At 37.1% G+C, this 72089-nt stretch overlaps 1 protein-coding gene across 1 annotated transcript; it reads left to right on the top strand.

Moving 5' to 3' along the window:
* Nucleotides 1–40022: 40022 nt before the first annotated feature.
* On the top strand, nt 40023–55116 carry LOC308687088 (L-asparaginase 1-like; the record flags this gene model as incomplete). The annotated part of the gene is made up of 12 exons (XM_081359345.1): nt 40023–40046; nt 40305–40437; nt 40697–40808; nt 43054–43165; nt 43474–43599; nt 46367–46450; nt 47091–47217; nt 49602–49714; nt 49898–50080; nt 51669–51782; nt 52736–52834; nt 54868–55116. 12 exons carry the CDS (start codon nt 40023–40025, stop codon nt 55114–55116), a joined length of 1476 nt encoding a protein of 491 aa, XP_081215471.1.
* Nucleotides 55117–72089: the final 16973 nt, after the last annotated feature.

Here is a 72089-nt window from a genome sequence, read left to right as displayed (position 1 = left end):
TGATGATTGAGCATTATTGAAGACACCTGATGTTAACAAACAGAATCACTGAAGGAGAAAATCACAAATTGCAAGCCACCGTTATGGTGATCATTGTTTGCTTTAGTTGGGCTCTTGACCCTTATATTATTAACTTTAAATTTTGTTTGTCTGCTGTTATTGATTTATAACAGTCAAATGAACAAAGAAAATTGTGATCTGATAGTGATGTTTATGTTTTGACATAATCATGCTGTGATCTGAAAAATGAAACTTATTGAGATAGTTTGGTTTAACTTGTTAATTACAGCAGCTCTGTGATTCTACAGCATGTGATTATCAGTATTTTTCTTATAATCCAATATATTTAATAAACATTGTTCTGATCAAAACACTTTCAAATGAATTTATTTGGAAAAACAGATATCAACAATCAGCCTGTGAATCTCAACAATGGTGACAATAATAAAGCATGTTGCAGTGGCTGCCACCAATCACAACTCATTAATGGCTCCCATCATGCATTGCGGTATGAATAAATTATGATCTGAATTGTCTATGTAATTTACTTTTCCTAATTGAATATTCTGCTCATCACCATTGTTGAGATGCATTGACTGAATCTTGACGTCTGTGTGTGCCTAAAAGAAAGTTTTTTTTTTAAAACAACTTTTAAGAAATCCTTTATATTATATTTAAAATTCTGGATATTTATGCACAATCACAGTTATGCTGTAAACAACAACAAAAATCAAAAACAAAGTTCAAATGATGATTGTCATAATATAACCAACACCATCAGATCACTTTTTTTTCTTTGTTTATCTGGCAGTTATAACTCAGATACAGCAAACAAACAAAATCTAAAGTAAACATATAAGGGTCAATAGCCCAACTAATGCAAACACCCATCACCATAACGGTGGCTTACAATTTGAGATTTTCTCCTTCAGTGATTCTGCTTGTTAACATCAGGTGTCTTCAATAACGATCAATCATCACTAAATTAATCACTTAATTATCTCATTAACTTCAACACTCTTGAGTGTGGACTCATATACACTCTCAGGAGTGTTAATTTAACACAGGAGTTTTTGCTGTGTACAAAGAGCCGTAGTTAACTGACAAGCTGAGCCATATCGCATTAATTATCGCTGGCGATACATCCGCGATATTGATGCGATATGGCTCAGCTTGTCAGTTAACTACGGCTCTTTGTAGTAAATGCCGCTCCATCTGAAAGCAGGTGATGGCGATTTACTACTAATCAAGGAACCGGCTTTACTGACGAGAGGCGCATAACAATGTCACGACATATATCGCCCAGCCCTAATTCAAATCTACTCTTAAAAGTACAATTTTTCTAAAAAAGTACTCAAATAAATGTAACAAAGTAAATGTACTTCGTTACTACCCACCTCTGTAAATCACACAAAACAATATATGAAACTTTAATGAAACTTTATTACTGTGACATGAATTGTTATTTAATTATTTACATGAATTACATGAATTGTTATATATTTGATATATGATGTCTATAAATCATGGTAAGATGATCATTGTGTGTGTAGAGAAACAAGAGCAGTTCATGAAGGATGCATGATTTGTACAAAATACAGATTTTTACCATGTAACACAGGAAGGAGCGTTACCTCTGACCTACTAGAACAGAAAGTTAACAACCTTATATAGCAGCCCGAGGTGAGAGTGCATTTCTTGCAACAACATTTTATGCAAATGCATTGATCTATTGGTATTATAAGTAATGATAAACAACATATATTGAGTTCTTTATTGAGTATTTTAATGTATTTGTGATCTGCCACAGAGACATTGAAAATGGCAGTAGATCCTGATCCATTTCCTGGTAAGAACAACATCATGATTGCAAAATTACAGAGCTGAAACACACTCAAACTTTGCAGTGTAAATTTGCAGTAATTAACTGGCAGAAGTTTCACCTACAAAGTACTGTTGTTTTTTACAGTTTTTTTTTTTTTACTGCACAGCAAAATCCCCAGAGTTAAATTAACTCTGCTCAGAGAACATTTGGTCCCTCTCTACAGAGAGTTAAAATAACTCTGAAGCAGTGTTGAAGTTAATGAGATACTTAAGTGATTAATTAAGTAATGATTGGGCATTAATGATGAACACCTGCTGTCAACAAGCAGAATCAATGAATGAAAGAGAAACAATAAGAACAGAGAAAAAGAGAAACACAAGAACTACAACTGACTTCAGACACAGTCTTAGATGAAATCAACTGAAGAGAAAAGAAGACATTAAATCTGTGAAGATCTCAGCAGAGGAGGATTAAACAACTCCACAAACAGCATTACCAGCTTCACTTATTACTAACCAGACTGACTTTATTTCTGTCAGACGTCTACAGAAGTTTTATTGAGAATTAACAGAGGTTTAGATGTTGACGATTTCGTGAAAATGTTAGGTCACCACACTGTAAAAATAAAAGGTGCCTGGAGGAACCTTTTGGGGTTCTTCACTTTGCCACACCGGCGGAACCGTCTGTAGATCCTCTAGGCACCCTTTAAAAAGGGCCGGTTCTCTGAGGAACCACACAGGTTTCCTGAGGAACTCTTATATTAGGCACTGTGTGGAACCACTTTGGGTGCCTCCAGGAACCAAATTTCATTTTTTTTTAAATATTTAATTTCATGTTGTTACTATGGTTACCTTTGACTTCTATTATAATAAACAAATTGAACCAAATACAAAATAAGAATTGTTTATTACATATTTGATATTCATTTTTATACAGACACTTCCATGCACATGGGGAAAAAAGCTAACTACAGATTAATATCAATGACTACACAAAAAAATAGTATAATACATAAGCAACATGAATAATCAACCATGTATATACAATAGATAAACAAGAAAAGACATCTCAACAAAATGCATGGAAACACATAATGTTCCACGAAATAAATCAATGTAAAAAAACTACATTTGAACTAATTAAAAATGTCCATCATACTTAACTTTAAAACATTTGTGTTTCAGTCCGATGGTTAGTCTGACATCACTGTTTCCAAGTCCAAAAGCTCTATCAGATGCCAAAAACAAACAACAGTGCTAATATACACTCATTGTGTTGTAACCTTTATCTCTAGAAATCTCTGATGGTTAGTTATTCAGCTATTTTGAATCATAAAATGTTTAAGTCTGGGATGCCGTTAGACTGGAGACTGTAATGTTCACTATGGCTTTTGAAAAGCTTAAATGTGTGACTTGAATCAACAGTGTTCATAAATGGTTGTTGAGTATTCTCATGAAACAAGATAGAGGAAATAGAGGCTTCGACCCGAAACAGAGTTAAGGTGCAGTAAAATGATCTGTTGTTCTGTGAATGTTCACTGGTGAATTCAGTCATTTCACTAAGAATCCACACGATCAGCAATTTCGTTTGTGGTCAAAAATGTCACTATGGGACCAAGTTGGTGTGAGGTACTTAACGAGTTAGAAAAGTGAAAAGGTACAGCATCGTTTTCCATTTGTTTTTCTTCTTTTCTGGTGGATGGTCCAGGCACTTCAATGATTTTCAGGTCTACAGGAGGATTTTTATTCTTGATCAAACTTGTATTTCAGCTTACCGAGATCCCTGCAAAGTACAAAATTTACTGTTAGTAATGTTATTAAAGTGATAGTTGTGAAATTTAAATAATTTCCTCAGCCTTGTGACGTTCCAAACCTGTTTGAATTTCTGTCTGTGGAACCCAAAAGCAGATCTCAGGCATAATGCAACCCCAGTCACCGTTCGATTTCACTGCATGAAACACAAGCAGAAAACAAATGTGTAAATCATTCATGAAACCATTCTTATGTACACTTGTCTAGTTCAATTCAATGCAACACTTTATGTAAAAATGGTTAAGCTCCAAAAATGTCCCAGAAAAGATCCTAAAAATAATCAATGAGTTCACAACTCATGTGTTATGGGTTGTGTTGCAAGTCTTCTGAAGCCTAATTGCTTTTTCCTATTTATTTTTTTTTTTTTTTTGTCGAAAAAGACTAAACTTGAAGTTATAATTCAGAGTTAAAATGTCTATAGCATTTTTTGTGAATCAAACCGGTGATATTATTTTTCTGAGAAACATGAATGAGATTTGAGATCATGAGAAAAGATTTTCAGAGAGTAACTGATTAAAAAACACAAGTACACAGTCAAACAATACAATTTCACACAGAGAAAGTTCATAGTAATAAAGTACTTGCATGTGGTGCAGGTAACTTACTGTAATTCAATGTTGCCACTGAAATGTTCAGATTATTTTAGAAATGTAATGGTTGTTCTGGGGAAAAAAAAAGAACAAAGCTGATTATTCACAACATAATATTTATTGACCAGTAAATGGCTTTAAAATGGTATTTGAGAAAATGAGGGCACCTTAAGTAAAGTTAGGCTAAACAAAAACAGAGCAAACTATAGCTGTTTTTGTTATTCATAACAAACGCCAAAAATCAGAGAATTTTCTAAATTAGTTAGGCTATATCAGCAATTTGAAGACACAGTTGTACAAAATATGTTGAATTGAATGACTAAATCAATCTAAGACAATAAGTCAATCATTTCCATTTGTTCATTAGATCAACGTAGTTAGCATCGCGGCTAAAACCTTCATACCAGATACTGTGCTGTGCAATAAACGAGTGGTAAACACTGTAAAAACGTAGTAATGTATAATAAATTTAGTTAATATATATGTGTGTTTAAATATATAGTGAGTAGACTCTGTATTTATATTTATTTGGCGAGTTTACAAACCTTGTAATGGAGAGCCGAATAAACGGCGGAAGCTTTGATGAGAGGAGCCGTTACTTACTTAATTTCCTGATGACGATCAGCTGAGCTTTGTTGCGCGCGAGCAGCGCGAGCATCACTGAAGCGACGACAGCAGACTGGGAACAGCAGCAGTTTCGTGACAGAATAATACTTTTCTCCTCCTGCTTCTTCTTCTTCATATAATATTATTATTATTTAGTGTTGTTGTTTAAGGTTTAATGACTTAATAAAATAGGCCTATACTAAATATATGTAAGCTACCCAAGTGAAAAAGACTAGGTTACTGTTAAATGTATTAAAAATGCATTAAAGTATATTTGTATTGTAGGTCTACTAAAAACACACTCAAGTACATTTTTAATACATTTAATAGTACATCTTTTTCACCTGGGTATGTACTGAATCAAACTTGCCTATAATAATAATAATAAAAATGCTTTAAAGTATATTTGTATTGTAGGTCTACTAAAAACACACTCAAGTACATTTTTAATACATTTAATAGTACGTCCTTTTCACCTGGGTATGTATACTGAATCAAACTTAAGTAGCCTATAATAATAATAATAGGATAATAATAATAATAATAATAATAATAATAATAATAATAGAATAATAATCTAATTCGGGCCTCACTGAACCATTGGGTTCCTCCAGATGCTGGCTTTAACATAAGAGATCTTCCAGGAACCACTTAAATGTTAAAAGATCTTCCAATAACCCTTTTATCGCATTTAAGTTCCTCTATTTTCCCCCAAAGCACTTCGAGGTCTCATGGTAATGAAAAGGTGACTCCAGAACCTCTGAAGTAAATACAAAGTGCTTAAAGGATCCCATAAGTTCCAGCAAGAACCTCAAAGATTGTCAATGCTCCTCCAGTAACCCTACTATAGGAAAAAGAGCTTTGAGGCACCAAAATTACATTCTGAAGTTCCTTGAGTATCCAACAGGATACTTGAGGCTCCTTTAGTTTTTACAGTGCATGGTGGTGATCAGTGTTTGACACTTAGTAGTTTCAAACCAGCAGTTTGACACTTTTTTTTTTTGTGAGTTTGTGGTTTTTGTAACAGTTTTTACCATAACACGTAATTTGTTGCAAAGAAAGCCAGAAGCAAAGATTATCAGGTGATTCAGTTTTCAACATTAGAATTAGGAAAAAAATAATTTTATGTTATGTCTGCATCAATATATAACACTGATATATATATATATATATATATATATATATATATATATATATATATATATATATATATATATATATATATATATATATATATATATATATTCTCTTTCCAGGAACAGACGCAACACTACGGAAATGGGGAAAACAACTTATTCTTCTTTTATTACTTGCCAGCATCTGCCCTTCAGTGGCATCAGGTAAATTAACCCAAAAACATAAATTTCTCCCCTCTTAATCAAATTTCCACATATCCAAACTTATAGAATCACAGGGAATTTAACTTAAAGTATAGCAATATCCAAACTTAAAAAATACTTTGTTAGGTTTACTTTAGCTTATTTATTGAAACTGTTAAGTGAATAGCCTTTCACTTTGTTTACTGAAGAGCTGTTTGAGTATACATGTGTAGTTCTGTAACTAATTGAACAAGAGAAATAAACATATTAATATATACATACAGATGTTCCATAAACATAAACATCCATTAAATAATTAAACAGTATTCAATCTGTATACAACAAAAACACTAATAAAGTATTATTGGGCAATGTTGAGTAATTATTCTGAACATCGCCACAAGAAGGCGCTACTAGCACGTAAATGCCCTGATCACTGTGATAATCATCTCCAAAATAGGCATGGATCCAGTAATAACACAGTGTGCAATACATAAACATCTCAAATTAAAATAGAACATAGAAAAACTATACTAAAACTAAAACTGAATACATCACATTGTAACATTGATCCAAAGCCATTATCATTGATTTTTGGATAAAATTTCAGCACTTTTTCAACATTAGGCCTAATTGCGGGGTGCAAAAGTTATGTTGATTCAATGCACTTAACATTGACACATTAGGCTTGTTCGACTTTAACCGGTGCTGCACAGACCGATCGGTTTATGACATCAAAATACAGCGAGAGCGATTCAAAAGCATAGGCTACGAGCCGTCTCTCTAATCCCTCTTGCGAAACTTTGATGTCATTCACGGATTGGTCTGTGCAGCGCCGGTTCAAGTCAAACAAGCCTATTAACATTGATTTAACATTGTTTCGATGGCTGCTTGCTATCTGGGACCCTCATCAAACACCCCTGAAGCAGCTAATCAATGTATTCAGGATTACTAGAAAGATACAGACAGGAGAGTTTATCAGGACAGTGGCCCTCCAGGACTAGGGTTGCCAACTTCAGAAAAGTAAAATGCGAGACAATCGTGGTTCTTTACAGGAAAATAAGGGACACTCAAAATATTTGTACTGTATCACACAGTATATGTCATTTCAGGTTCGTATGTGTTTAAAAGGTTCTCAGACAAACACATTTGTTTTGCTTAACCTATTTATGTACAATTTAATTCTAAAATGAATTTTAAGGTCACACAAAAAAGTCACATCACACGCAAACCATAGTTCAAAATAATAGCATTTACCTGAAATAGAACACTTTTGTAACATTATACACTACATTTTAAAGAAATTAAAGAAAGTAAAAGCAAACTTTTCCCTCAGGAAGATTTCATGTTTTCTCGCGTGGCTGGATGTTGGACTCATGAACAATAATCATGTTGTTTGAATTCACCAAAACTGATTTGCCGAACTCAAAACCCGGCCGGACAGTGAAAGGGATTTGCCGTTAGCGCGAGTCTGGAATATCCGGACCAGACAGCAGAGGATTCTGTTCGCAAATCAAACAATAATTTGTCCCAAAAGAATAATGAATTCTCAATTTAGAGTTTGTTATTCTTCGTATGGTCTGATGCGCGTGAGTGTGGGCTGTGATTGGAAGATGCAGCGTCGTGATCATTCTCAAGTGTCGTGTTGCTGTTGTATCAGTCAGTGGTTAGATCAGCGTATAGCAGTCTATTTAATCGGGACAAGGGAGGTCCCATACGGAAAAAATATATTAGACCCAAAATATGGGACGTCCCGGCTAATTCGGGACAGTTGGCAACCCTATCCACGACCCAGTTTAGCCATCCCTGGCTAAAACCTTTGCTTGCGAGATGAAAAGTTTTGAATGCATGTGACGGTGATATGCGATAGTTCGGCCACACTCACTACACGCTCCTGCCAGTCGGACTGATAACAGCTCCAAACCCTAAAAGCTCAACATTTCCCAACTGTACATATCCATGCACAAGAGACACAAGCATAACAGATTGTGCAAAAATTTTTTTTGGCCTTAAGTCTGGAACACACCAAGCCTACGGTCGGCCGTCGGGCAGTTTTTGTGCATTGACTAAGTTTTCTCAGTGTGTTCCGCACCGTCGGCAGAAATGAGTTCTTGTCTGCTTTTTTTTTCCGGCCGATTCGACATGTTGAATCAGCGTCGGGCCGTCGGTGAGAGAGAGAACTCTGATTGGCTGTTCAGGGACAGTTGGCAACCCTATCCACGACCCAGTTTAGCCATCCCTGGCTAAAACCTTTGCTTGCGAGATGAAAAGTTTTGAATGCATGTGACGGTGATATGCGATAGTTCGGCCACACTCACTATATATATCTGCAGAAATAGACAGTTGTCTCATTGGCAGTAGTTCTCTCGGTGTGTTCAAGCACAGCTTTTTACCCCGACGCGAGGTGACAACACAGTCGGCTTTGATCAGCGCTAGTTCGTCAGCGTCAGCGTCGGCTTGGTGTGTTCCAGGCTTTATGGGCAGTTACAGACATTCTGTATAGAGGATTGTGTATGTCTATATGTGCACTGCATTAAAGCTAATTTGTTTTGTTTTTTGGATGAAGGAAAAGGATACAAAGAGGAAACTACACAGCAAAATCCCCAGTGTTAAATTAACACTCCTCAGTGTTTATATGTGTCCACACTACAGAGTGTTAAAATTAACACTGAAGCAGTGTTGAAGTTAATGAGTTAATTAAGTTAACACTGAAGCATTGTTGAAGTTAATGAGATAATTAAGTGATTAATTAAGTGATGATTGGCCATTAGTGGTGACACCTGATGTTAATAAGCAGAATCATTGATGGAAAGAGAAAAAACAATAACAGAAAAAAGAGAAACACAAGAACGTCTCGGGTTACGTATGTAACCCTCGTTCCCTGAGTAGGGAACGAGACGCTGCATCGATACTCGATACTTTGGGGAATGCCTTCGGCATGAAGCGTCTGAAGTCAACTATGGAACTATTCCAATCTTGATTGGTGCAACGTCACCCGTGACGTCGCATGTGGCGGTGATCCGGAAGCTACAAAAGGGTCACAGGAACCAGGAAATGTTAGCTTCTAATTGGTCAAAGCAAGTCGTTCTCAGGGGCGCGAAAAGTGTGGCCGAGGGATGCAGCGTCTCGTTCCCTACTCAGGGAACGAGGGTTACATACGTAACCCGAGACGTTCCCTTTCGTAAAGGGAACTCCCGCTGCATCGATACTCGATACTTTGGGGAACGAATACCCACGCCGCCACACTGAGAGAAAAAACGCCCTGGTATAAAGCATCTGGTACACTCACGGACGATAGAATGAGTAGAGGGCAGATCCAAACTAGCTTGTCATAAGATTTGGTGCAAGAAGGGGAGGTCTGGAGCCGGAGGCTCGACTGACCTCATGGCTGGGAGCCCCAGACAGTAGAAAATATTAGATGAGAGGTGAAGGCAGAAGCGCACCTTGTACTTCAAATATGAGTGGTTTTAGATAACCAACTGTACTCTTAATAAAGGGAATAGCTCCTAACCCTTGATGCATAACTAGATGGACTGACTCCTCTCAGCCTGAGTCCTAATGTAGGAACCTCAAAGGCTACGACCTTGACCATCCGACACATGCGATGGAGGATGGAATACCTGAAGAATCTTAACATTGCCTACAAGTACCTCAGTACCGGGCAAAAATAACGTTGAGTGGCTCCCACGCTAGCAAGTAAGAGGGGGCAGCACCACCACTCTTCCAGGGAGTAAGACGAGCAGGAAGCAGACTCAATAGATTCTCCTATATATACTTATATATTCTCAAATATATAATCGTATACTTCATCCACAGGACATGATGGGTGCCAGGGATACCCCATCAGCCTGAAGCCAATAGGCTGGATGAAAAGGATCCATTCTCCAATCTACAGGAACATGGAGTTTCAGTGGGAACGTCCCTTCAAGAACACCCTTAAAGGCTTGCGGAGGGCACTGAAGGCCGCCACAGAGGCCCTAAGCATGAACAGGAGATCCCGTTAGAGAGCGGGATGGAACACAAGAACTGAAGCCAGTGGGCAGTAATACACTGGGTTCGATGCCTTCCCTAACTTAATTGTTTAGTTCCTAGTAGAGTGGGGTTCTAGTATGGATGTCCTGACCACCTCGGTGGAAAGGGCAACCTAATTATGGGTGGGACCCCCTCAGGGGCCAGACCCATAGTCTCCATAACTCTGGTCGGGGATGAAATAATATACCATCAGCCTGAGACAGAAGATCTCTCCTAATAGGAATTTTCCATGGAGGACTCTCCAAGAGACTAATAAGGTCCGAAAACCAAATTTGGGCCGGCCAGTACGGAGCTACAAGGAGTAGTCTCACTCCGTACCTCCTGACCCTTTCTAGAACCCCAAGGAGCAGAGCGATCGGGGGAAAAGCATACAGATGTGACCTCAGCCACATCTGTACCGTGGCATCCAAGCCCAAAGGAGCTGGATGTGAGAGAGAGTACCAGAGCGGGCAATGAGAGTTCTCATGAGAAGCGAACAGGTCAACCTCCGCCCGGCCAAACTCTCTCCATATAAGCTCAACCACTTCAGGGTGGAGCCACCATTCCCCGGGCCTCGGCCCCTGCCTCGACAGGATGTCTGCTCCCATATTTTCAATCCCAGGAATATAAATAGATCTGACAGAGAGAAATTTGTCCTGGGACCAAAGAAGAATTTGATGCGCCAGTCTACAAAGAGGGCGAGATCTCAAACCTCCTTGGCGGTTGATATAAGAGACCACCGACATATTGTCTGTCCTAACAAGAACATGATGGCCTCTGAGGTCTACAAGGAAGTGCCTCAGGGCAAAAAATACAGCCAACATCTCCAAGCGATTAATATACAATGTGAGATGATGGTCTTTCCAAGTACCTCGGGTGTAACGGCCCTCCATAACCGCACCCCAGCCCGTGAGGGACGCATCCGTGGTCAGAGTTTTTCTCTCACATGGTGCTCCCAAAACCGGGCCCTGAGACAGGAACCATGGTTTATTCCATACGACAAGAGAACGAAGGCATCTGCACGTAACTCTGATCGTACGAAAAGGGTTTCACAGAGGAGAAAATCCCTTGTTCCTGAGCCACCACTGCAAGGCCCTCATATGGAGCAGACCAAAGGGTACTACCGTGGAAGCTGCAGCCATAAGACCCAAAACTCTTTGAAAGTGTTTGTCAGTGATAGCCTGGCCTAACCTAATACTCTTCATTGTGTTTAAGATAGTATTTATACAAGCAGGAGACAATTGTGCCCGCATTGTGACTAAGTTCCACTCTACTCCCAGGGACGTAGTCCTCTGAAGAGGAGTTAAGGAACCTTTCTTGACATTGAGACTCAACCCCACGCACCTCAGATGGCGCAAAACAACATCTCGATGTTGAATTGCTAGTTCTTTTTGGCTGAGCCAAAATGAGCCAGTCATCTATAAGATACGGACCCCCTGAAGTCTCAATGGAGCAAGGGCCGTGTCCATACATTTAGTGAAGGTGCGAGGGGATAAGGCTAGGCCGACTGGAAGAGTCCAGAACTGATTCGCTTTTCCCCCCAAAAGCGGATCTCGGAAACTTCCTGTGATGGGGTTAGAAGGGAAAGAGGAGTTAAGGAGCTTGTGGATCTATCAAGACAGACCAGTCCTCGGAGCTGGTCTGACTGACAGTCGGTAACTTGAATCTGAACCCCCTCGGAGGTTGATCCAGTACCCTGAGATCCAAAATAAGGCCTAACTCCCCCCCTCATAGGAACTATGAAGTGCCAGCTGTAGAACCCGGGCTCCCGTAACCAAGGAAGAGCCCACTTTGAGGTTTCCTGTGTTAAGAGGGACTAGACTTCCTGTTCCAAAAACCGACCCTGCTCGGGGCTGGCCGACATGTGAACCACCCTTAGTAGATAATATTTGTATATTAGCTCCACCATAAGCAGGACCCCCAGGCTATATTTTGAAGACCCCTCGGGGTGTCTAAATATGCCATTATGGGGACCAGTCCCTCGAGACTGGCCTCGGCTATAAATTTCCAAATGGCTTTGGTGACCTGAAGCAGCTAACTGGCAGGAACTAACCGAAATATGCTCTCTACAGACCTCCTGAGAGGCGGCGAACTCGACAGTGCCGCAACGTCTTCGGGCAGATACTGCGATTTGTGTTCGCTGGAAGCCGATGTGTCCCGAAGCGCCATCGGCGGCGGGAAGCAAACATCGATTTCCTAAGGGCTGCATAAGGGGGCGAGACTCCTGTACTCGCTCTCCTGGGGGAACGCCCATAAGGGTCTGCGTGTTACGACAAGACCTCTTAGTTGAAGCCTTCTTAGCCCGAGAGACAATCCTCAGACCTGTCTTCGGTATGGAGAGCTTCGTGCGAGAATGTTTCTTCTGGCCCCAAGCCTTATACGGGGGGGCACGAGAGGAAACCTTCTCAAAATATGAGGAGCTGGCGGCTGTCCCATGAGGCTGCCCCCTGGCAGCAACCCCATGAGACCTGGACTGACAACTGGGGATAGCTGATTGTCGCTCTGCCTCCTGAAGCCTCTCGACAACGGTTCTTGCCGCGTCGCCAAAGAGGCCAGAAGGTGAAAGGGGAGCATCGAGAAGGAAAGCCCTGTCTTTCTTCCCGATCCACAAGCGAATAAGCCATAAATGTCTCTCTGAGACGACTAGTGCTGCCATAGAACGGCCAATAGCACGGGCCGTCTCCTTAATAATACGGAGAGATAAGTCAGATACTCTACGATATTCAGTAATATAGAGTGAGACCTCCCAGTTATCATCCAACTGCTTGAGGAGGTCAGCCAGGTATGCCTGTAATAACCCCATCGTGTGTGGGCATGCACCAGCTCGACCACCGCCATATATGCTTTCCCTAACAAATTCGATGTACGAAATTTGGAGGGAAGTGTCTGAGCTATCAGGGGTGACGCAATGTCGGGGAGAAAATATTTTGCAAAATATTCCTCAACCCGAGCCATCACCTAATAACCATTTTCATTAGATTCCCTAATGGATGAGTAAATATATACATGGGGGAAAATAATTGAGATGAAAATGGATTTTTCCACGATCTTGATACCTCAGTATGGAGATCAGTGAAAAAGGGAAGGCTCTGACACGAAGATTGTGACTGGGTCTGCAGGAAGCGCTCATTCATTTTATTTTTCTTAGTCGCTTCCTGCTTATTATATGGCCATTTAACATTTAATTTAACCACTGCCCTGATTACAACCTCCAGCAACTCCTCACTAACGGGAATATGGGGTGGCGAATCCCCTTATCCACGTGATTCAGTGTTAATAGATAATATCTAACTCCTCGGAGCCAGATAAATCAAACGCTGTGTCTTTAACACGGTCGGAAGAAGCCGCAGCGCGGGCTTCCGAACCGTGCGCGAGACCAGTGGAGCTGGTTAATAAACACTGAGAAAGGGTCGCAACCGTCTCAGTATCATATGCCAGCCCCACGTGTGAATCACATGCATACAAGCGGCGCGCTGCCTCAACAGATGCGGGACCTGATGCACTGGAAACGCGAGCCTGATCTAATTGATCGAACAAGCTCAAACGGGAGCGGAGCTTTTTCATTGAAAACAGTTTGCACAGACAGCGCCCTCGAGCACCGCCCGTGCATGCTCCACTCCCAGACAAACTACACAAAGCGTGTGTGTGTCATCCTCGCTTAAATAACGTGGGCAAGGGGACGCACACTGCCTGAATAGCTTCTCTTTTTTCGCCATAAATAATACTCTTTTCACGGGACAAACAACACCAAATAGAACAGACAAGATGACATAGAGCGCTTGCTGAAGACCAGAAGCTAACATTTCCTGGTTCCTGTGACCCTTTTGTAGCTTCCGGATCACCGTCACATGCGACGTCACGGGTGACGTTGCACCAATCAAGATTGGAATAGTTCCATAGTTGACTTCAGACGCTTCATGCCGAAGGCATTCCCCAAAGTATCGAGTATCGATGCAGCGGGAGTTCCCTTTACGAAAGGGAACTACGACTGACTTCGAGTCATTACACATTGTTGCACTTATTATTACCAGTTTGACTTTATTTCTGTCATACATCGACAAAAGTTCTTGAGATTCAACAGAAGTTTAGACGGTAATATTTTATGGAATTTTTCTTTTCAAGTTACCATTTTGGTGGTCAGTGTTTGCTTTAGTTGGCCTCTTGACTCTTTTCATTTTATAATATTAGTTTTTCTCTGGTTGCTACAACTCTGTGTTTATAAAGCACATTTGTTACTGCAAGAGGAAATATGACCTGCTCACAATATGTTTTGCTGATAAAAACATTATCATGTAGTGTCCTGATTCACTGATGTCATTCAGAGTCTAAATCTTTGACTATGCTTGATGTCTTGTTTTAGTATTGGTGATTGTAGCTCTGAGATTCTACAGTTCGAAATCCAACAGCAATATGAAAAATGTTGAAAATACTTTGAGCAAAGAAGTTATTGTGTTTAAACGCACAGACATCAAGAATCAGCATATGAGTCTCAACAATGGTGACAATAAACAAACTAGTGACAAACAGATCAACTCTGAACATCACAAAACAAGCTATTAAAGTCAGAACAAAACAATAGCAAAATAAAAGCCAACAGAAAAAACAATGAAAATTACAGGACAATTCAGCTGCATAATTTATTCATGCTGCAATGCATGATGTCAGCCAGGGATGCGTTCTGATTGGTGGCTCCCATCATGCACTGCAACATTAAGCATTTTTTGATTGTCACCATTGTTGAGATTCATATGTAGATTCTTGATGTCTGTGTGTGATTTCAAATCCATCAGATCTTTAAAACATTGCTGGAAGTAACTACTGTAGTGAAAAATTAATAAAACAATTAGATAATCAGTTTATAATGCTGGCTGACATCATTGAATCAGGCCACTAGTAATTTCATCATCGAAAAATAACCAGGGCTGAATTTCCAAAAGCATCTTAAGCCTAACTTAATCACAGACCAACTGCAATAACTGGTCTATACGATCAAATTAGGCTTGCGATATTTTCAGGAAACACAGCCAAAGTCATAGCTTCTCTTGCCACAACACATATGCTCTATAAGCACAGAGTTGGAACAGCCAGAGAAAAACTAATGTTGAATAATAAAGTGTCAAGAGTCCAACTAAAGCAACCACTGACCACCATAATGGTGACATGAAACGAAACATTCCATAAAACATTACCATCTAAACTTCTGTTAAATCTAAATAAGACCGTGTGTAGATGTATGACAGAAATAAAGTCAAACTGGTAAAATAATAAGTGCAATAATGGTTCAAAGTCAGTAGTTCTTGTGTTTCTCTTTTTTCTGTTCTTGTTTCTCTTTCCTTCAGTGAGTCTGCTTGTTATCATCAGGTGTCACCACTAATGGCCAATCATCACTTAATTAATCACTTAATTATCTCATTAACTTCAACACTGCTTCAGTGTTAACTTAATTATCTCATTAACTTCAACACTGCTTCAGTGTTAATTTTAACACTCTGTAGTGTGGACACATATAAACACTGAGGAGTGTTAATTTAACACTGGGGATTTTGCTGTGTATAAAGTCATATTGGCACTATGTACTCGGCACCATATACATAGTTAACACATATGACCGACCAGCCGATGCCAGTGCAGAAGGCATCTATGCTGAAACTGGAACATATATGACTGGAGCCTTTGCAGAAGCAGGAGTTGGACGAGCTTGTGTTGAATTCAGTGTATTTGAGGCAGAAGTCAAAGGCCCCAGTGTTTCAGTTAGGGCTGAAGCCAGTTTGGATGGAGTCAGAGCAATGGCTCAGGCCGAAGTCGCCAGTGCATCAGCTAAAGCCGGTCCAGTTGGTGTGGAAGTGAGATATGGATTTGACATGGGTGCATCTATTGGTCAGAGTGGGATAGAGTTCAAATTCCTGGGAAATGGATTCTCAGTTGGTTTAAAAAGCAGTATAACTTTTGTAGGTTCAGAAGTGTACCTGTCATGGTACTGAAATATATAAACTCATGACCACAAATTTAAGCAACAAGCTGAGATAGTCAAAAATTCACATTTGCTTTTGCCCACATTTATTCATTTATCCATTCATTCAATTATTTATCCATGTAATCATTTATTCATATATTAATTTTATTATAATTCATCATGTCATTTGTTTTATATTTTGATCTTTCTTGTACCGTGTGTCAAGGAATCTTCAAGGCTCCTGTTTTTCTGTCATGCAATCACAGTGTCTGTAAAGAGTGTCTTCAACAGTTCAGATCTCCTGAGATATGGACACCACAAACAGAGTAAAGTTGCGGGAAAGCTTCTTTCCCTCCTGTCCTTCCTTAACATTTGTTCCTTCTCCCCCACTTCCTTCCCTTTACATATCCTTCTCTTCACTTAGAAAGATTATATATATACAATATTATAATATTCTATGTCAATATAAGTGAATTAACAGTCATGTTTGGTATCATTTGAAATGTCTCAGTCAACCAAATGGTAATAAGGGTTTAGAGATATGCTTTGCTTATTGGATGTGCACTTTTTCCCAGGGTCCTTCATCCAAACTACCTCCTGTTCCTCAACAAGGTGTGACCTCCCCGTGTCTATAACTCTAGTCAATGCAAATTCCTATTGTAAGTTCATTCCCCACTTTGGGGGATGTTTTGTCTTGGTCTGAGTATATAAAGAAATGTCTCCAGAGGCTCGGGGTGATTTGTAATGAGATCGACCCATAATGCCGAGTGTCTGGAGGACACTCAGAATTATGTATTTCCTGAGTCAGCTACATTTTTTACTCTTTATCGCTGAGCATTTTATGTTATTGTACTGATTTTCTTTGAATTGATTTTGTAATTGGCATGATACATTTACCTGACTAATAATAAATGGTTACATTTGGATTCATTCCGACTTATTCTGAAATGATTGATTCTAGTAGATTACATTAAGTCCATAACACCATGAGCCCTATCTTGCACAGACACAGACTATAAGAGGCAATGAAATTAAGATGATCAGATGCTGCTGAAGATCAGACACACACTTACAGTTTTTCATCTACAGCAGAAATCTCAATAGATCTCAGTGATTTATTGATATTTAACTTTCCCAAAGTATCAGTTTCTCTTGATGGAACACAAATGTCTGAATCACACATTTAATGATTATAGTTAATGCCGTTAAACACTGATGATCAAAATGAGTGTGAAACTAATAACAGTACTGACAGTCACATGGACCACAATAATCCGATATTAACTTGTTTAAGACAATACTCTGAAACAGCGATTACTGATTACCTTAATCCAGTCACACTCAGAGATAGACTCTAAATGAGTTCAGTGATTCAGGTCAAAAGTGATTGTTAAAACACAACCACGTCAGATCACTTTTTCTATTTGTTCATCTAGCTGTTATAACTCAATTACAGAAGCTAAACTAAATCTAAAGTTAAAAACATAAGGGTCATGAGCCCAACTAAAGTAAACACTGGTCACCAAATAAAATTTGTGCTTTTCTCCTTCAGTGATTCTGCTTGTTAACATCAGATGTCTTCAATAATGCTCAATCATCACTCAATTAATCACTTAATTATGTCATTAACTTCAACACTGCTTCAGTGTTACTTATAACACTCTGAGTGTGGATTATATAAACACTGAGCAGTGTTAATTTAACACTGGGGATTTTGCTGTGTACGGTAAGTGTACTTTGCTGTGTACTTTATATAGACAAGACCCTATAGAATGTGAATGTGACGTGCAAAGTTTCACGTTTAGGGCATTTTCCCCCCTTAGAGCCTAGAAAACACTTAACGTGAAATTTCGCAGTAGATTAATTGTTGATTAACAGTTGAGGAATTGTCCGAGACTCTGACCAGTTATGGCCCATGTGTGGCCCTTGTCTTTAATCCAGATCTGGGCCACTACAGGGCCATCATTCTTTGGGGCATGTGGGCTGAGGAAAAAGGGGCTGTGAGGACCGGATCTGCATGGGCCACAAGACCATTGCTATGTGGGTATAGTTGATCTGTGATCTGTATAAACCAGGTCCCACGGTTCGGTAATCTGACACACAATCGAGCTTTGATTCACGACTCCTTCAGCTTGAATGGACACACACACAAAATTATCTCAAAATACCCGTCTCAACAAGTATTCTTGTATACAGTCGGTTATAAAGTCTTAAGTGAACCTAAACAGTGGAGAGAACTTGAGAAAGAAATCAGATGTGTTTCATCATATTAGTTCTGTGCATTCGGACGTGCATTCGGACAATGGTTCTGTGCATTTAGTGACAGCAGCCTTAAAATAACTGCTATGTCATTAATTTTATCAAACAACAAAACAACTTTAACAATGATTAATCGATATTTAATTTATACAGTGAACACTATGCAGTGTAATTACAATTATTTTTATATTAATTATTACATTTCTGTACCTGAATACTACTGGTAGACCTAACTATTAATTATTATATAGTATTTATCTGTTTTAATTTGAGTATTCTTATTTTTACTGGCTGTTCATTTGTCTTTAATAATGTTTGAACTTTATTAGTTAGGAGTTTTTGCTGTGGTATCAAAGTACTTAACCCTTGTGCATCAATTTAAAAAAGTTACTCATAGGTCCAAAGAGGACAAAAATGTCCATGTCAAAAAACGGTCATAAAAAGTTGAAGCTTGGGAGCACAGACTTAACTTTGGTATCATTTTAAAGAATACCCTTGGCAGATTATTGCTGAAGTTAAATTTTTTTTATAAGTAAATCCAAAAAAAAGTTATATAGGTTTAAGTTTATGAAAATTATTTATGAATATTATTTTATATAAAATATATATTTTATGAAACAAGTTGAACTCTAAAACGGCTAGAAAATCAAAGCCATAAATCTAAATAAGTTGTGTTCCAAATTTGAGGTTGATATCTCAAAAAATGAGCTTTCAGTAAGATTTTGTTTGGGCGCAGTACCAAACTTTCCCCATTGGATCCCAGCAAAACTCCTCTGGTCACACAGTGATTGGCATTGTCATTTGCAGTTGAGTTTTTCTCTATCAATACTACAAACACACAAACACATTTTTTTTATATAACACACATACCAACCACACTCTGACATCCATACCAACACACCCACACAATTATCATTGCATAATTTATCCAGTTGGCTCTATAATAGCTCAAAATTCATGCAGTTAACAGTAACAAAAAACAAAAACTTACTCATAGGTCCAAAAGGGACAAAAATGTCCAAGTCAAAAAACTCTCATAAAAATGTTATGCTTGGGAGCAAAAACTTAAGTTTGGTCTCATTTTAAAGAAGACCCTTTGCAGATTGTTGTTGAAGTGAAAAAAGTGAAAAACGTGCAACCAAATGTTTTTTATAGAAGTTTAAGTTTATTAAATATATTTATGAACATTAAAATTAATATTTTATATAAAATATATACAAGTATTTTGTATAACTAGTGCAACATTTTTTTTTTAAATGAAATGGGGGTGAAATAGTAAAATTACAATAAAAATAGACACCTGTGCCAAAATTTTATGCAGTAAACATTAAAAAAAAATAAAAACTTACACATAGGTCCAAAAGGGACAAAAATGTCCAAGTCAAAAAACTCTCATAAAAATGTTATGCTTGGGAGCAAATACTTAAGTTTGGTCTCATTTTAAAGATGACCCTTGGCAGATTGTTGTTGAAGTGAAAATTTTTTAAAAAGTTCAACCAAAAAAATGTTATAGAAGTTTAAGTTTATGAAAAATATTTATGAACATTATAATCAATATTTTATATAAAAAATATATTTTATAACACATTTGGAACTCTAAAACTGATATAAATTCAAAGCCATAAATCTAAACAGGTTGTGTTCCGAATTTGAGGATGATATCTCAAAAAATGAGCTTTCAGTAAGATTTTGTTTGGGCGCAGTACCAGACTTTCCCCATTGGATGCCAGCAAAACTCCACTGGTGAACACAGTGATTGGATTTTCGATTTGCAGTCGAGTTTTTCTCTCTCAAATATTACAAGCACACAAACACACTTTTTATTTTATTACACACATACAAACCACACTTAGACATCCATACCAACAGACCCACACAATTATCGTTGCATAATTTATCCAGTTGGCTCTATAATATGCCGAAGCAGAAAACAGGAATAAAGCGAGTATTTGCTTTATAGGCCTAACCTGAAAAAATGGCACCATCTGATAAAAAATGGTAAAAATGTCAATTTTGAAGCCTTGCCAACAGAATGAAAGCCTATTAAAAAAGATTGCATCATTTTATAGTTAAACGGCACAGGGATTAAAAAATGCAGTTTTAATGGGTTTCAATGGGGACATTTTTGTCCAAAAGGCGCTGAGAGGAAGTATTTTGTGTAACTAGTGCAAAATAGATTTTTTAAAGGAAATGGTGATGAAATAGTAAAATTCCAATAAAAATACACACCTGTGCCAAATTTTATGCAGTTAGCATTAACACAGGCAAAGTGATCCAAAAAACAAAACTGAAAAGGACAAAAATGTCCTCAAGGATGCACAAGGGTTAAAGTGTTCTTTATTAAAGTTACATTTGTCTCAAAACTCCCCATTTTTATTTGTATTTATTGTATTTTTTTATTTATTTTTTTAGCTGATCCGAAAAATGATCTGATCCGTGACTTGAAAACCGTAATATGATCTGAACCGTGAGTTTTGAGATATGTTGCACCACTAATTTAGACTGATTAAATCAGAGTTAAGTTATTTTTAGAAAAAGGTTATACATACATATGTCTTTAGTAGAAAAATGTTTAATAATAATGTCTGCATTGTATTTTTAGAGGCTTAAAAGAGCAGATGAAAGTTCTCAGCTGGCATATAAGTAAAAATATATCTGTTACTTTAAGTAAGAATAAATTTAAGTCACATGACAAGTAAGGAAGTGAAAGTGTTTTTTTTTTTTTTACAATGGCCATTCTGCTCTTGGAGTAATGTTTGCAGGACAGCAGCAACAGCCCCCAGATTTTCTCTTTCTGCACACTTTCTCTTTCTGGTTTGTCATGTGCTTACAAAGAAATCCTGTGTCATGTGACTTCATAGTATCCATATAAATACCAGCAGAGAGCTTTCGCTTCCTCTTTGGACCTCTGGGGTGGACAGAAGACACACACGGAAATCAGTACTCAGGTTTGTTTTTATTCCCTTAATATGATTAATTTCATCACTTTAATATATAACTGTTATACATTACAATTTTACTAACTGTAATTAATTTCATATTTAATTATTTGATTATATTATTAATATATAACATAATTTTATGTTTGACTAAGTCACAACGCACTCTTGGTGCAGTACACATTGACAGGCTTCGAACAGACTTGACATTCATAGCAGAAGCATCCAGTGGGACTGATGTTAGTCAGTGTGAGGAGTGAACATAAGCCTCCATGAGCGTGCATATCCATGCATGAACAATTTTCGTGTTTGCGTATGAAGGAGAGTCACTTGTAGTAATCCCATCTGCAGATATTGCCTCGTTTGGCTAAATGGGCCCTATTTTAAGGATCTAAGCGCATGATCTAAAGTGCGCGGTGCAAGTGCACTTAGGGCGTGTCCGAATCCACTTTGAAAAATGGTCGGCGCACCCAACGCATGGTGTAAAAGGGTTGTTCCTATTCTCTTAATGAGTAAAGTGTGTGTTTTGGGCTTTACATGCAATAAATGTATGTATTGCGGATTGCTATTTACATGACCGAATTTAATAAGTGGAAAGACTGAATGCTTCTCCAGAGAGCAAACGGATCTGCTCGAGCCCGAGGTTAAAGAGCAAGCAGACCATCTACAGGACAAAGTGTATGCGCGTTGAGGACATTACTAGGCGCACATTACTAACGCGCTCTTTAAATAACAAAAAAATACTGTGCCATTGACTTTAGAGCAGGTTTCAGTTGGTCAATGGCTTAGTCTATTTCAGTTTTCTCAAAATGGCAACACTCCAGCAATACCCCTGAACACACCTCGTTCTCAGACCAGCAGCCCATGGGCAAACTGATGGGCACTGATGCATTTGCTATTTAAACAACGTGGCGCAGGATGTGAAAATGAAAACCGCGTCGGGCTGAAACTAGCAAAACACACTTGTGTCGCACCTGCCGCTGCATTGCACTTGCACATTACACTTAGGCTACGTTTACACTGCAGGGCTTAATGCTCAATTCCGATTTTTTGAAAAAATTCGATTTTTTTGCAAGGCCGTTCACATTTCCAATTAAATGCGACCTTTTGTGATCTCCTGTGTGAACGTGAAATGAACCAGAAGTGACCCGCATGCGCAGAAGAGTACTCAACGGTCAACGACGTCACTTGTTGTTTGCGGAAGTAGCTAAACTTGAACTAACTGTGATTCTCTCTCTCTCTCACACACACACACACACACGAGCGCGCGCAGCGACCGTTACACAAGAGCCAGACAGCAGCCGCTGACCTATCTAATATCAGATTCAGCACAAATAAGTTAACATAACGTATATATAATGGCCGTGGGCTTTTTTTTTTTTTTTTTTAATTAACGGGCTCGTCGAGGTCGACCTGTTCGGCAGATTTACCTCAGCTCGACGAATATGCAGTCTGTTTTCAAACCGACGAATACAGAATTATGACGTTTTTCGCGTGTCAATGACGTGCGGGTCGGATACATGCGACCTGGCCGTTCAGACTGAAGTCGCATTTCAAAAGATCGGATATGTATCGGATTTGGGACCACATACCCAAGTGGCCTGGGTCGCATTTGAAAAGATCGGATCTGTGTCGTTCAGACTGTCATGAAAAGATCAGATACAGGTCGCATAGGGGCAAAAAAATCGGAATTGGGTCGTTTCAGCCTGCAGTGTGAACGTAGCCTTATTATAAGTGAGAGGGCAGATTGGCAGATGAGTTGACTGACCGTGTATCCGCTAACTCGTCAGGAGAGTTGGAAGAAAAACGTGCTTGTCCAGAGAGTAGTTAAGAACTTAAATCTTCACATATATAATATACTAAAGCAAACTGTTCATTTGAGTTGCGCATTCTGGCGGGTGTAATGTTCCTGAATTTTTTTTTCCAAATTTGCATTAACATGATTCACAGTTACAAATACACAAACAAAGCATGCTTGCACATTTTCTGAATGTTTCTACAGATCTGCACTTGCAGATCACCATATATATGTGAATGGCTTGGGTTGGTGAGCGTGTATTTTGAGACTGTCCTGTCGAACTCTTTAATCAAATCACATTTGAGCTTAGCAGTCGACCAACATATTGAGCGTATGAGGAGCACGGGTGTGTCTCTGCAGTGGCATTACGTCGTCAGCTTGCGAACAAAGTTTAAGGGGATAGACCAATGTAAGCCTAAAGGATACAGATAGTTTTGTCAATTTTCACAAGCACATAATGTTTAAGGGTGACATTGTGTTTGTACTCGGCATTTGTGCAACAGGATTCAGTGTTAAATTAATATATACTAATTGTTTTTCCTGCATTTTCAGTAATAAACACCTTTGGCCTGACAACTGGATGGCAGTCACAAATATCTTTATTCATGTTGTTTCTTTCTTTTTATATACATTATCTTTCCTTATGTACTAATTTCTTAAAATATTCAATGTTATTTTACTCATTACTTTTCATTTTATTGTTACTTTTTGTTGACTTATTTATGTAGGCTTATGCATAATGAGTGCTGTATTGTAATCTCAACTTCACAGTTGTGACTCATTCATTTTCCTTTTTGTTGTTGTAGAATTTATGCTGGTCAGATAAAAACAGAAATTCAAGATAATTTAATAAAATCTATTCAATTATATATTTATTTTCCATTATTTAATCTGCTTTCTGTTCTTTGTCTGTCTGCATGTCCTTTGTAGAAAAGTTAACATGACAAGGTGTCGACTGATTTGATCAGACCAAAATCTGATATGTCAGGTCTAGTGAAGACTGGATCTAACACATTTCATTTCTTAATTTTTCACCTGTTGTATAACACTGATAAAACATTTAGCATTTGACATTAAACTTTATATTGTTTAAAAGAAAGCACAAGACTCTGACTGGGACAGCTAGTGATGTAGTCAAGACCACCTTAAAGGCATCAAGTCAAGACCAAGACCAGTGTTTCCAGACCAATATTTGAGGGGTTGAGGCCAAGGCCAGACCAGCACTCCTCAAGTTCATCTGAGAGATCCACATTTACAAATCCAAAACTACAAATTAAAGAATTTGTGAAGTAAATAAATGTTAATGTAATTTAAATATTAAATTTTTCTATACAGAAATATGATGGTAAAATAAATAAAATTATACATTTTAATATGATACTAAAACTGCCAAGAGGTAGCAGCAAATCATTCAATGAATGAGTCAAAAATAATTTATTCAACCGATTATTTTCAAGCGGTTTATTCATTCAGCACACTGTTAAACCTTACCAGGCTTCTTTTTTTTTTTTTTTTTACAGTAAAATCCTTCTTCTCCGGGACTGAAACACAGGCTCTACTCTTCAGAACAAAAAACTCAACAGAAACCTTTTAAATCCCAACAGAACATTAAACACTAACAGATATATTCTATGTGCAAAGTCTGCAAAACACTAAATAATATTTCATATCAATATTTACTCAGTTCACATACATTATTTTTTCTACTAAGTGTAAGTACATGTAATATCTGAGTGAAATTAACTAAATTTAGACTTAGGTTTTCACAGTACATAACTATTTTTGTATTGTTTTTGACGGTAAACCACTGCAGTGTTGCCAATATATTACTGTTTTTCTAATGTAGTTTATTTCTGTTCAAATACATTCCATGGGTGTGTCGTTTTATATTGCACCTTAAAAGAGAACTCCGGTCAATTTTAACATTGAGCTCATTTTTTTGTACATTTGGAGTGCTGTCAATACAGAGAACAACGACAAAAATCGGTGTTGCCTACACTCTATTTTTAAAATTTGCACCCTGTTGACTTCAATTGAGCAATATTAAACCTGCTTTTAGCCTCTTAACATCCTTGATGTGTCATTACAAGTGCACAGAAAGTTGTGCAAGATGTGTATAAAAATGATGTTATTTAAGCCAGCGCAAATACCTGTGTTTACATCCTGTTTTCGGTTGAAGTCCAAAGTAATCGATTGTCGAGTTCATGCGCATAGGTTTAGTTACCTATGATCACGCGCCTGAACTCGGCAATCGACTACTTTGGACTTCAACCGAAAACATGATGTAAACAAAGGTATTTGCGCTGGCTTAAATAACATCATTTTTATACATATCTTGCACAACTACTGCAGTCAGATTCACTCGTGTTCACTCTGAAGGAATCACTCACATTTTCTGTGCACTTGTAATGACACATCAAGGATGTTAAGAGGCTAAAAGCAGGTTTAAATATTGCCCCACTGAAGTCAACAGGGTGCAAATTTTAAAAATAGAATAACTCGGTGTAGGCAACACCGATTTTTGTCGTTGTTCTCTGTATTGACAGCACTCCAAATGTACAAAAAAATGAGCTCAATGTTAAAATTGACCAGAGTTCTCCTTTAAACCCTTTCAACTTCACATGAGTATCATGTAGTGTCCACATTATAAAGAGTAAAAGTAACATTGAGCATTGAGATAATCAAGTGAATATGTAAGTCGGGGGTCCTCAACTCTGGACCACGAGATACACTCCTGCAGAGTTTAGCTCCAACCCTAATCATACACACCTCAACAAGCTAATCAAGGTATTCGTGATTACTACAAAGTTACAGGTGTTGAGGCAAAAACAATAATTAACAAAACAGCATCACAGCATAAGAGACATCAGGATTCAAACTGTCCTTAAAATATATTTATTCTTGCAAGAATAGTTCCCAGTCCATCCATAGTCCAGCTGCAGGCGGAGTGAGACATTTCAGAGGTGTTTGGCTGGCAGTTTTCTCCTCAAAGCTATCTCTTACAGCCCCCCCAAACAAAAGAAACAGAGGAACCCCTGTGGCTCCCCTAACCCCTCCCAGCCCGGGAATCTTCCCACCTCTGAAGTCTCACACACACCCTTCCAGCTGTATCAACATCATAAAAAGAAACTCAAAAAACAGCCAAATGAATGCATGGCATTCATTTGTTAAATCATTGAAAATAAAATACAAAGAAAAGATACATTTTTCCATAACACAGGTACACAGCAAAATCCGTGTTAAATCAACACTGCTCGGAAAACATATAGTCCCAATCTACAGAGTGTTAAAAGTGTTAATGAGATAATTAAGTGATTAATTAAGAGATGATTCAGCATTAGTGATGAACACCTGCTGTTAACAAGCAGAATCACTGAAGGAAAGAGAAACACAAGAACTACAACTGCCTTCAACCACAGCATTAGATGAAATCAACTGAAGATAAAGGAAGACATTAAAACTCTCAAGGTCTCAGCAGAGGAATCAAATTTGATTATGGTTGGAGATGAACTGTGTAGGACAGTCGATCGACAGGAGCAGGATTGGGCACCCCTGAGTTAAACTCTTCAGGAAAGTGCATCTCACGGCCCAGAGTTGAGGACTGCTGAAGTGATTGTTGAGCATTAGTGATGAACACCTGCTGTTAACAAGCAGAATCACTGAAGGATAGAGGAACAATAAGAACAGAATAAAAGAGACAACAACTTCAACTGACCTCTATCCAGTACACATGATTACACTTATCACTAACCAGATTTACTTTATTTCTGTTATACGTCCACTGAAGTTCTTGTTGAGAATTAACAGAGGTTTGGATCTTGATGTTTTATTGAAAATATTTGGTTTGAATGTCAGTGTTTCTTTTAGTTTGTCTGTTGACATTAAAACCTAAAAATAATTTTGTTTTCAAGCTGCTTTCACATTCATGGCAAACAAAAAAAATATGATGATGATCAATGAGTGCTGATTGTTATTCAATAATGATGACTGATCTTATCCTTGTTTTCAATCCTTTATCTAAAGTGTTATATAATTAAAATGCAATTCTCCATTACCACCACTTAGAAACAACAGCAAGATTCCAGCAACAATCATTATGACGGATGTTTTAAACACAAGAAAAAATACTGTTACAACATCAGTTAGACGCAGACATCGAAACTCGGCACATGAATCTAAAAAATGGCGACAATAAAAAGACCATCCAGCTGCATCATTTATTCAGTTTTGTACTATGCTGCCATCCAGCATGCATTACACAAAACTTTTGATTGTCACCATTGTTAAGATTCACATGCTGATAGTTGATCTCTGTGTGTGTCTGATTGATGATGGGACTCAAAATGTCTTATACTCTCTATGATTTTAATATTATCTAAAATAACTGATTACTGAAAGATTGCTGGATGAATGAATCTTATCTGAGCTACATGATGTATGAACCCACTACTGTTGCAGTTGAATATTCAGGAGTACTGCAGAAATCAGCTTTCAACTAACATGGACAGATAAACAATGGTGACACACACAGACATCAACAATCGTGAATAAATAGTGATGTTATTGCCCTGTTATTTAGTTTAATTATAAACACAAAAATATATAATAAGAGTTGAGAGCCCAACTAATGGCTGTTGGATGTTTTTTTGTCAAACACATTTGCAGCAGCAAAGAAACGCTATAGTGAAATGAGATCATGTGATGCCTGCTTTTGGTCCACCCACTGCATTCCACGCTGCAAGTGGACCAGATAATAAACTTGTGTGGGTCGGTGAAGTCAATTTCTGTGAACTTAGTCTAACAACACAATGAATTAGGACAACTTTAACTTGAACAGAAATGAAAAGGCTGAAATAACATTTAACCATTCACAAAACATATTAACTTTTTATTTTATGCGCATGCGCCAAAAAATACTACGTCATGAGTTTGAAAAATGCGCTGTCCTTCGTGTTTCTGATAAATACAGGCTTCATAGAAAGTGTCACCGAATTTACTTTTTTCTCCAGTGAAATATTTACAGATCCAAATAAAGATGTTGTCCTGGCTAACCTCCTGCCTGAAGACACAGGTGACTAACCTGAATCAACCCAGTCTAAATGGTTCAGGACAACCAACTGAAAATCCCAGTCCAAATGGTTCAGGACAACCAACTGAAAATCATCAACCCAGTCCAAATGGTTCAGGACAACCAACTGAAAATCATGCAGATGATGAACCCAAGGTAAATATGTGTCGTCTACAGCAGTGGTTCCCAAACCTGTCCTGGAGGACCACCAACACTGCACGTTTTCTTTATCTCCCTGATCAAATACACCTGATTCAACTCATCAGCTCATTAACCCATGTGATAATGAGCTGATGAGTTGAATCAGGTGTGCTTGATTAGGGAGACAAAGAAAACGTGTAGTGTTGGTGGTCCTCCAGGACAGGTTTGGGAACCACTGGTCTACAGCATTACACTGCAAATAAAAAGCAGAGAGAATCAGGGCTGGACTGGTAATCTGGCATACCGGGCAAATGCCCGGTGGGCCGACGTGCTTTTGGGCCGATACATCTCATACTTTTTTTTTTTTTAACGGCCCATAAAACTCGTACATCGGCGGCCCATTCGTTTTGTTTTGTTTAATTGACGGCGCTGGGTTAGTGCCGGTGTAATGCATTGGTCAAAAAAAACGGTAAGCGTTAGGTTTTTTTTTTTCACTGACAGACCGGCCCTGAAACGCGTAGATCAGCGGCCCATTGGTTGTTTTCTTGATTGACACTGGGCTGGCCCAATCACATCTTTAAACACCTCCCCCTCTGGGCTTTGAGTGAGTGTCAAGTGTGTCAAAATAGTCTGAGAGATGGAGAAGAAACGCAAGGAATGTGCAGAGAAATAGCGTGAAAAATAGATACAGGCCCTTCAAGCAGACGCTGTAAAATGTGTCAAGATATATATATATGTTTTCTGCAGCAGCTCCTGTGGCTGATGAGGAGGATCAGGAGAGAGATGAGTGTAACGTAGAGTCCGCGGTAAGCAGAACTACTTTCAAAAAACTTTGGCTATAAGTGTATGAACCCATAACCCGGTTACAGATTATTTCCACATCTGCATAGTTGACGATTACAGCAATTTACTAGAAGTTTAATGAGACGCGTTTGTATCCATGTTTTCCGTAAAAATAAAAGCTTGATGCAGTTTCCGTCAAAATAAAAGATCATGTGCTTATCTCTTTCAAGTTTAGAAATTAGTACAAAACTAATTATGAAAGTTTTCTTTATTTTTATTTCGGTGCATTATTTTTTACAATATATGGCTATTAGGCTACTATCATGAGATTAATATTATAACTATTATTGTGTAGCCTAGTAGTCTAATATAGACAGACACGGTTACTAAAAGAGGTTTGATTTTTTTTCTTTGTTATACTTGCACACTGAATATGGGTTGGAGCTTTTAATTTTGAACCCTCAAACTGCACTAGATTGATGAATTTAACATTAAAATGCACAAAATTTTCTTAGGGGGACCATGCCCCCAAACCCCCCTTGAAGGACTGAGGTCCACTCACCACAATTTTACCAAAATTCCGGTGAGAAACACTGGTATTGCTATGCCAATGCAGCTTATAGTTTGTTTTTTGGATTCACCACTGTGTGGAGTATAGTTCGACTGTATTAATAAATTACAATTTTGTACTTATTTTATCTGTTAACTCGTTTATACTCACTCATTACATGGTATTAGTGGTTTTAATGAATAGGAGTTTAACAAAAACATATTCAAAGGCGTGCAAAGATGGGTGGTGTTTATGATCATATGTGGTGGGCCAGTCTGGGCCAAAATGCCAGGGCCGATTATCTGTCCCAGTCCAGCCCTGGAGAGAATTGATAACAGCGGCAACAAGCAACCGTTTTGCAACTTCTGAAAATTCCTGGAGGGATTCTGGCCTTCACAGGGAAGAGCCTAGTTGACACTTCAGGACTGTGTTGTTGTCGCGTCCAGACGCAGGTCCTTCATTAGATCTGCATATGGCTTGTATCTTTTTGAACGTTTAATAAATATTATTACACAAAAAAATTATTGCACATTTTATACGGATTACATAAGAGAGTAGTCTGTTTCTATTCGTTTTGACATTTCAAGCTTTCTAGGCATCCAGGCGCATGTCCACCGTCTGATCTGGATACGGCCTGGATCCGGCGGACTCTGGTAAACCTTGGGATAAACAGAGAGACTAATATTAGCATAGATGCCATTCTTCTTATGATGTAACGAGTACATCAGGATTTATGGGAAATGTTCCTGTTTCCAGCTGACCAAATCTATGCAGCCTAACATTGAATTACAGAAGTTGATAATGTGTTGTGTATGCTATGTCAAAGAGATGTGTTTTTAGTCTAGCATGGAACTGACAAAGTGTGTCTGCTTCCCGGACAATGCTAGGAAAGTTCCAAAGTTTAGGTATAGGAGAAGGATCTACCGCCAGCAGTCGATTTTGAAATTCTAGGTATTATCAACTGGCTGGAATTTTGAGATTGCAATAGACGTTAATGACTATAATGCGTTAAGAGCTCGCTCAAGTACTGGGGAGCTAAACTGTGAAACTGCTATATTAGGGCTAAGAGAAATACACATACTTTATTTTACAAATGTGAAGGAGGATAAAATACTGTAAAAAGTTATAGTTATGATTCAATTGATTGCAGCCCCTAGTTGAAGTTCTCTATCTTTTGTATGTGGGACTTTTATGTTTGGTGCCGAAACATCCTCTGTTTGGCAAAATTGACTTTTATTTTGACAGGAGAGTACTTTGGAAGAGAAAGGCCTTCTGTAGTAGAAAAGGCAAGCCAGGTTAGAGCACAGGAACATGCATGTGAGGTGATCCTGTTTAAACCAAAGAGATCTGTGTTTTTTTAGCCTTCTAAAGGGCAATACTTCTCACGCATTGACTATTTGATCAAGGACCCTCGGATAAGTGTCCATTTTTTCTGATTTCACTATTGAGTTATCAATGTACTTAGTTGGTTAACCTGCTTATGCCTATCTTTGTCTGCTTTCAAGCATTAATACATTCATGCCTTGAGAGTTCCCTGAACTTTTAAGTGACTACTGGTTTACTAAAGTTGCAAGCCAAGTTTGTTACAAAACCATTTAGTGTTCTGTAAGTAATCAGGAAAATTTTAAAATGTACACAGTGTTTAAGAGCACAGCAAAAACTCCAGTGTTAAATTAACACTCCTGAGAGTGTATAGGAGTCCACACTCAAGAGTGTAAAGTGTTAAAATATGAGTGTTAAATTAACACTCAAGAGTGTTAAAGTTAATGAGATAATTAAGTGATTAATCTAGTGATGATTGAGCATTATTGAAGACACCCGATGTTAACAAGCAGAATCACTGAAGGAGATAATCTCAAATTGTAAGTTACCATTAAGGTGATCATGTTTGCTTTAGTTGGGCTCTTGACCCTTTTACGTTTTGCTTGTCTGCTGTTATTGATTTATAACAGTCAGATGAACAAAGAGACAATGTGATCTGATGGTGTTGGTTATGTTTTGACATAATCATGTTGTGATCCGAAAAACGAAACTTATTGAGATGGCTTAGCTTGTTAATTACAGCAACTCTGTTGTTCTACAGTATATGATGTTCAGTATTTATCATACAATCCAAAAATTTTTCATAAACATTGTTCTGATCAAAAGACATTCAAATTAATTTATTTAGAAACACAGACATCAATAATCAGCCTGTGAATCTCAACAATGGTGACAATAATAAAGAATGTTGCAGTGGCTGCCACCAATCACAACTCATTAATGGCTCCAATCATGCATTGCGGTATGAATAAATTATGATCTGAATTGTCTATGTAATTTACTTTTCCTAATTGAATATTCTGCTTGTCACCATTGTTGAGATGCATAGACTGAATCTAGACGTCTGTGTGTGCCTAAAAAAAGATTAAAAAAAAAAAAAACAATTTTTAAGAAATCCTTTGTATTATATCTAAAATTCTGGAAATTTTGCAGAATCACAGTTACGCTGTAACCAACAACATAAATCTAAGTCAGAAATAAGGATCTTAATGAGTTCAGTGATCAATTTCAAATGATGATTGTCACAATATAACCAACACCATCAGATCACTTTTTTTTTCTTTGTTCATCTGACTGTTATAAATCAATAACAGCAGACAAGCAAAATTTAAAGCAAACATATAAGGGTCAAAAGCCCAACTAAAGCAAACACAGATCACCATACTGTTACCTTACAATTTGAGATTTTCTCCTTCAGTGATTCTGCTTGTTATCATCAGGTGTCTTCAATAATGATCAATCATCACTAAATTAATCACTTAATTATCTCATTAACTTTAACACTCTTGAGTGTTAATTTAACACTCATATTTTAACACTTTATACTTTTGAGTGTGGACTCATATACACTCCCAGGAGTGTTAATTTAACACTGGAGTTTTTGCTGTGTGTGTCTAAAGTGCTGGAAAAGAGAGAGTTAAAAGTTTCTGTTCCAATATCAAGTTCCTCTAAGCTATCTGGGATGCTGAGATGATGAAACTGATCAGGAAGATCATTAATAAAGCAATCTTTAGTGACAGAAGTGATATGTCTAACATATTTGTAACACTGAGTTGGCTTTGCAGCCTTGGCTAAATTAAGAATACACAAGACTAGATAATGATCTGAGATGTCATCGCTCTGCTGCAGAATTTCAACAACGAGTAGGTCCTGACACTTGTTGTCTAACTCCAATCGAGTTTAGAATGTCTTTAAATGATAATCCCAATGCATCTTTTTCATTATCAACATGTATATTAAAATCACCAACAATTATGACTTTATCTGCAGCCAGTGTTCTAAATGAACTTTTTTGATCACCAGCCAATCAGAATATCCACTAGCCAATTTTTTTCGGGTGAAAATAAGAGAAATTATGAGTGCCACTGAATGCATTTGATTATTTTATTAGAATTGCTGGCATGAAAAACACAAAGTACAATACAACAAAATATACACAGAAAGTGCAAACATTTAATTTCAAGTTTGGGATCTATCTATCTATCATTTGAATCACATGTCTTCAAAGCTCTTCTTCTTCTTCTTCAGAGGTACCATCAGAATCTGAGCCACCCTCTGTTCCTTTAGTTCCATGTTTGCGCACAAAGTCAGGCCTGTGTGAGCGCAAACTGTCAGCATGCCAGATGTCAATGGCTTTGGTTGGGTCAAAGTCTTTGATGTCAGGTGAGCACAACTGGGTTTTAAGGAGGTCAGAGAGGGTCTCACCTTTTAGGCGTGAGCGCCAGTCACTCTTTACCTGCACTGTCAGAAATAGGGGTACAGCAGGAGTCCATTTCTGTCCCCCAAGATACATATATGTACCTTTTTGAGGGTCAAAAAGGTACATATATGTCCCCAAGCATTAAAAGGTACAAATATATACCGTTTATTTTAAAGGTTACGGTACAATATCAAAAGACAGCCTCTGCTAATTAATTTTTTTTTTAAGGTTTTAATGATACCTTAATCATTTAAGGTATATTTTAACTTATCACTATATTTGAGTAGCCTTGAAATAAAGGAAATAAAAATTTTGTAAGTCAATTTACTGATATTAAATACTGATAAATATTAAACACAGCCTAAACTCTAGTGTTAAATGAACTCTCCTGGGAGTTTATTTGGCTCCAGACACAAGAGTGTTAAAGTGTTAAAATATGAATGTTAAATTAACAATCAAGATTGTTAAAGTTAATGATCTAATTAAGTGATTAATTGAGTGATGATTGACCATTATTGAAGACACCTGATGATAACAAGCAGAATCACTGAAGGAGAAAATATCATTTTTTAAGACACAGTTATGGTGATCAGTGTTTGCTTTAGTTGGGCTCTTGACCCTTAAACTGTTAACATTAGATTTTGCTTGGTTGTTGTATCTGAGTTATAACTCTCAAATGAACAAAGAGAAAAGTTGATCAGGTGGTGTTGGTTATGTTTTGACATAATCAGAAATTGCCTGAATCACTGAACTCATTTAAAGTCTAATCTCAGACTTAAATGTTTATTGTTGATCACAGCATCACTGTGATACTATAGCAAAAGATCCAGAAGTTTTGACATAATCTAAAGGATTTCTTAAAAGTTGTTCTGATAAAACAAATCTTTCTTTTAGGCACACACAGACATCAAGATTCAGTCTATGAATCTCAACAATGGTGACAAAAAGAATATTCAATTAGGGAAAGGAAATAATATAGACAATTCAGATCATAATTTATTCATACCGCAATGCATGATGGGAGCCATGAATGAGTTTTGATTGGTGGTAGCCACTGCAACATGCTTTATTATTGTCACCATTGGTGAGATTCATAGGCTGATTATTGATGTCAGTGTGTCTACATAAAGGACTTTTCAAAGTCTTTTGATTAGAACAACTTTTACGAATATTTTGATTATATTGAAAATGCTGAAAATATTTTGCCGTAGACTCAGTGATTCCATAATAAACAATATACATTTAAGTCTAAGATTAGACTTTAAATGAGTTCAGTGATTCAGGTCAAATTATGATTGTCAAAACATAACCAGCACCACCTGATCAACTTTTCTCTTTATTCATCTGGCAGTTATAACTCAGATACAACAGCCGAACAAAATCTAAAGTTAATAATTTAAGGGTCAAGAGCCCAACTAAAGCAAACACTGATCTACATAACGGTGTCTTAAAAAATATATTTTCTCCTTCAGTGATTCTGCTTGTTAACATCAGGTGTCTTCAATAATGGTCAATCATCACTCAATGAATCACTTAATTATATCATTAACTTTAACACTCTTGAGTCTGGAGTCATATAGGAGAGTTCAATTAATACTGGAGTGTTTGCTGTTGGACCTCAAGGTATATATATGTAACTTTTTGAGGATCAAAAAGCATTAAAGGTTACATATATGTACCGTTTCTTTTAAAGGTTAAGGTACAATATTGTACCCTTGAGGGTACAGCCCCAGTGACAAGCCATTGTACCCCTTAAGGTACAATTATGTACTTTATTTTCTGAGAGTGTGCTTCATAGCACTGAACCCTCTTTCACAGTCAGCTGTAGTTGCAGGGATGGTAAGGAGAGCATCAAAAAGATCAAGGACATCAGGACACCGATGGCGCAGCATTCTGTTCACAGTAGGCCAGGTCTTCTCAAAGGTTCCTGTAGCAGGGTGAGACAGACAATATGCATTATGCATTTGCAAACAATTATACATTTTCAAATGCAACTTTAGTTATTAAAAGATGGCATTCAAATTTGGATTGTGCCTTTAACAAAATGTTAATTACTCTGATTCCTGATAAACAAAATAAAACTGTCTTACAATAGACATTTCTATAGAGCTTGGGAACTTTTCAAGCACTTGTTTAAAAATGCTACTGATAAGGTACATCAGTATGAATTCTTTTCCTCAAACATCATTCTCCAAGTACCTTGGCTGAATCCTGCTGTGTACAGTTCAGACTTGAGAATTGTACATTGATCAGGGATCAATTCCACATCCACTCCAGCAGACAGTAAAAGAGGTCGGAAGTGACTGATGAGTTTGTTTACCTCTTCATCACCAAAATCTGAGAACAATGGGGAAAACATTAATATAAAGTTAAGCAGTTGTCTTAAAACATAAAATGTGTAAAGATTTGTTCATTACATTTGAATTGCTAACCTGAACTCGTGTCTGCCTCTGGCCAGCACTGGAAACTGGTCAGCTGCATAGCCTGCAGGACACCACTGTTCACATCACTAAATCTAGCAGTGATGCACCGGCACAGAGAATCGATGAGCTCATTCTTTGCCTTGTCATGCTGGTCGGCATCAGTAGGCTTCAGGAGGACTCCCTCATAGGTGTCTGTGTCCAGCACTGCTCTCAGCTTAGGCCCAGGTCTACAGTTGTGCAGAGATAGATGGATGAGCATCTTTTTAATTATTTTTTATTTATACTGAGATGAAAACACACCAACACAACCTAAAATCAAATCATAAATTGTAGGATATATAATACATACCTTGACTTGTACTTTTCTATGACAGCCTGAGTGGAGGAAAGGCAGCTCTGAGCTTCAGCCAGGGTTGACACTGACCTCTGCAGTGACTTGGAGAGGTTGCTCAGTTGATATATGGTGTCATGGAGAAGGCAGCAAAACCTGAGCACTCCACCATCTTTGCCTATGTTGAGGAACCCTTTGGCTTTGGCCCTCAGAACAGCATTGATGTTCGTGGCCTCCTGGGACTACAAACAAAACAACTGCATTATATCAGACATCATTTAATACTGATGAAGAGAAAAAGAAAGCAAACATTAAATAATCCATCTACACTGCTGGTATGAGTAGGCTATACATTAACATACCTTCTCCTCTTAGTGGTGTACAATGCCAGCATATCCCCTGAGAAAATAGTCTAGTGCTTTGAAGAGATGTGGTAGCCACCGGGTTCCACCTACTCTGGTTGGCATCCTAGCCTTCATGTTGAGCTCCCTGAATGTTGCTTTAGGCTGGCCCAATCTTATGATATAAGGTGTAGAGTCCACTCAACAGGTCCTCAACTTTCCTGGCCATCACATTTTTCCTTATTCCGTCTGAAAAGGCAAGCTCTAGCTTATGGGCCATGCAGTGGATCCCCAGCACATTTGGTCTGCCTGCACGCAGTTTTGTTACTACACCATTTTTTACCCCTGTCATTACAGATGCTCCATCTGTGGTGATTGCAACTAGCTTGTCCTTCCAATCAGTGCTGACTCCATTTTCCATTATACTGCACACTGCTTCAGCTATATTTGTAGCATCTGGCTTTGAGACAGCTTTTACCCCGACAAAATCAACTTTGACCTTCCCCTCACTGGCACGGTGACGTAGACCATTTCTTCTTCCATCACTGCACTGTCCAGGGATCCATCTGACATGACCGAGATGAACTTGCCATCTGATAATCTTTCCCTCATCTTTCTTCTCTCATCCTCTGCTATGTAGTGTATGAACTCTTTTGCCTGGTAGTCATTTGTGTATGTCTCTCCTATCTTCAAGCTTTTCTTCCTGTCCACTAGGGTTGGGCGGTATTACGGTAATATCGGATACCGCGGGATCTTAAAATAGCACCGGTATCAGTTTCAATACCGTCATTACCGGCACTTATATAGCCTAAAGCCTATAATATATATAATTTATTTATTGCCTAAAAAATGCTTATGTGTGGTTGCAGTTTGGCAATATTTCTGGTTCCAACCGAATGAGAAGGGAGAGGCGGTAAATACTGATGAGGCAATTTGTAAATTGTTCCATAAAAAGGTGACCGCGAGATATGTAAACACCTCTAACCTAATGTCGCATCTCCGAAACTACCACCCACTCACTGCTGCCAGGATGCATTTTGTTCTCGCGTTCATTAAATAAGCGCATTGTTTCGTATTGGTTAAAATATTATAATGTTATTTTTTCCATCTTTCTTGATTATGAAAAGTGAACAGCACAAATAAGATGGGATGCATCGGGAGTCAGACGATTTGACCACTTCAATAAATTTCGTTTTGTAAAAGGCCTCTTTAAAACGAATTTCGTTTTGTATAAATTCTATCTTAATTTTAATAAATTTTTCATCAACCAATTGCCTATATATTTAATATAATCATGACATGATGGGCGATGGCATGCCGCGGTCACTTTAACCGAAACTTGGAGATGGCGATCGTCAATTTCTTTAAACAAAACAATTCAAAACGAAAAGAAATATAGGGTAGCCTACTCTCTGATTAATCCATGATGTGCATTTCTCTCTATGGCGTTCACAGAGATGGCGATCGTCAATTTCTCAAAACGAAAAGACAAAGGCCACTCTGATTATTTAATCCATGATGTGCATTTCTCTCTAGGCGCGTTCATACGGAGATGTGATCATCAATTTCAGCAAACGAAACCATACAAACCGAAAAGAAATAGACTAGCCTACTCTCTGTAATCCATGATGTGCATTTCTCTCTATCGTTCACTATGGAGATGGTGATCGTCAATTTCTTTAAACGAAACAATTCAAAACGAAAAGAAATATAGTCTGATTAATCAATGATGTGCATTTCTCTCTATATGCGCGCTCACTACAGAGATGGCGATCGTCAACTTCCACCTTTACAGAAAAGTTTTATTAAAAATCAAATGGACACGCGTCACCGGATTACAAAGGCACTTCTTGCTTGTTGCACGCACACAGTATTATGTTGAATAATGGTGGGCTCGGGCTCATAATAACAGTTAATGCCGTCGACCGGACTCAGACACAACGTGCACGGCTTGATTTTTTTTTTTTTTTTTTTGCCCGATCTGGCATTCAGTTTCTGAACTGTGTAGGCACAAACCAACAGTTTGGTGACGCCGTCTGAGCCCATTATGTCATCATTTTTAATTAGTCACGGTAATACCGTATACCCCGGTAAAATTGGGAGGGGGTTTGACGGTATCAAAATTCGAATACCGCCCAAGCCTACTGTCCACCCTGAAATTAATTTTCGTGTAAAACCACTGTTAGCGCCTACAATATAGTTAATTTCAGTGATATTGTTTTTTATTTTTGAAACCCCCAAACGTAAAGTTTCATCTGTGTCTATGGAAGCACTTTGAATCGTATTAAATGCACTGTTTCTGACACATGTAAATAGTAACGTTAATTCACTTACTCACACATCCATGTGAAGTCGGTGAAAGGCCTGCCCTTCTTTCCGATGGCGTGAACATTTCGAAAAAGTAGCTGTATCTTATCTAACTCAGACGTCTTCAATATAGCGAGGCTTCTCCCAGCATAGTCTCAGCCTCGGACGTAACGCCCACGGACCCTTGGCTGAACGTCTGATGCATATGGCACACTTTTCTGGAAACACTTCAGGAGTTTCAAAGTCGCGACCTGATTGGTTGAATTCTACAGGATGTCCGCAAGACGTGTGTGTCGCGTTCTTTAACAGTCCGTCTGGAAACAAATGCTGTGATGCCAAAACCCCTCGTGGAAGAAGAAAGCCGTTGTGTTTACAACTGAGACAAATGAGCGCTTACCGGGATCAACTAAACACTGGATTTTCAAAAGTATGTGAAGTTTGCGGCTCCATTGTTGCAGTGAACTGGCACAACGTTAGGGACATCGACATTATATTGGCACGCCCCTCAACATGACGCGGAACAAAACGAACAGTGATTGGTTGTGTTATATGTCAGTCAAATGTCCTCTTGGCCAAGAAAAGCTGCGATAGAGTCCAGACCTTCTGCCGTCAGTCTAAAGGTCTGGCTACGCGAGACTACTCCCAGCAAGGCTCTCTTCAATACGACCTGTCTTGGCAGTTTTAATCCTTAGGCTCTCCTGATGACTTCGGGAACTCTCATAGTCCTTTACTGCCTCTACTTTAAAATTATTAGATCCTACTTCGAAATTGTTTGTTTTGTTTTTTTCTTTTGCGTACATGCGGCAATCCTGACAATACATGACGACATTGTTGTGATCAAACACTAGCCAATCACGACCCGTCAGCCATTTGGCATTAAATTTTCTTTTCTTAGTTTCTCTGTCGATACCCTTCTCATCCCCTGCCTCGTTCCTCTTTAGTCCCCAGAAGTCTGTCCCCACCACCGCCGCATTTCGTTTAATAATTAACCTACTTTACTAGCCAACTCCATTTGTCTTATTTCTTGTGTTTTCTGTGTCCGTTCGTTTCCATGGTTTCTCGCGCTGGTTTCACTGCAAACTGCGTGCAGCCAATGGGCGTATGAAACGTCATCACGTAGCATTACGGCACAGTGTTCATGGGAAATGTAGGAAGTACGGCCAGAGGGATAAAAGACCGAGAACAGAGCGGAACAGAGGCTTATGTATCATGCATGTAATGCCTCATGCATCACCGGCCAAACGGGCTAGTAAGTTTTTATTTAGAACCCTGTCTGCAGCCAGTACTCTGTTAGAAAATCAGCAAATTCTTTGATAAAGTCTGTATGGTGCCCTGGTGGCCTGTATACAGTAGCCAGCACAAATCTCAAACGTGATTTATCATTTACACTAGATAGTGTTACACTAAGCACTAACACTTTAAAAGAATTATATTTTAAACTAGACTTATCAGTAATTCTGAAGATATTACTATAAATTACAGCAATACCTCCCCCTTTTCCTTTCAGACGAGTTTTGTGTTTAAGTTGCAGAAATCTGTCAGCCTGACCACCGCGGGTCACTCCAGCCCAAATGTCAGGGATACAAAGGTCCTGGTCATAAACACTGGAGGAACCATTGGTATGATGGAACATGAAAACGGTAAACACTATCAGCAAAACTCACACGCCTGCCTGCATGAGGCTTCACATATGATATACAAATTAATATGTTATGACACGGCTATGCTATGACATGTTTATGGGATTATTTGTTTGCTGATCTCGTATAAAAAAAAAAAAACTGTGATTAAGAGCGGGTAGCTCAAATGGGACTATTTTTTTTATAACAAGGTTTTACAGTGTATCAATTTGGTGCATTTGTTCATAACTTTTTACAGGCTTTTCTTCTATATTTACAGTTTTGTCTCCAGAACCTAATGTTTTTGTTAAAACTCTACGCAAACTCTCGATTCTGCACGATGAGCAGTACGCACAACAAAAGAGACTGGAAAAGGACATGCTGGTGCTGCCGTAAGTTCTTACGCAGTTTTTTTACAGTTTTTTTTTTAGATGACAAACAAAGAAGAATCATTAAATTTTTAAGTCTATTCTCAAATAAGGAAATACATCATTCTCCATCCTCCCCCAACAAGACAGATTCAATAATTTCTTTATTTTATTTTTAATTAATAATTAATTAATAATTATTAATTCTGAATTTTGCAGCTATTGTCTTGATCAATAAATAGGAGAACACCTCCAAAATTAATGGCATATTTGTGTGTATGATCTCCACAATCATATAGGCTACTATATGATATCCACAATATGAGCTCATCCCAGCTAGAAATGTTATTGTTCTATGAATGTTTTGAGAGCATTATGTTATGTTCTTGTAATGTTTTCTGTAGCTAATTTTATTTTTGTTACCAGAATTCTTCTAAAAGGTAGGATAACACTCTCTAAAAACATTTTAAACAAGTTTAGTGATAACATTGATAGAACATTATCCCCAACATTCTTATAAAGTTTTAGCGGGAAGCTTCCCAGCAGACACAGGACTGAATTGGTTAAACTGGTTTAGATGTTGAAGTTTGTTTGAAAGTGATAGTTTGGTTTGGTCGCCGTTATGGTGATCAGTGTTTGCTGTAGTTGGGCTCTTTGGCCTTGACTATTTGATGTTAGTTTTTCTAGAATGTTAATAGTTTTCTAGTTAGGTTTGCGACAACGTGTCTAAATGAAACAGTAGTTCAAAATGTTTAGTGTTCTTTTTTATTTATATATATATATTTTTTTTTTTACAGATGTTCTTCTTAAAACTCTGTTGGACATAATGCTGTAGACACATTACTGTAATCAATAATATTAAATTAATAACACACATAATAGTCTAAACGAGATCAGATGATCAGAGCACTACATGATGATTATATCGTCATCATCAAGAAGCTGACATCATCTGATCACATTTTCTCTTACAGTTCTTGCCGTAACAAACAGTTCCAGCGACCAGAGAAAAATTAACATTAAAACATCAAGAGTCAAACTGGCCAGCTAAAGCAAACACTGATCACCATAATGGCGATGACATCAACCCAAACTATTATTTTCAATTAAGCATCAATATATAAACCTCTGTTAATCTCAATAAGGACGTTTGTACACATATGACAGAAGTAAATCTGGTTTGTAATAAGTGAAGCTGGTAATGCTGTTTGTGGAGTTCAAACAAATGTTCAAACAAGTCAAACAAATGTTTAGATGTCAACCCGATTTTCATTTTCAACCAAAATTTGACGTCTGAGCGACGTTGGAGTCCACGTCCAATAACATTTCTAGCTGGGATGAGCTCATATTGTGATCATAATACGAGCACACAGTGAGTGTGCTGTGAGGTTACACTTTTAGATCACAGTGACTCACATTGTGATCATTTGGAGAGATCACTGTGAGATCAATGTGTTGACTGGGGTGTATGATTTTTATTGTACTTACCCTGTAACTACATGGAACAAGAGTATATTTCCCCAGTATTTATGGTTTTAGTTTTCAGTGCACCTTTATTTAAAAGATATCAGTGTATGTTTTTTTGCTAAATTGCTCACAAATGTAAGATTGTTGTGTCATAATAGTATAATCAGTACCCCTTAGTTCTAAAATACTTACAGTACAAATTATTTGTTAATTCATCTGGTTGTTACCCCTTTATTCCCAAAACTTTACATATTGTTCCCTTATACTTACTTTATAGGTATAATTACAGAAAGTTACTCTGTAAATTTGTTTTTAATTATGCAGTACTGTAATCTGAAGCGTTACTGTCTTTACGATTACTTTTTATCAATTTAGGACATCCTTGCTGAATAAAAGCATTATTATTATTATTATTTTTTTTTTTAAAGAAAGTAAAATTACTGAACCCAAACTTTTGAGTGGTAGTTTATATTGGTACAAAAGATTTCTACTTTAAATATATGCTGTTGTTTTTAAACTTTTTATTCATCAAAAAATCCTCAAAAAAGTATAAGGTTATAATAAAATAGAAACCCATTATTTTAAATTGTAGTAATATTTCACAAAATTATTATTTCTTCTGTATTTTGATCAAGTAATTGCAGACTTGATGATCATAAGATACTTCTTTCATAAACATAAAAAAATAGTAATTTGTCCAAACCTTTGACCGGTTTGTGCTTTTATGTCCTTTTGGGCTTTGTCCCCCCCCCCCCCCCCCCCCCCTCCCCCTCACCCCCCTTACCCCCCTTACCCCCACCAGACAGTCCAAACAGAAGAAGAGGATTGAATATACAGTTTTAGAGTACTCTCCCCTCCTCGACTCCTGTAATATGAATAAAGATGACTGGGCCCGTATTGGAAAAGACATTGAGGTGCTTCCTTTTCAACCATCTTTATGTTTGTTTTTTTGCATTCTTTGTTTTTCTCTGGGTTGCGAATAAGACTGAAATGGTCACGTTGTTGAGTACAAGTTAGACATGACTGAAACTGATTGTGGACAGAACTGATCTGATAAAGTCTTTGATTTTGATATTTTGTTTTATTTAAACCTTTTTTTTTTTGTAATTGAAGGTAATCTTCATATTTTTTGATGGTAGATCAGTCAGTTCAACACTTTTTAAAATTTGTATATCAAAAATCATTTTTGAGATTTTGAAAGGTTTTTCCCTCGTGTTCACAGGAACACTATGACCAATACGATGGTTTTGTAGTTCTGCACGGCACAGACACCATGGCTTACACCACTTCTGCCTTATCCTTCATGTGTGAAAATCTGGGAAAGCCTGTCATCTTCACTGGCTCACAGGTAACACATTTTAAATTGATTTATTAATGCATTAATTAAATGTATTAATGCATTAATTCTCACCTTTGTGTTGCACAAATAGAGCATTTTAAAGTTAAGTCAAGTCAAGTCACCTTTATTTATATAGCGCTTTTTACAATACAGATTGTAGCTTTACAGAGATAACAGGAAAATAATGCAAAAAAAAAAAAAATGGTTTCCAGAAGAAAATAGCGTCACAGTCCAGCTTCAGTAAGTTCAGTGATGATTCATTTTGTTGTAAAATAAAAAAATAAAAAATTAATTATTTTATATTTATATTATATATATATATATATATATATATATATATATATATATATATATATATATATATATATATATATATATATATACATATATACATATATATAGCTCTCTCTCTCTCTCTCTCTCTCTCTCTCTCTCTCTCTATATATATATATATATATATATGGGTGATTCTTAGACTATGGGCACTTTTATGTACTTTGGTCATATTTTTAAAAATACATACAATTTTGGACAAAATCCTCTTTCTTTTTCAAACTAACAATAAAACCTCCTTAAAAACTTTTTACTACCTTTCTATTATGATTTCTTCATACTTTTCAACCTCCTTATAGGTGTCAAAATCACTGTTTTCTCCTTGTCGCACACCCAGACTTTTTAACTTCAACAATGAAAATACAGTTTAAAAGTATGACTTATCTGGTAACTATTAATATACTTAAATTAAGCACTAGTAAAATAATTAAAATACATTATAGTATTTAATGTGAGACCACCATCAATATTACTTTTTATACAAAATATAGCTGTCGCACAGTATTGGTGTCATTTCCACCACAACACTGTAATGTCCCTTTAAAACGTTTGTGTGAAAGATTGTTTAGGTGGTTTCTATGGAAATGTTCAGAGACATCAGAGCACATGTTGGACATGGAGGCAATTTTAAATTTTCATCAAGAACAAATAAGAAAAATCAAGATAAATATTGCTTGATCAGTTAATATATTTATTCTACGTCATTTCCAAACATGCTGCATCTTCAAGGGTGTTTTTAAAAAGTTTAATATTTTAAGTTAAATAAGAGTATTTTGCATACATGAAATGCTAAGTATAAATTCAAAGCTGATCAGTGAAACTATCTTCCATTTTTTCACAAAAAACTACAGAAATGTCATTTCCACCACAGTCATTTCCACCACACTGCCCTCTGTGGTGGAAATGACAGCATGTGGTGGAAACATGCTGTACCTTCAAGGGTGTTTTTAAAAAGTAAAAAATTTTAAGTTAAATAAGAGTATTTTGCATGCATGAAATGCTGAGTATTAATTCAAAGCTATCAGTGAAGCTATCTTCCCTTTTTTCACAAAAAAATACAGAAATGTCATTTCCACCACACTGCCCTCTGTGGTGGAAATGACAGCATGTAGTGGAAATGACATTTATGATTACAAAGTACAATTGATATGGATTGCAAGAGTAGATTGACGTTGTGAATTGAGTTTACTGAGTGTGATGAGTTTAAGAGTTTTCAAAATATATTTTTCAAATAAATATTCTAAATATTACTGTTTCTCTACATTCACGTTAATCCATTGTCATTTCCACCACCACCCTGTCATTTCCATCACCACACACATTTTTTAAAAACATTTAAAAAGTTCTCATCACACATTAAAAATGTATCCACAATTTACGAGATCATGCTCTACTTAATATAAAAATTCAAGTTATTTATTTTCTAATAAGCTCTTGCCCTAACCAAAATTAAATTTCAGAGTGTGACAGGTGTACAGTTCACCATTTGGTCCTTAGGGCAGTTAATTTATTGCATTGACAAATGTATAATTTTTGTACATTGTGGAAAAACTGATAAAACTAGTTACAAAAATGATCTTAGACAATTCTTGAGTGGCATAAGTTATTCTATTTTTAAATAACAGCTGTATATAGAGATGTGGTGGAAATGACATTTGTTCATTGCAGGTCGGACAAAATGTAAAATATTAACAATTTCTCTTGTAATCTAAGTTTGTCCTCTTACAGACCTTAAAACTAGACAAATTATTTAAACTTATGAGACTGAGTTACGTGACTTTTGAACAAGTTTTTTTTATTCAACTTCACAAGCCTAAAAGTGCCCCGAGAGAAATGGCTTTTTGTGTACAAAAGTCTTAGATCTTTGAGTTCAGCTCATGAAAAATAGGGACAAAAACAAAAGTATTGCATTTATAATTTGGTTCAGAACAGTCATGGTCAGAATCAAAATCAACACAAAAATTTGTTGCGGAGCACAAAATGAAGCTTCTGCCATGACATCACAGTTCCCTGACCTGATGAGTGGGCTGAACTGAAGAGAAGAAGCACAAACATGGATCTGGGAATCTGAAGGATCTGGAGATATTCTGTAAGGAGGAATGGTCTCTGATCTCTTGTCAGGTGTTCTCCAAACTCATCAGGCATTATAGGAGAAGACTCAGAGCTGGTATCTTGTCAAAAGGATGTTGCAAAAAGTATTTAATAAAAGGGTGCCAATAATTGTGGCCAACGTGTTTTGGAGAAAAACATTTATTTCATAATGTGACCCCCCTTCATGATGTTCACATAATGTGAAATAATGTGATTTATTTCATAATGTGTCACATTCATAATGTGATATATATATATATAAAGTGTATATCCTCCAATATTAACAAGTGTTCATCAAAAAAGTATCATGTTAACTTCACTATTAGCTTCACAACCATCATGTATATTGCAGGTGCCCATCTTTGAGAGGAGGAATGATGGGAGGGAGAACCTCTTGGGGGCGCTGTTGATAGCAGGAGAGTATGTCATCCCTGAGGTGAGTTTGAAATAGTCAGTAGCAAATTCTTAAAAAAATTAAAACATACTTGCAGGCCGTGTGTGTCAGAAACGCCAGAATATACATGCAAATATGAAATTGCTTTCTAGAATCAGCCTTTGTGCACAGCCGGACTTGTACTCTCCCAGGTTCAGGAAACATGAAAAATATGCAGCACACAGTCGAATATTTTGGTTTTACTGTTCTGGAACAGTGTTGTAAATAAATCTTAAGCACGGTTTTCTAATTGTGTCCTCTTTTGGAAGGCCAAACAAAGTAGTTTGGCTTTTGCAACGCAAAACACAGCATCTCCACGACATGGCATGACATACAGCTAGAATAAAGGTTACACCTTCTTTCTTTGCGTTAACATTTGGGTGGTGTTATGAAACACTGCCCTCACAGACTGAAAATATGGAAGATAGTTTAATAAAATACAGAAAATAATATTTGATTAAATGTGGTTTTAAGTGTCCTTTGAGATGATTAAAAGTTTTGAAGTACATTTTGTTTCTGCTAATGAAGCTTAGTAAATATACTTTATTGTACAATAATTGTAATAACAATAAATTTATTGTAATAATTGTATAATAATTATTATTGTTATATAAAAAAAAAAGAAATGCGTCTTTCTTCACAGGTTTGCCTGTATTTTCATCATAAGCTGTACAGGGGCAATCGTGTCACCAAAGTGGACTCTGGAAGCTTTGACGCATTTAACTCACCAAACATGCTGCCGTTAGCCACCGCTGAAGTCGACATCAAAAGTGATTCCTGTTCTGATAGCATTTATACACAGTCTTAGTCCCATGTGGGTCTATTTATAGAATAGTTGCTCTTTTCAATGCAATTACGTACAATTATTTAGGACTGGGGCTTTTAAAGGGATAGTTTACCCAAAAATGAATTCCTCATTTACTCACCCTCAAATTGTTCCAAACCTGTATGAAGTACTTTTTTCTACTGAACACAAAATAGAGATATTTTGAAGAATATGGGTGACAAAGCAGTTAATAGGCCCCATTAACTTCAGACATTCTTTAACATTCGTTTGTTTTCAGCGGAAGAAAGAAAATGATGACAGAATTTTCATTTTTGGGTGAACTATCCCTTAAAGCTCCAAAAAGGATGCGATAACATTATTGAAATATCCATAGTGGATTTATATACTGTATATATATTCCAGTTACATTTTCTTTTATATTTTAGTTACATTTTCAGTACTTCTGTTGTGTTTTTGTCATTTGTATTATTTTTTCCCCCCTTTTCCCCTCAAATATCTTTGTAGTTTTTAATAATCGTAAAAGTGGTCCATAGTGAATTTATATACACTAACATGTATACGTAGTATACATGTACTAACAATGCACAAATTATTAAAGGAACGCTTCGACTTTTGGGGGACTTTAGCTTATTCACCGTATCCCCCAGAGTTAGATAAGTCCATACATACCTTTTTCATCTCCGTGCGTGCTGTAACTCTGTCTGACGCACCCACCGCTAGCCTAGCTTAGCACAAAGACTGGAGGTAAACGGCTACAGCTAGCATACTGCTCCCAATAAGTGACAAAATAATGCCAACATTTTCCTATTTACATGTTGTGATTTGTATAGTCACAGCGTGTACGAATAACAAGGTCACATGAGACACAACCATCTTTTAACCGTATACATACTGGGAACTATATTCTCAGAAGACGAAGCACTGTTACTTCTGCGGAGTGATTTACTCCAATTCTGAGTGAACTCTGCTCCTCACCACGGGGCTTCTCAGGTGCTGCGAGCAAATCACTCCGCCCAAGTTAGCAGTGCTTCGCTTTCTGAGAATATGTGACCATGTTATTTGTACACGCTGTGACTATACAAATCACAACATGTAAATAGGAAAATGTTGGAGTTATTTTGTCACTTTTTGGGAGCAGTCGGGTCAATTTTTTTTTTTTTTTTTTTTTTTTTACAGATTGGGCTTTGGTCGGACTCAGGCTCATTTATTTCATCGAATTTGGTCTCGGGCTCGGGCTTTTCTCCTTTCATCGTGCCCACTGCCCATAATATACGTGCAGAGCTACTGTATGAAATATTGTTATATTGATAATATTATAAATATGCAACGCAATATGCGATCACGCGAGTAACGCATTAGGTGACAGTTGACCATGCAGAGCATCAGGGAGAAGTTGGAGCGGAGTTACTAAAAGTTCCCAATACTTCAGGAAAAGCTGCATTTTGAAAGAGTTTTGATTTGATTACCGAGCCTGAAGCCGTCAACAGTGGATGCTATTCTTTTTCTTCACAACGATCACGAATAAACAGTGAATGAACCTACTCAGTTCAACGGATTTTTTTTTTCTTTATTATATTTTTATTTTTATTTAACGTTAGCCAGTTGGCGAAGAGTTCTTTGAAACGTTGTTCTTCAGTAAAGTTACTTGACATAAAAAAAGGTAGGCCATAAATCTTTATTTACTGCTGGATCACATTTGGCTATATAATATTCTCTACTGCATGCCATTGCTTATGTTTCTCTGTAATGGACAGTCTGTATTAATATTTGTGGGCATAATTGTCGGTGGTGGTAGTTATGTTTGAGGCCTATAATAATATTTTACCTAGTAGCGTGTGTGTGTATGTGTGTGCGTCTAGCAGAGACATCAGTGAGTGCGCGTCAGAGAGAGCTCAAAGTGATATTGATGTTGGTCTCGGGTCGGGTTCGGGCTGAAAAATTGCAGACGTTTTCGGGCTGGGGCCGGATTAGGGCTTGAACACCACGGGCCAGGTCTCGGTTAGGGCTGGATGTTTTGCCCCGTGCAGGGCTCTAGGCAGTATGCTAGCTGTAGCTGTTTACCTCCAGTCTTTGTGCTAAGCTAGGCTAGCGGTGGGTGCGTCAGACAGAGTTACGGCACGCACGGAGATAAAAAAGGTATGTATATGGACTTATCTAACTCTGGTGGATATGGTGAATAAGCCAAAGTCCCAAAAAGTCGAAGTGTTCCTTTAAGAAAAAAGTAAAAAACATATATATAATATATGAGGCCACATTGCAGGACACTGCATGAAATGAAATGTCAACTTCCTTGTTAGTGGTGATGCAGTGTTATTTATTTTATTCAGATGTGTTATTTTGAATATTATGTTTTATTTCTTACTCTAGTTAACTGGGATGCTGTGGAGCGAGCTAATCCAACCGCCAAATTCACGGTCAACACACAGTGGAACAGTAAAGTGGGTCTCCTGCGACTCTTCCCAGGAATCACCGCTGAAACAGTAAGGCTGGGGCATGTGGTAATATCTGCCTTTATCTGGACAAATATTTTTGGCAAATCTCTTCATTCAGTGCATGAACATGTTCATTTTTTTTTTTTTTTTTGTAAATAATGTCAGAAGTTTCATTTTTGGCTGAACTTTCTGGTATTTCAGATGTTTAAATGAGATCCATTTTCTGATCAGGTCAAGAAGTTCTTGCAGAAGATGGATGGGATCGTATTGGAGACCTACGGCAGCGGTAACGCCCCCGACAACTGTCCTGACCTGCTGGATGCGATTCGTAAAGCGACCAAGAGAGGACTCATCATGATCAACTGCACCCAGTGCCTGCGGGGCACGGTCACGGCCACATACGCCACTGGACAGGTATGGGAGTTTGCTTAAAGGCACAATAAGTAAGATTTTTCGATAAAAAGTATCCACAAAAACACTAGAACAGTTTTATATATATTTTATATACTTGAGTACTTAATTTAAGTGATGATTGACCATTATTGAAGATACCTGATGTTAACAAGCAGAATCACAGAAGGAGAAAATATATTATTTTATTTTTTTTGGAAAAATCAGTGTTTGCTTTAGTTGGACTCTTGACCCCTAAAGTTTTAACTTCACACACTTTACCTCACACAGTCAAACACTGAAAATTTCAAAAACGTTTAGCCTTTTATGTTCAAACCGGGGTCAGACAATGATGGAAGGACTCAAGAAGAAGTGACAACATGTAGACAAAATTTCTGAATGGTTAGTTGATGAATTTATGTAGCTTATGTGTAGTTATCTTCTAGTCATTGATTAGCATATTCTGTCATGATAATCTATAAATCGTGTTCAGGGGGCGGGGTTTATGTAAATTATAGGGTTAGCGATGTCACTAACCCGGGAGGAATGTCGTGTAGTCTCTACCAGCCGTTTGTTGTAGTCCTTAAAGCTGCAGTCCGCAGTTTTTCTCTTTGTCGCCATCTCTGTTCGAAATCTGCAATTGCAGATATTCGCAGAATTATCAACTTTACGTGGGTTGTGCCTCGACACGGCACAGCGCGGATGAATCCAATGTTTTGAGGAGAATGTGCGGCTGTCGATCACCATTTGGCATTCGCAATCACAGATTCTACTTTTTGGAAGTATGACCAACATAAGAATTTTCACTGGAAAATGTCGTCTGAACAAGTAAGTAACATCCACTTTTGTTCTGACCAACTAAGGGGAAAAAAGCTTTGCCGTAAATCGCGCCGATTAAATCTAACGATCGCTTATCATATCACATCAAACCGTGCAAATTATTGTTCTCAAATTGTTAATGATGACAACATCAGCATTGCGTGACTACATTTAATGCCCTTCTGACATTTATCCTTGTTTTCGCATGGGCCGGTTGCAGTCTCTTTATTTCTGAAGTCTGAAGTCTTTCGCGTTTTACAACGGGTGAATCTCCAGTTGTCACTGGTGATTGTCGTTTGAACCTCTCTGGATCCGCCATCAAATTGATAAGTTTAATTATATCAAGTGCTGTGAGAAAAGGCTATAAATCTCCACCTCCAACATCCTCACACTCATAGCCCACTAGCCGAGGCTCTTCTTTATGTGGACAGATGTGACGTAATGACGCAAAGACATGCTTGAATTTCCCGCAGAAATCCACCGGAATTAAATACATTATTACAAGCTTACCGTTTTGAATCGAGCTAAGGCAAGCAGATAGTGTTGAACACTGGCTGGTTATGTACTCGCTCAAAAAAATTATTTTGTATAATTTTTAACCCAAAAAAGCTATGGACTGCAGCTATAAAAAAGATTTCTTTAAAAGAAAATATCTCCCTTTGCTTTGAACTTTTAGCGTTATAACTTTGCAGATGTTGTTTATGCTCAAACAGCAACATTACACACTAACTAAAGTTAGAAAAGCCTTATGTGTGTGTATTCCAGGAGTGTGTGATTTAATATTCCCTCTCAGGCTCTGCATGAAGCCGGTGTGATCGCTGGATGTGATATGACCGCAGAAGCTGCTCTTTCAAAACTCTCCTATGTGCTGGCAAAACAAGACCTCAGTACAGAAGAGAAGAAGAAGGTATGGAAAACGTCTTCACATCACACATGTTAAAATATATCACAATTGAAAACTATTATTTTAAAATGTACTTATTAATATATAATAATATATCACAATGTTCCTTTTTTATTGTATTCAATTTAAATGCAGTAAGAGACTTCTTTGAAAAAATCATAACAACGGCAAACTTTTGAATGACAGTAAAAATATTTTTGAATATCAAATTTTAAAATGCAAATGCCAAGTTCTTAGCCATACTCCTTGTATTCATGTTTGGGTAGCACTTTATTTTACAGTCCCGTTCCCCATGTACATACATGTACTTATAATAGTTATTACAATAACTGAGTAATAACCATGTACCTATACCTAAGCCTAACCTTAACCCATGTAGTTACCCAATATTAACAAGTTATTTCTTAGGTAAGTACACATAAAAGTGCACATTTTATTTTTGACATATTACATTTTCACATATTGTATTTAAGAAATGTCATTTGGTGTAACCCTTAAAAGTATTTAAAACAAGTTTTCAATATATTTTTCAAGCTAATAAGTTGTTTTATTTTTTATTACATGTTTTAATTAATGGGGGCATCACACAACATTTTGCAACCTGAACTAACTTTAGTTTGTATAATGTATTTATTTGTGTTGTTGTTGATATTTTAAGAGATCTATTGAATTTAATACAGTATTTTCTTTCTTTCTTTCTTTCTTTCTTTCTTTCTTTCTTTCTTTCTTTCTTTCTTTCTTTCTTTCTTTCTTTCTTTCTTTCTTTCTTTCTTTCTTTCTTTCTTTCTTTCTTTTTGCATGTTAGTTGTAGGCTACCACATGAATTTGATTTATATTTGAGTTTTTCAAATAACAAAAAGCAGTGTAATAATTTAATTTGTAAATATTAATAATTAGATAATAAGTGTAACTTGTTTTAAATCACTAAATAATTAAACACGTTCTATGTTCATAAGATGCTGATGCGCAATCTGCGTGGTGAGATGACGGCTGATCCGGCTGACAGTCGCTTTGTACAGGTCATCGCCAAGAACCTCACTATTAGCCGTAAAAAGGTCATGTAACCTACACTTTCTCTGTTTCTAACTTTATTTAGCACTTTAAACAAAAAGGGGTGTGTGATTATTGATACAAAAAAAACGTATTCCAATTTTCTGGGGATTTTGCTGATAACAGTAATTAGATTAAATTTAGCTGAGAGAAAATCCAAGAGAAATATATAAGAGAAAAGCCAAGAGAAGTAAATAAAAGTCTATATATACTAATGATGACATTATTATGATAATATTTATGAAATAAACCTGACTCTCTGAACTCATGAAGTCAAATTCCATATAGAAAGTGTGTTATACTACTTATTACAGCAATCAGTTATGAATGATTTGAGCGATGAGTGATGCACATACAGTACATTTACTTTTATTACAGCATATCAACAATCAGCATATGAATCTCAACAATGCTGACAATAAGTAAAATATTCAGATAAACAGATCAACTCTAAACATCCAAAAACAGGCTAAAAATCACAACAAAAGCACAAATAAAAGCAAATACATTTTGCTGTGTGTGCATCTGTGTTTATATGTGTGTAACAGCTGTGTGTCTATATGTGTGTAACATCTGTGTTTATATGTGTGTAACAGCTGTGTGTTTACATGTGTGTAACAGTTGTCGTGTGTTTATATGTGTTTAACAGCTGTCGTGTGTTTATATGTGTGTAACAGCTGTTGTGTGTTTATATGTGTGTAACAGCTGTTGTGTGTTTATATGTGTGTAACAGTTGCTGTGTTTATATGTGTGTAATAGCTGTTCTGTGTGTTTATATATGTGTGTGTGTGTGTGTGTGTGTGTGTGTGTGTGTGTGTGTGTGTGTGTGTGTGTGTGTAACATCTGTCCTGTGTGTTTATGTGTGTGTAACAGCTGTTCTGTGTGTTTATATGAGTGTAACAGCTGTGATGTGTGTTCATGTGTGTGTAACATGTAAACACACAGGACAGATGTTACACACGCATAAACACACATCACAGCTTTTACACATATAAACACAGGACAGCTGTTACACACACACACACACACACACACACACACACACACACACACACACACACACACACACACACACACACACACACACACACACACACACACATCTGTTACACACACACACACACACACACACACACACACACACACACACACAGGACAACAGTGTGTAACAGCTGTGATGTGTGTTTGTATGTGTGTACATCTGTGTTTATATATGTGTGTAACATCTGTGTTTATATGTGTATAACATCTGTGTGTTTATATGTGTGTAACAGCTGTTCTGTGTGTTTATATGTGTGTAACATATGTGTGTTTATATGTGTGTTTAAATGTGTGTAACAGCTGTGTTTATATGTGTGTGTAACATCTGTGTGTTTATATGTGTGTAACAGCTGTGTTTATATATGTGTGTAACATCTGTGCGTTGATATGTGTAACAGCTGTGTGTTTATATGTGTGTAACAGCTGTGTGTTTATATGTGTGTAACATCTGTGTGTTTATGTGTGTAACAGCTGTGTTTATATGTGTAACAGCTGTGTGTTTATATATGTGTAACAGCTGTGTTTATATGTGTGTAACATCTGTGTGTTTATGTGTGTAACAGCTGTGTTTATATGTGTGTAACATCTGTGTTTATATGTGTGTAACAGCTGTGTGTTTATATGTGTGTAACATCTGTGTGTTTATATGTGTGTAACAGCTGTGTTTATATGTGTGTAACAGCTGCGTGTTTATATGTGTGTAACATCTGTGTGTTTATATGTGTGTAACATCTGTGTTGATGTGTAACAGCTGTGTGTTTATATGTGTGTAACATCTGTGTGTTTATATGTGTGTAACAGCTTTGTTTATATGTGTGTAACAGCTGTGTGTTTATGTGTGTAACATCTGTGTGTTTATATGTGTGTAACATCTGTGTGTTGATATGTGTAACAGCTGTGTGTTTATATGTGTGTAACATCTGTGTGTTTATATGTGTGTAACAGTTTTGATGTGTGTTTATATATGTGTGTAACATCGGTGTGTTGATCTGTATAGGGTGTTCTGACCAGCATGGTTCCCACAGACGGTCTGGCTGAGGCCGACAGGTTGACTCTGGGTCTGGTGAAGGTGTGGGGTGTAACAGCGCCCGTCGCTCGTGTTACCATGAGCGTGACTGGACAGCCTGACGTCAACCTGAAATTCACATATAACCCTGAGGTCAGACGCTTCATGCAAACACATACTTCAGTTTCACACTGTCAGAAACACCCATATAAGGACAACAAAATGGAATCTACACTGTAAAAATTGGCCTGTAAAAAAAGGGGCCAAATTTTGACAGTAGCATGCTGTTTTCCATTAAAACAGCAATATACAATAGAAAACAATGCATTCTGGGTGATATTTTTTATTTTCGAGAGAGTAGCCTACAGGAATATATTGTGAATTAACAGTGCTCAAAGTCGACACTCAGAGGCTGTGTTCCAAATCACACTAGTGTTGGGTCCGAGTCCACCATTGTCGAGTCCGAGTCGAGTCCAAGTCCTTAACAATCGAGTCCGAGTCCAAGTCCGAGTCCAAAGAGGGCCGAGTCGCACTTGAGTCCGAGTCCTTAACATCCGAGTCCGAGTCGAGTCCACAAAGATTTAAATGGTTTTAAATTGACCTTTCACAAAGACCCGCCCCTCTTACTGTCGCTATGTCCGACAAGCCATTCCGCTCTCACTCCACATGTTCTCACACTGTGAAATATATATTGCGGAGCAAAGAGGACACTGACAATGCGCGAACAGATAAGATAAGGCTTCTTCTGTTATGAAAAAGTCTCTGCTTTCAAATTTGGTCATTTTTATGAAATTAAAACAATACACACAGTTTTGTGGTGCTTTAATATAGGCCTCAACTCAAGCAACACATGAACTGATAATATATTCTAGTTATAGCACGAATTAAACATGAATGAACATCAGAACTGCAAAAAGAATTCAATTCACACCATTTTTCAAGTTCAAGTCTTTAATCTACTATCTGGTTTGGTTTGTTTGTCGGACAAAAATGGCAGGTATCTGCATTATGATTGGTCAGATCGCATGTCAATCAAATTCCAGTGAAAGGTCTCAACACTGAGCTCTTAAATTAATTTGTTAAACCTTACAAAATGATTCCAATGTATAGTTACAGTCACTATCGTACATCTTTCAGATTCTGCAAAGTAATGCTCAAGAATATAACACGATGCATTAAGAGCCAGGAGTAAACCTTTGAGCAAGATGACGATTTTTACATTTTTATTTATTTTGATTATCTTATTTTGTTTTACATGCTAATATCTTATTTAGCCTCTAAATGGCAGGACTGAATTAATTAATTATTTTTTAAATAAAATAATAGCAATTTACACCAATGATCCAGTTCAAAAATGTACACCCCCTGGCTCCTAATGGTTGCTTACTTCTTGATCATCACTAAATGTTTGCAGGGTTTGTAATAGTTGTGTATGAGTCCATCAGTTGTCTTCAGTGTGACAAGATGGATCTCACAATCATAGTCACTGCTAGTATGAGTCAAATATGCAGAAGATGCTGGAAAAGCAAAGAATGTGCAGGAGGATTTTTCCTCATGAACAACCATAAAAAAAACTAAAAAAAAAAAAAAATAATAAAAAAAAAAATTGTGGATCATTCAGGTAATGAAACACAATATTAAAATCAAGCTTATGTAATTTGTCTTGTATTTTGTGTTTGTATTTTTTCTTGTGGACTAGGCTATTAAACATCCATTATGTGAAAAAAGATTTTTCAGGGCAGTAATAAATAGAAACAATGTTTTTATGATCATCCTCATTAAAAAATAAACAAATATTAAATTTTGGAGATTCAGCAAGGTGTATGTAGCCTAAACTTATGACTAAAGTGTAGGCTAAATCAATGTAACAAAAATAATAACATTATTAGACGCCAAAATGTTGCTTTGGTTATCACGTTCTCATGTTGCTATGGTTACTGTGTCAATCATCCAATTTCATTTGTATTTGTATTTTGTATTTATTAGATTAATTTCAGACATGTTAAAAAGTTCATACACTTTGTTTCTATCATATATAGCCAGTCTTTAACTCACACAAGAAATTGAGCACATATACACATATGTGCATAGAAACCCACATCCATATCCATATGTACCTACATATATATATCCACACCTACCCCACATACGTGCATACATACATACCCATATACATACACCCATATACAGGTACATAAACATACCTACATATACAAACGCTTACATATATACACAAATGCATACATATAAACACAACCACATATACACTAACACTCTGTAACATGTCTGAAAAGGGGTTGGAAGAAGTAAAACCTTATTTAATCCTACCCCTTCTCCAGTATTCAAAACTTACATTTGCTATAATCATCCTGTTTCCAAAGTCTTCTAATCTACGGGAAAAAAATAATAATAAATAAAGAAAGAAAAAAAGAAAAGAAAAGAAAATGAATATAACCGTCTATCAATAGAGAAGTAATCTAATATTATTCTTGTAGTAAATTCTAGAGCCTTGACTTCAAATCCTTATTCACATCCCCCTACCATACCCACATACATCGTACGAGACATCAATTCACCTCTGGCTTTCATCTCGGTACTTCACAAAAATCATCAGTCTAAACCTCTTTTTAAACAAACTCATGCTTGGACATTGCTTCAGTTCTTGGCTGAGTTTATTCCAAACCCTAACACCACAGACTGAAGTGCACATCCTCTTCATGGTTGTTCGAACACTCTTTATCCTGAAGTTGCACCTACCCCTGTAATCATAACCCCCTTTCCTATCCGTAAAAAGTTTCTGTATATTATCTGGTAGTTGTTTGTTTCTGGCTTTAAACATTAACTGAGCTGTTTGAAATTCTACCAGATCTGAAAGTTTTAGTAGGCAGGAGTTTCTGAATAAATCATTAGTGTGATCCTGAAAACCTGCCTTATGTATTATCCGGATGGCTCTTTTCTGGAGTGTGCACAACGGTCGAAGTGAGGATTTGTAGGTGTTGCCCCAGACTTCCACGCAGTAATTTAAATAAGGCAGAATTAGTGAAAAGTATAATATATGTAATGCTTTTATATTCAAGAACTGTTTGGCTTTACCAAGGATGGAGATACTTCTGGATAATTTTGACTGAACATGATGAATGTGTGGCTTCCACACAGCAAAAACTCCAGTGTTAAATTAACACTCCTGGGAGTGTATATGAGTCCACTCTCAAAAGTGTAAAGTGTTCAAATATGAGTGTTAAATGAACACTCAAGAGTGTTAAAGTTAATGAGATAATTAAGTGATTAATTTAGTGATGATTGAGCATTATTGAAGACACTTGATGTTAACAAGCAGAATCACTAAAGGAGAAAATCACAAATTGTAAGCCACCGTTATGCTGATGGGTGTTTGCTTTAGTCGGGCTCCAGACCATTATACATTTACTTTAGATTTTGTTTGGCTGTTATATCTTATAACTGCCAGATGAACAAAGAAAAAAAAAGTGATCTGATGGTGTTGGTTATATTATGACAATCATCATTTGAACTTGATCACTGAACTCATTAAGATCCTTCTTTCTGACTTAGATTTATGTTGTTGATTACAGTATAACTGTGAATCTGCATAAATATCCAGAATTTTTGATATAATACAAAGGATTTATTAAAAGTTGTTTAAAAAAAAAAATCATTCTTTTCGGCACACACAGATGTCAAGATTCAGTCTATGCATCTCAACAATGGTGAGGAGCAGAATATTCAATTAGGAAAAGTAAATTACATAGACAATTCAGATCATAATTTATTCATACCGCAATGCATGATGGGAGCCATTAATGAGTTGTGATTGGTGGCAGCCACTGCAACATGCTTTATTATTGTCACCATTGTTGAGATTCACAGGCTGATTATTGATGTCTGTGTTTTAAATAAATTTATTTGAAAGTCTTTTGATCAGAACAATGGTTATGAAATATTTTTGGGTTATATGAAAAATACTGATGATCATGTGCTGTAGAATCACAGAGCTGCTGTAATTAACAAGTTAAGCCATCTCATTAAGTTTTGTTTTACGGATCACAACATGATTATGTCAAAACATAACCAATGCCATCCGATCACATTTTTCTTTGTTCATCTGACTGTTATAAATCAATAACAGCAGACAAACAAAATCTAAAGTATATATATATAATGGTCTAGAGCCCAACTAAAGCAAATACTGATCACCATAACGGCAACTTACAATTAGTGATTTTCTCCTTCAGGGATTCTGCTTGTTAACATCAGGTGTCTTCAATAATGCTCAATCATCACTAAATTAATGACTTAATTATCTCATTAACTTTAACACTCTTGAGTGTTCATTTAACACTCATATTTTAACACTTTACACTTTTGAGAGTGGACTCATATACACTCCCAGGAGTGTTAATTTAACACTGGAGTTTTTGCTGTGCAGCTGATCTTGTGGTCGATCATCACCCCCAGAAACTTAATTTCTTTAACTCTATCTATATTTATACCATCTATGACCATTTTTACATCGCTGTTCCCCTTACGCTTCCCAAACAACATAAATTTATTTTTATCCAAATTCAAAGACAGTTTATTTAAGTCACACCATTTCTTTACTTTGATCAGTTCTGAGGTGATGTCCTCCATAAGCTGTTGCAGGTTTTCCCCAGTACACAAAATATTTGTATCGTCAGCAAACAGAAAATATTGCAGTATTTTTGAGACCTTACATATATCATTTATGTATAAGATGAAGAGTTTAGGACCCAGCACTGACCCCTGGGGTACACCACAAACAATGTCCAAGCATGATGACTGAAAATCACTTATTTTCACAAATTGTTGCCTGTTACTTATATAACTTTTCATCCATTGTAAAACAACACCCCTGATCCCATAACGCTCCAGTTTCTTAAATAATATTTCATGATTTATTGTGTCAAATGCTTTTTTAAGATCAATGAAGACTCCAACTGCAAATTTCTTTTGGTCTATGGAACTGGTGATTTCTTCTATTAATTCCAGAACTGCCAATGAAGTGGATCTTTGTGATCTGAATCCATATTGACTTTTAGCAAGTAATTTGTGTTTGTCAATAAATTTGTCTAATCTGTTAACAAACAGTTTTTCTAAGATTTTGGAAAACTGTGGTAGTAGGGAAACAGGCCTATAATTGGTGAAATGGTGTCTGTCCCCAGTTTTGTATAATGGGATGACTTTTGCGGTTTTCATGCTATTTGGAAATTTACCAGTTTGGAAAGAAAGATTACAGATATGTGTCAATGGTCGAACAATTGCTTCAATAACCTTTTTAACTATTGTCATATCAGTACCATCACAGTCAGTTGACATCTTGTTTTTACATTTAAGTACAGTATCAATGATTTCTTTCTGCTCCACTGCAGTGAGAAACATTGAATTTGGATTTCTACATATTAGTTTCTCGTTCCAATCATCTGCTGATCCAGGATCAATGATTTTTCCTGCCAGTTTAGGTCCAACACTTACAAAATACCTGTTGAAGTTATTAACCACATCGTTCAAATCATTTATGATTTCATCATTATCAATAAAATACTGTGGATAATTATTTTTTCTAGAATGTTTCCTAATTACATTGTTTAAGATATTCCAAATACTTTTAATGTTACTTTTATTCCTATCTAATAATTCGCTATAGTATTCCTGTTTTGAGATCCGTAATATAGTTGTCAATTTATTTTAATATTTTTTATATTTATTCTCAGCTTGTTCAGTTCTATTTTTTAGGAATTCTCTGTAGAGCGTATTCTTTTTTTTACAGGCATTTTTCAATCCTTTTGTGATCCATGGTGTATCTAAGTATTTATTTCTTTTGGTGATTTTCTTTATTGGACAATTTCTATCATATAATAATTTAAAGGTGTACAAAAAAGTTTCATATGCTTTATCAATGTTATCTTCATTTAATACCAACTCCCAGTTCTGATTCAATAACTCTTCTTTAAGTGAATTTATTGTCTCCTCAGTTCTTATTCTTTTAAATAGCTGTCCAGCATCCTGTTTATTTCTTGTATAGCAGCTGTCATATACTAAAAAAACAGGTAGATGGTCAGTGATATCATTAATTAATAGTCCGCTTATCGTTTTGTTATCCAATAAGTTTGTAAAAATATTATCTATTAACGTGGCACTGTGAGATGTAATTCTACTGGGTTTGGTAATGGTAGGGTACAGAGTCAAACTGTACATTGTATCGATGAACTCTTTTGTTGGTCTGTGATTATTTGGGTTGAGTAAATCAACATTAAAGTCCCCACAGATAAATAAGGCCTTCTGAGTTGAAGCTGTGTATGTTTCCTCAAACCACTCCTTAAAGATTTCTAAGTTAGAACCTGGAGTTCTATAGATGCAGCTAACAATTACATTCTTTTTCTTTTCCATAAAAATTTCCACTGTTATACATTCAAATATATCATTTATCACCCTTGTCATGCTTTCCAACACTTTATACTGCAGGTATTTATTTACATACAAAGCTACACCTCCACCAGTCTTCCCCTCTCTGTTTATATAGCTGAATTCATAACCATCCAGTTCAAAGTCAGCTCCCTTCTCAGTGCTGATCCATGTCTCAGAGATGGCAATAATACTGAATGGTTGTTCGAACTGGTTTAAATAATGCTTGATTTTATTAAAGTTTGCATATAAACTTCTGCTATTGAAATGTATAATAGAAAGTTTATTTTCTGCTTTAATAATCCTGTTGTACTGATCCTCAGAGTGGTAGCAGCAATTATCAATGACGTCAGAGTAGAAGTTATTATCCGGGTCAACATCGATCTCCATATCCTGACATTTGTACTCAGTGTAATTAAATGTTTTCAGTTCTATTTTATCATAGTTCACAGTCATAGTTGGCTGATGATGAATACCGGTACCAAGTGTCATCATGATGAAGTAGCGTGTTGGCTCTGTTTTACCTTCAGTCACGTAGTGTTCAGTTAAATCTCTCCAGCTCCTCGATGTCTCGGATGATCATTACCTTCGCCTCCTCCGGTTTTCCGTTCAATTTAATGAAGATCTTACCGCTGGATGTCCATGTTGCCTGGAGCTTCCCCTGCTTTTTCAGAAACCGGGCCTTCCTAGCGATGTCCGCTTTCCGTTTGGTCAGATGGTCATTGATGTAGACGTTTGATCCTCTCAGCTTCCTCCCTTGCTTTAGTAGCTCCGTTTTATGTTTTCTATTTACAAACTTCATAATAATGGCTGGTTTATCATTGTTACTCCTCCTGGGCAGCGCATGGCAGGCTTCAATGGTGTTCTGGTCAACCTCTATTCCCTTGGACCGGAAAAAAGAAGTCACCTGCTGTTCAACGGAATCCGACAGTTTATCATCTGTGGTCCCGTCCACTTCTGCTGCAACCGCCCATGCATACGAGCGAGGTTTGACATGTAGACCAGTGATGATCACGTCGTTCACCCTGGTATACTGCTCCAAATCTGACACTCGTTTCTCGAGGAAGGTTATCTGCTTATCCTTTTCGGCATTCTGGAGTTTCAGTGTTTTTACTTCCTCGATTAAATCCATGATTGATTTCTGTTGGAGCCTGACAGCAGAAACCTCCTCTGACAGGAAGTCCAGTGACTTTTTAATGTCATCCAGATCCTCCATCGCCTGGGTCTTCTTTGGTCCCATCTTGCGCGTGTTGTAAGACTATCTTTGCTTAAAGATCAGTCTAACAGAACATATACGCCAAACAGTAAAACAAGCTACATCCAAGAAACTTGCCCACAGGTGCAACTTGCCCACAGGTACAAACAGGAAACAGGAAGTGATGTCTGAAACAGTTCATGACTCACAGGACTAAACTTCTGCGGATTCTCTCCCACATTTAAGGGACCGTTCGGTATTTATGGAAGGGGCCACCGGAGGAAAATAGGGGAGGGTCATGTCTTTTTATTCTTTGTTGAGGGGAGGGTCATCCAACTTTTTTTAGTCTAGGGGGAGGGTCACCCAACTTTTATATTCATGAAAACAGCAACATTTCAAAGTGGCTTCTTTGGTGCTATTTTTTTCCATTTAGCTACATGTTGATCTCGCGTTATCAGCCCCCCTTCGATATCAGATGGGTCTGACCCAACAAAAATCCAGTTTGGCGCTGTTTGAAGTGCGCGCGCACTTCAGTTCGCTCTTAGAAAAAGTGCATCATGTCAGAACAGAATGCCAAAGAAATATTTACCCGGCAAATTTTTAAAGCACGAGCAAATAATGAACTTTTGTTAAGTGCACAGTGTCCTGTGAGTGTAACTCTACCGCTGCATTAACATGTGAACGTACGTCGAGTTTTACAGTATTGGGACTGAGGCGCCAGAACTGCAGCTGATAGAATGTGCGCTGTAGGGCGAAACTGCATATTTTAGTTTCCATTCTTATTTTGTTTCCACGATGTGTAAGATGTAGGGCTACCACATCTTTAAATTACTATTAGTATTATTTAAGTTAACATAAAATACATAGACCTACACCACAACTAGTTGAGGATAAATTCGTTAAAATTGGGCGATTCCAGTGAATGGACGTGACATTTGCAGTCAAAACTTAAAATAAAAATTCTCAGAAAATGCATTTAATACCAATATTTTGAAACGTCTGAGTCAAGAAATTAGAAAAATATCAGTCTACACATGCGTTTTATATTTAATATGAGGGAAATACACATGTGACGTGACACAAAAAAATCTTTAACTTTTAGGTGGCAAAATATTTTTTAGTAATTCTATAAATTACACTGTGCAAACCAAAAGATATATACCCACCGCATGAATAAAGATCGGCCTCCACAGAACATAAAATATTATATTATTTTTATTTTATTTTTCGCGAAGAAAAAAAAAAAAATGTTACGGGCGTGACAGTTCTCCATTATGGACATGACTGCTCTGAAGCGACTTAAAAATTTCACAGAGACCTCAAACAGAAAGCACAAAGCCTTTCTTTAAAGTGAATTTCGTTTTTTATTAATTTTATCTTAATTTTAATCAATGTTTCATCTGGATTTAATAAATAAGAAGTAGGCTAGTCTAAATATAGTAGAAAAAAGATAATCATGACACGGAGGCGCGGGCGAGTGAACTGGACTCGTCTCATAAATGAACCGAAACTCAGCGTAAGGTAGGCTATGCTACTTGCCTCACAGACCTGAGAAATATAGAAAGCTTGAAATGTCTACTTTTAAACAGAACAATTCATAACGAAAGAAAACAGACATGCTTTCTCCTTATGAAATGTGCATTTCTCTCTGGCGCGTTCTGAGAAGATCGCGACGCATCGTCAACTTCATCTTCATCATAGAAAACACTTGTTTATTAATAAACCTAGCTATATTTGACATATTAATAATCCTTACTTTTGCCGGTTCTTTGTGACAGCTTTTAGATGCTTTATTCGCAACGCCACCCACATGTTGAACGAGTCACACCGCATCAGCACCGAAAACATGTTTTTTTTTTTCTAATCTAAAATCAAAAATCGTGATACGAACCGAATCGTATAGGTTTGGTCTATCGTTACAGCCCTAGTAAGATGAGAAAGCAAGAGTTTATGGTTTAAAAAACAAACAAACAATGGCTATCTGAACATCTTTGCCAAGCGCAAACCAGTACAGAAGTAGGCTAATCAATAAATTATCGGGGAGGGTCATGCCTTTTTTCACAATCATTTTGGAGGGTCATAGAAAAATGTATTGCTGGCAAAGGGAGGTACATGTCTTTTTTGACAACAGATCTCAAAACTCCTCCGGTGGCCCCTTAAATAAATAACGAACAGTCCCTAAATGCAGTTATCACTGTTTTTAATTTACAATGTGAACGTAACCACTAGTATGGAAGCATATTGGTAGCAATATTCAATTTGAAATGTAATATGCAAAATGACAATGCAATATGTAAAATGGCAATGCATTTCTGTCATTAAATTTTAATTTTCCCATCATTTGTGCAACGTTTGGTGCAAAATGAAAATGAAAATTCAAATATATAATTTACATTTGCCATTTCATACACTAGTTTTAATATGTAAATTGAATACATATTTTAACGCTTTATAAGTTGCAAAATTAAAATGAAAATGTATTACAGAAATGATTAGATATGTTTAACATGTTCAAGCAAAAACTGTAGCAAAATTGTAATTTAAATGTTATTTTTTCTTAATTGCATTTACACTCACAGTTAAGACACTTGCGACTGCATTTCCATTAAGTGTCCCGCAATGAATGTAGCAAAATGCAATGTGCAATTTGAAAATGCATTCTGAGCCGATCACGTGCCCGCCCCGCCCCGCCCCGCCCTGTCAATCGCTGCGTGAAGTTGGCCCCGCCCCCAACACAAAAGGCTCAATCGTTTTTACTTAGTCTGTGCTGTAATTTTTGTTTGTTTGTGCTGCTTCTGTTTTTTAGATAGTAAAAGAATATTTATAGGTAATTCTGTCACCCAGGCCGCCACATGCTCCAAATAAAATAGATCTTGTTCGGTTTGTGATGCTTCAGTTTTTGAAATATAGACCGAATTATAGACGATGACGTCACCTGCTCAACGTTCACCCAAAATTATCATATGTTTGTGCTAATTTGGGCAGATAAACGTTAATTTTGTGCTGCTTCGGTTTCTTAAATATTAAAATAATATTTATTGTAATAAACCTCATTCTGAGGTCACTCAGCCCCCCTACTGCTCCACATTCACCCAAAATAGTCTCGTTTGTTTGTGCGATCGTTTGCCGGTTAAAGTTTCGTGTGCTGCTTCGTTGTTGAAAATATTAGACACTGAATTATAGGCGATGACGTCACCAGCCCTCGACCTGCTCCACATTCACCCAAAAAAGGCTAGGTCGATGAATTTGACCCGTCAGATTCCGTGACCCTGTGTATTAATACCTTCAATATGCTTTATAAAATAGAAAGGGGATTCGCATGTCTGCCTCATATTTTATGATTATACAGCTGCAAACAAAGATGGTCACACACATCACATTCGTCACTTTATTGAACATTACAGTCAGTTATTAAAGAGCGTTCACGTTTTTCGGTAGCTATTAATACAGAATACCAATGGAGCTTTGTCATATTATGTGATCACAGAGTAACAGTTAATAGGCCAATGCATTTGTAAGGAAAAACTAAAGGATCTCCAACATTATTGGGTATTAAAGTTAATAGTAATAAGAATAAAGATAAGCATGTATCAGACAATGATAATATTTTATACAAAACGAAACCATCAACACAGTCCAGCATCAGACAACAGCAGCTCAGCATAATGTTGACGCCTGATAAGGCAGAACATTCTCCCAGACCCAGATGGTCCAACATCGTACTGGTTCTATCACCTGCAGACGCGTAATAATCTTCAGAAACACTACCATTTCTCTGTCCACGCTCCACTTCATCTGCTAGTGAATGTAACACTCGTATCAGATCTGCCGCCGCCGTGTTTCCTTCCAACACCTCAAAATATGCACCATAGCCTATGTTTACCTGTTGCCGAGCAACGCAGTGATTGACAGGGCAGGACAGGGCAGGGCAGGGCAGGGCGGGGCGGGGCGGGCACGTGATCGGCTCAGAATGCATTTTCAAATTGCACATTGAATTTTGCTACATTCATTGCGGGACACTTAATGGAAATGCAATCGCAAGTGTCTTAACTGTGAGTGTAAATGCAATTAAGAAAAAATAACATTTAAATTACAATTTTGCTACAGTTTTTGCTTGAACATGTTAAACATATCTAATAATTTCTGTAATACATTTTAATTTTAATTTTGCAACTTATAAAGCGTTAAAATGTGTATTCAATTTGCATATTAAAACTAGTGTATGAAATGGCAAATGTAAATTATATAATTGAATTTTCATTTTCATTTTGCACCAAACGTTGCACAAATGTAATGGAAAATTTTAATTTAAATACAGAAATGCATTGCCATTTTACATATTGCATTGTCATTTTGCATATTACATTTCAAATTGAAATTTGCTACCCATATGCTTCCATACACTGGTCCTCTACAAGCATGAAAAAATATATATATTATTTAGATTGTCAATAGCGCTCACTTTAAGCCATCACTTACTTACCGCGTTCTGCACTCTCACTGAAACTCTCGTCATAAACACTGAAGTTGTCCGCACTGCACAGCGAATCTCTTATTTATATCGCGTCAAGACTTTGTTGTTTATGAGGAGATTTGCGAAAGGATAAAACTCGCGCTGATTCTGAACATACTTTTTGAGCGACTTCTCCGCATGGTGACTCAAAACGCCTCTGATTGGCCACTGTGTTCATGCGCTTAATATACATATCTGTGATTGGCTACAATGCTCAACACTGACACAAAACAATGTAAGCAGTTTCGTTTCGTTTCGTTTTTGAATAATATTGTGTCCTCCAGTGCCCGGACTCGACTGTACTCGGAAAATTTTCAGAGTCTAAAATGTCCGAGTCCGTGTCAAGTCTGAGTACAAATTCATCCGAGTGCGAGACAAGTCCGAGTTCATTAAAAATTGGACTCGAGTCCGGACTCGAGTCCGAGTTCAAGTACCCCAACTCTAAATCACACTCTATACCAGGGGTCGGCAACCCGTGGCTCTAGAGCCGCATGCGGCTCTTAAGCGCCGCCCTAGTGGCTCCCTGGAGCTTTTTCAAAAATATGAAAATGGAAAAAATATTTTTTCTTTTAATATAATTTCTGTAGGAGGAAAAACATGACAAACATTCTTAACCCTTTCGCACGTACGATCACATCGGTCGGTGTGATTAGAACGGTCAGTGCATCACGTGATCAACTGCTAAATTCAAATGTGCTCTCGCGCGTTGGCTGGCGCTGAGCCAGAGACAGGCACGCTCAGAGCTGTCATATATCACAACTTTTCAGTGTTTTCAACCACATAATGTTTATTTTAGGTTTCAGACATATAATACTAAAAAAAATAAAATAATACATTTAGAGTTTGTAAAATACATACTGATGTTAAAGGAAGAGGCAATAATAACCATTTCCATTATAATTAGACACGTTTTATTCATATTAGATACACATTGTGTAAGTAACTTTAAAGTTTACTCTATTCTTCTCCCATTTCACCAGCCACTTACTTTTATGTATTTCGGGAGAAGTGGATGAATTCACGTGTTGTAAATCCAACAGATCCGACAGCTCAACTAACGCGATCGTTATAAAGGTGTTTAAACAACAAAACGCTTCCACTTGCATATATTTGACAATCAGAATATCAGATATTTCATGCCATATCTAACAAATTTGTGAATATTTTGAATAAAAAAGGAAAAATGACATAAAAGCAGATCATCATTCATTCAGCTCTATTGCTGCTGCGGTGTGTCACGTGACACGCAATGACGCGTCACCATGGAAACCATAAAGTGACATTCTAAATAATGGTCGCCTTGAAAAACTCATGCAGGGGGGAATCAGTAGAATACTGAATACTGTTAGTCAGAATATTTTAAACTTACGTGTGAAAGGGTTAAAGTTTTTCAACGTTGTAAACATAATACACGAATAAATAAATCGAAACATAATACATTAAAATGATAATGGAAGTTAAACTTAAAGCACGATTGTACAGCAGATTAGTCACGTGGTGCGTCATTCTCTCCAGGATGTGCTGCAGGGAAAATAAACATTTAATAATGAATGCTCAATGTATTTGTAGCCTACTTATCATTTTGATACTAGGGGGCTAATAAAGCTAATATAGACACTTACAGCATGTGTTGCCTTCATTATAAGGCTTATAAGGCTTTTAATTTTTTGCGGCTCCAGACAGATTATTTTTTTTTTTTTCAGTCCAATATGGCTCTTTCAACATTTTGGGTTGCCGACCCCTGCTCTATACTCTCATTCACTATTCCCTACATTAGTTCACTAATATAGTCCACTTGACTGAGTGAATAAAAACAAGTGAGTTAATTCAGACACTGATGAACACCTGCTGCTAACAATCAGAATCACTGAAGGACAGAGAAACAAGAAGAACAGAAAAAAAAGATGAAATCAACTGAAGAGAAAAGACAAATCTCGGAAGATATTTAGGAGAGGAGGATTAAACAACTCCACAAACCGCATAACCAGCTTCATTTATTACTAACCAGACTGACTTTATTTCTGTTAGATGTCTTGAGAAGTTCTGATTAAAAGGTGACAGAGGTTTAGATTTAGTTGGGCTCTTGACCCTTGACTTTTGAACATTAGTTTTTCTTTGGCTGCTGTAGTCAAGAGCCAGAACTCTGGCTGGAACACTGTTTGTTATGTTTCATGGTCCAGGTTGGCCCAGTTTGTTTTTGTTGCCGTTTGTGGAGCCTGGGCTGTCTACAGAGACCGTGTTTTTTTACAGTGTGTTCAGGGGACAGGCAGCTAGCGGATAGTGAGATGTTTGCTGTATGTGACAAAAAAATGTTTCAGTCTAAAAAACATGTGACATTGCTTAGAGCACCTTTAATTCACTATTACACATAGGTGTTTGCAGTTTTACATTAAGAAATATTCCCTTTCAGTTCACAGTGCTATCTGCATAGATACTAGTTTTTAAACTCAAACTGTTTGAAGCAATCGGTTTCCCAAATGATATGAGTTACCTTCCATATGGTAACATACAATAAATAAAAAAGAGCTGTAAATTAACTTTATAGGGCTGTAAATGTAAAGTGCATTGCTGGCAGCCATTTTATATTGTAGGCCTACTGTATTTTACAGTACAAATTTTACAGTGTTTTTATTTAGTTTTAGTCATTTAAAAAATGTATCCAACGTCTTCCTGACATCACATTGACGTATTGTGGTTGTTGGGTAGTTTAGGTTTAATTTTGTCTGATAGTCTGCATCTCTTCCTCTCCCTCAGGTTCAGGAGTTGCAGTTTGATGCAACATCACAATCTCACCCCATTGAAAAGCCTTTCACAATCACCTGGAACGAGGCTTAGACTCGGACACCAGTCTATGGATAGAGCAATCGCATTATTATTTGCCTTTACTTACCAATGTTCAGTAGTAGTGATTGCGCTCCACCATGTGTCAAAATGATTGATGACCCCAGAGAGCGAGTGGGATGGAGAGATGGTGGAAAGTCTGACTACGGCTCAGAAAAACCGCATGAACATGTCAGTTTAACAAAGTTTCTTCATGAAAATATGGACTGGGCGAGAGGTGAAATTCTGATGAATAGTAACCGTGTATTCGGTTACATATTTCATAAACCGTCTCGAGTTGTTACACTCTACACCACTGACGGCACCGGCAAAATTTATACCAGGAGAAGACCCCTGCCTGGTATTTCCTGATAAAGACTGGATTTTATTTTTCAGAGTGGTTATATATATTATATATCGAAGAGCGTGACGGGGTAGCACCGAAAGTCCAGTAGCGTGTGGTCGGGGACCACTCAGAAGCAGGATGAATGCGTTTACATATTCTGCTGCAAAGACAAGACAAAGCTCTGGAAGAAAACATGACGTGGACGTTGAAGATCTCAAAAATTACGTTTATTACAGCATAGCAGTGGCAAAGTACACAAAGCACTTTAGGTCTGGGTCGAGAACACTAAACTAAACACTAAAATAAGCAGAGCCAGAGTCATTATCAGATCAGTTTGATTCAGTTCAATTCAGTAACAGCACAGTTTTTGCAGGTAGAAAAACAAGTAAAAATGCATAGCTTTTCATAAAATAAGAACATATTTTATATCTTATTAAAAAAAAATGTGAAACTTATGTCAAGCAGAGTTGTGTTTGATATAAAAAAAAAATATTTTTTAAAAATAACGTACTGAGATTTCAAACACCAATAATGAAGAACCTGGCATCAGTTGTTCACTATTGAGTGCAGAAAAGTGAGTTTAGGACTGAAAATGCCTGAGTTTGTGATTTATACTGTAACAGATGTAAATGACAGAGACACTTCAGCCCTGAGTTTGAGTCAGTATCAAAATGACCTGAGAATCATGTTGATTCATGATCATCCTCTGGACACTGAGCCGCTGAACTGATCAGATTCAGATTCAGTGAATCGGGAGCATCAGATCTGACATTTATTTGGTCACCAGATTCAAGATCCCTGTGAGAATTAGATTCATATAAACATTAATATTCATAAAGGTCTGCCTCATCTGTACATTAAAACATCAACAGCCCTTAAATGTGATTCAGTCTCAGTTTGATTCACTCACGTGTTTTCTGAATCATTGCGCTGACAGACGGACGGTGCTGCCTTTGGAAAACATCTGAACACAGAATGACACTTATTCATGTATTATTATATTCATCTTATTATTACCATGTATTCAGAACGATTTTATAGTTTAGGCCATGTTTTCAAAGTGAAGTTATAAAGATTGTGCTGTATAATTATAAAGTGTGTATTTACAGATGAGGGCAATTTGTGTCAATGAACAAGCATATTGTGTTCATTACTGACACATGAATAACAATATTTTAGTTTAAGTTTTCATGACTCTTTCTGACACAATTAAAGCTTCTGGACTCACTTGAAGTTCCTTTTACGCAGCATAAAACAGATGAAGATGAAGATGCTGAAGATGACGATGAAGAGAGCAAACAGCCACAAAAACTGATCTATTCAAGTGATGAAATATCAAATCAGCCGATGTGTAAGAATGATAAATCAATATTAGACTTTGGATTTAAAGCTCTTGATGTTTTACCTGAGGGCTGGAGAGTCACTTCATTCAGAACATATTTAAAACACACAACGATCACAAATATCAGACAATATGACAAAAAACTTATCAGAAAAAATATCAGACAAACGTTTATCAGCTGAAACTCACCTGGAGTTGCTGCAGTTTCGTTCCTCACTGAAAAGCACATTGACAGTCATCAGAATTACACTGTACAATTAAAGGAGTAGTTCACTTTAAAATGAAAATTACCCCATGATTTACTCACTCTGAGGTGTATATGACATTCTTCTTTCAGACAAATAAAATCGGAGTTATATTAATAAATGTCCTGGCTCTTCCAAGCTTTATAATAGCAGTGAATGGCAACCATCAGTTTGAAGCTCATAAAAGTGCATCTATCCATGATAAAAGTGTTCCACACGGCTCCGGTGGGGTAATGAAAGCAAAGCCATGAGTTTGTGTAAGAATAATATTCAACTTTAAAACGTTACAAAGTAAAATTCTAGCTTCTGGCCAA

The sequence above is a fragment of the Scardinius erythrophthalmus genome (assembly GCF_964197995.2).
Source record: "Scardinius erythrophthalmus genome assembly, chromosome: 1".
Lineage (NCBI taxonomy): Eukaryota > Metazoa > Chordata > Actinopteri > Cypriniformes > Leuciscidae > Scardinius > Scardinius erythrophthalmus.
This window is presented reverse-complemented; position numbering and strand designations above follow the sequence as displayed.